Source organism: Gossypium arboreum, chromosome 9, assembly GCF_025698485.1.
Source record: "Gossypium arboreum isolate Shixiya-1 chromosome 9, ASM2569848v2, whole genome shotgun sequence".
NCBI classification, from domain to species: domain Eukaryota; kingdom Viridiplantae; phylum Streptophyta; class Magnoliopsida; order Malvales; family Malvaceae; genus Gossypium; species Gossypium arboreum.
The window spans coordinates 84339031-84409742 of record NC_069078.1 but is presented as its reverse complement, the minus strand read 5'-3'; the positions used below and the strand labels follow the sequence as shown (position 1 = coordinate 84409742).

Here is a 70712-nt window from a genome sequence, read left to right as displayed (position 1 = left end):
CAATCATTTCATGAACCTTTGGTTCATATTTTCAATTTCATATCTAAATTTTCAATTCTCAATTCAATTTCTCGTTTCATTTCAATAGCTTGATCAATCAAATTTATTCGATTTATCTTTCACTTATTTACACTTATTAACAAACCCGGACTTTGACGGATACACGGATTCCAACCCAAACACACCAGTACGGCACATTGTGCCTAAAACGGTACATAGTACCGATCGATATCGACACATAAAGTGTCTAAAACGACACACGAGGTGCCCGATACGACACACGAGGTGCTGAAATCGACACATAAAGTGCACGATCGATAAAGCCAAGCAAATCCGTACACTTTCGGATCCTATGGCATGCCAATTATATCCGACTTAGCCCGACTAGTTAATAGGTATTTCATTCACTTTCTCAATTTAATAATTCTTTCATCAATATCTCATTCAGATAATTACATATATTTACCCATTTTCACAATTCATACAATTTCATTCAATTCAACAATATATTTCAATTATTCCCATTAATTCATAATTCAATACAATTCAATTCATTTTTCAATATCAAATATTCAAATATTAAAATCTCATATATTCATACCAATTTCCTCATATTTCCAATCAATATATTTTTCAATATAACATTCATTCAATATTCAAATTTCTACATAAATCATATATATTATATAATTCAATCAATATAAATTCAATCAAAATAATTTTAATCAATATAAATTCAATAAAACAGATATTCATAAATCAATTCAATATAAATTTATCACACACTAAATCAATTCATTTCAATTATAAAGACACAATACAAATAATTCCCATCTTAATTATTTATCATAATATTTATCCAAAATTCATTTAATAATTGCATAATATCTCATTCACACACACACACAAACACACACACATATATATATATAATTCAATTTAATTCAATCAATATAAATTCATCACATACCAAATTAATCCATTTCTATTATAAACACAATAATTCTCACTTCAACATTTATTAAATGCATTGAGTAAAAAAATATATAACAATTAATAACTAGGTTCGGATTATAGAAATACCAACCGTATTTTCTCGAGCTAACTCCCTTTGTCTTTGCCATTTTTTTCCTTACTTAGCTGAGGTTTCCCGAGACAACATTAGCTACGGGAATTAAAACAATTCATATTCGTTAATTCACTACTAATTTATATCTAATTAATACAATTTTTATTCAATTTCTACTTTAATTTCAATTTAATCTTAACTAGATTCACTTACTTTTTTCTATCTCAGTTCATACTTCATTTCTATTCAAATTTTGTCCAAACTCATACTTAACTATTAAATTTCCAGCATATTTTCATAATTTTGAATTTATTTCCATTTAATCCCTAAAACTCAAAACTTATAGCTTAGTTTACGATTCAATCCTTTATTCAATTCCAATCAAAATTTCTATCAAATAAACCCCCAATTCCATCATTTTATTCAACATGAACCATACTTAGAAATCTAATGACTTTCAAAATTTCTACTTAAAACAAGTAGTATTTATCTCTAGGATTCCAAAAACTCAAAAATCATAAGAAAATGGGCTAAATTGACTTACCAAATTAACTTGGAGCCTTTAAAACCTTATTTTTCCCTTTTTCTTTTCTTCCTTTCTCCCTTCTCTGTTTCGTCCCCTGCTATTCTGTTTCTTTCCTCTTTTATTCTTTTGTTTCTTTCTTTTGTTTCTTTTTATATATATATATATATATATATATATATATATATATATAATGACAATAATAACTATAATAAAAATCTATTTAATAACAAATATTTATTTAACACTTGTACCAATCATTTTTATACACTTGTTTTCTTCTTTTTTTATATATATACATATATATTTAATAATTTAATAATATACATAATTCAACAAAATCTTGATTTTTCTTCCATTCACCGCCTTATTTCATGGGTATGGCTTAATTGCCATTTTGATCCTTTTATTTTCTATTACTTTAAAACTAAACTTTCACATTATATTCAATTTAATCTTTTATCCAATTATTCTTAATTAAGCTAAATTTACTTAATTAAACTTTAATTAATCACTCACTTAACTTCATAAATATTTTTACTTTTTTTTAATAAATATTTTCTAATCCATTTTTCAGAAACGGTGACCCGAAAATACACTTTTCTAATAACCTTAAAGTTTGGGTCGTTACATCAAGGGATTCTTCATCGGGTTTCCTGCCCCTATACGTCTGAACAGAATGGTGTTGCGGAGCGTAAACACCGACATGTTGTCGAAACTGGTATCACTCTTCTGGCTCAAGCTAATCTACCAATGGACTACTGGGGTTATGCTTTTTGTAGTGCTGCTCATCTCATTAATCGTTTGCCCACATCGGTTTTAGAAGGGAAGACCCTGTTTCAGTGTTTATTTAACCGCGCTCTAACATATGATCATCTTCGGGTGTTTGGTTGTTATTGTTTTCTATACCTACGACCATTTGGTAACCACAAGCTCGAGTTTCGGTCTCAACCTTCTACGTTTCTGGGGTATAGTCCGCATCATAAAGGTTATTTCTGTCTCACGCCAGATGGAAAGGTTATTGTTTCTCGTCATGTCATTTTTGATGAAAATAGATTTCTATCTTCACTATCTACTACTTCCAGTGATCAGTTACTTCTGAATACCACTACGTATGTACCAGTTGTTCGATCGTGTATTTCTAACAAGATTCGTCCAGACCCTGTTGTTGGGACTTCTGTGGATAGTTCTAATGGTGATAGCATTCAGTCTAATTTTCCTGCTACGGGTAGTGTTTCTCCGCAGAGTTCCACTTTTAAATCTGCTATTCGAGAAGAGGTTCCTTCTACTATAGTTTCTCCTACTGCCCCTCCTGATGTTTCTCCTGTCTCTGCTATTAACACGCATGCAATGGTGACAAGATCTAAAGCTGGGATATTTAAACCTCGAGCCTTATGTGCCGACAAAGTTGAGTTTGAGCCATGTACTATTGAGGAGGCTCTTAGCCATCCAGACTTGCAACTAGCCGGTCAAGCTGAGTTTGATGCCTTACTAGCTGACTTGACCTGGGAGTTGTGTCCTCTCCCGTCTGGCCGGAAAGCAAACGGTTGTAAGTGGTTGTTTAAGATCAAGAAGAATCCTGATGGGACGATTAGTCCTCGGAAGGCACGATTGGTTGCCAAGGGGTGCTCACAGGTACCTGGTTGCGATTTTAAGGAAACATTCAGCCCAGTAGTCAAACTTGTTACCATTTGACTCATCCTGTCTGTTGCCGTGACCAAGGGCTGGCATCTTTGGCAGGTTGATGTCAATAATGCCTTTCTGAATGGTGATTTAACTGATGATGTGTTTATACAACAACCTCCTAGCTATGAGCAATTTGGTCCAAATGGTGAACGGTTAGTTTGTCGGTTAACTAAAGCTTTGTATGGCTTACGATAGGCTCCTTGGGGTTGGTTTGACAAATTAAAATAGTTTCTCGTTTCTGCTGGGTCTACGGTATCAAAGTCCGATGCTTCATTGTTTCTTCGGTTGTCTTCTAATCATATTATCTACGTTTTTGTTAATGTGGATGATATTGTTATCACTGGAAGTTCAGTTGATGAAATTAATTGTTTTGTTCAAATGCTCCACAACCAATTTGCTCTAAAAGATATGGGTGAGCTTCATTATTTTTTGGGCATTGAAGTTAGTAAGTCTTCCTCAGGTAGTATTCACCTATACCAGCGGAAATACATCCGTGAACTCCTTGCTCGTAGTTCTATGACGAATGCCAGAAGTGTTCATACACCGATGATAACCTCTTCTCTGCTGTCTAAAGATGAGGGTGAACTTCTTGCTGATCCAACTGAATATCGTAGTATTGCTGGAGCTCTTCAGTATATCGTTTTGACACGACCAGATATTGCTTATGCGGTTAATCGGGTGTGTCAGTTTATGCATGCTCCCACTACATTACACATGGTAGCGTTGAAACGTATTTTGCGGTACTTGTCTAGTACACTGTCTCATGGTTTGGTCTTTCGAAAGTTTGGTCGACTGTCTTTGGTTGGCTATGCCGATTCAAATTGGAGACTTGATTTTGATGATCGTCGGTCTACTACAGGATATTTTGTGTATTATGGTGATAATCCTATTTATTGGTGCTTTAAGAAACAACAAGTTGTTTCTCGCTCTACCGCCGAGGCTGAATATCGGAGTTTAGCCGCAGCTGCTAGTAATGTTACGTGGCTGGTTTCCTTGTTGACAGAGTTAAACCTTAGTTCGGTTGATCTTCCGACAATGTGGTGTGATAATTCTAGTGCTGTTGCTGTTGCAGCTAACCCGGTCTTGCACTCTAAGTTCAAACATGTTGAACTTGATCTATTTTTTGTTCGGGAAAAGGTCGCTCGTGGTGAGTTGGTTGTTAGCGATGTTCCTGCATGTGACCAAGTGGCGGATGTTCTTACAAACCATTGTCCACTTCGATGTTCACTCAGTTTCGTCGTCGTCTTCGGGTCGTTCCACTTGAGGAAGTTAGGTGAATGTTATAGTATTCACAATACACATATGTTTAATGTGTAATTAGATAAGTGGTTAGTCGGTTAGAATTTGTTAAGCTATCCTGTTAACAGCAGTTTAGGCTTCTAGTTCCTATATAAACATGTATTTTAGCCAGTGAAAGGGCTGAGTTAAGTTTGTTACTTTGAGAATATTACTTTGTTTTCTTCTACAGATTTGCTTCTAAAGAGTACCTTGATTCTTCAGTATTCTTTCACATTCCATCCAGAACTAGACTTGAAAGAGGGTAACCAAGTTGAAATTGCTCATCATCTGTCAACACCTTCCTACATAGCTCCGGACTACAAACTATGATGCTTGGGTTCCGAAACAAATTGGTCTTATAAATCCCTGTTTCACCGTACCTGGATTGCTTCCATGTTAGATTTTTTAAAAAATATTAAGAAGCCTGATTATGGTAGAGACTTAAACCTTCGTTTCAAATTGTCGATAAAGGATTCTGGATTTTGGGATTTGTAAGCTCTTACAAAAGACCACATGTTCCCGATCAATGGCCACCCCATACCACCGGGAGAGAGAGAGTTAAGCTGTTGTTCCGTATTTAATTTAATTCTTTAAAAAATGATAAAAATTTAGATTATTAAAATGATACAATTATATTTTTATAATAATAAAAATATACAATTTAATTTTAATCCCACTTGTATTAAAAAAAATTCCAATATTTTAGAATAAGTAATATACATTTTACCTTTGAGTTTGAAGAATAAGATTTTGCAGGTTCCTGTCCCGCCCAGTTGGTTTCTTAAGGAATCCAAATGAAAGAACAAATGTTCCCACAATTACTGCAACAATCAACCACAAGAAAACTAATACCATTTCTTTAATTCTCTATATTTCCCCCCTAGTATTTGCCTTTGAGTTTCTTTGTATACAGGAGATCAAATTTATAGTATAAAGTTGCTCTCAATCATCTTTAAAATTTAACTATTTTTTATTAAACTCAAAAATCAAGTGTTAAAATAATTATATTGATCTTTTAATACAAAATTATATGTATTTTTCATTCAAAATGGGATAAATATTAAAATTATATATAAATTTTGGTTTAATGTGCCATGTTATATATTGTTTTAATTTTGTGTAATTTTATACATGACATCCTGATTTGATTCAATATTCACAAATATCTAACATCATTGGCGATATAACACTATTTTATATTTATATATTTCAAACACAAATAATTAAAATTATCTAATATAAAAATAAATTTATATATTTATTTCTTTAAATATGTATAATTGAATCAAAATCAAAATTTTATATACACATTTAAACCAAAAACAAAGTTTAATGTGTATAATTACACAAAATCAAAGTTCATGTATCAAATTACATATCGATTAAAATATTTTTATATTTATCCCTAATAAAATTAATTCAAGATTTTACAATAATTGAATTAATGAATAATTTACTTTTTTTAATAATTACCATACACAATTTTTCAAAATATAACCCACATTTAAGGTTTATTTCTATAAGAAAAAAAGCCAGAAAAGAACAAAAAATTTATGAAAAACATTAAGATGGATGTGTGGTCTAAGATATGTGACACTTTAGCAATTAGACTGCACCTATGCGAGGGTTTAGTGATTAATGAGAGTAAATTAGTGATTAATTCGAATACGGCTCGTAGCATGCCCTACATTGTTGAAAGTATTTAAGAGATATTTGTATTATATACAAATGTATTAAATTAATTTTTATATTATTAAATAGATCAATAATTAGAATAAAGTACTTAAATTAATTCATGATATTATAAAATAAAGGGATTAAAATACCTGTCAGTAAAATAAAAAATGAAAAAAATTAAAGGTGATTTTAGTTTGATTTTGTAAACTAATTAATGGTGTGTCCTATCTAATTTTTAATATTAAAAGCGATGTTCAAATATTGAGAATGTGAAAATATTAAAAATTGTAAATAACATAAGTTATAAAATTTATGAATGATTTAATTATAAAATTCAAAAGTTATAAATAACATTGTTGTAAAAATATTAAAAAATAATATAATTGAAGAACGTAAAAGTTGTATCACATCTCGAAAACCGAGTTAGAATAAATTGGATTAGTGAAATCGAGATTGATCACGTTCCGATTTTTAAGTTAAGATTGTGAAAATTTTATCAAGTGAAATAATTTAGTTTAGTGGTTAAGTGTTGTGTTAGTGTGTGTGAGGTTCTAGATTTGAATCATTTGTTTATTAATTTTGCTAATTTTGTTTCAACCCTTATCTTTGGACTTCTAACTTAAATATTATTTTCGCTCAACTGTTAATAAAAATGAGCCTGCTGGTTCAGTGGTAAGATGTCAACTTAGAGTTCTGGGTTGTGGGTAGTTTCTGAAAGATTTTTCTTCTTTTAAAATATATATAAATAACAAAATATTTTATTTTATTTTATTTTATGTTATTTTTGTTTCCCAAAAATCCCTCAACAGTTTCACATTGTTTTTTTTCCTCTCTTCCATCCTTGCTGCCCAACCTATTTTTTTTCCATTCACGTTTTTGTTTCCTCTTCCTCTTTCCTTCTTTCTTTTGATGCAGTAAGCCACAATATTGCCAATTGCTAGTGGTTCCTTAAGATTCCATCCTTTGATTTTTCATTCTTTATCTTCGAGATTTTCATCGTGGTGGTCGGGTTTATTTTGGAGCTCCGATAAGGTTTCTAATTGTTGGAAGAGGTGTGAAGTTTTGTTGGTTGGAATCAATTTTGTTTTGAATTAATTGATTTTTGTTATATGTTCCCATCTAGGTGAGCATTCGTTAGTGAATAATCCTTCAGTGGATTAAGGAATCGTTTGATTGCTATTGTAGGTAAGGGATTGAATGTTTAAAGTTGATTTCCACTCTTGTTATAGTCTGTTATAAGCGATTGTGGTTGAATTAATACTTTTAATTTGGGTTTGCGTTAGTAAAATTGGTCGTTTAAATACTGATTTTAGGTTTTGAATATCTTCTTGTTGGATTGGCATCAAAAAATATCCAGGTGAGTAACGAAAAACTCGAAAATAGTGAATGATGCAATGACAAAAAACTTACTGTTGGTGTCACACGGCTGTGTGGTAGGCCGTGTAGGTCACACGGGTTGGGTTATTTGAGCCGTGTGGGCCACACGGGTATGTGAGCCCATTTTATGAAAAATTTCCACCTATGGCTGTTTTAGTTTGTGATTCGTAATTAGACTCTCCGTAGGGTCCATATTGCTTAATAAGACTTGTATGTGAATGCTTAAGGTATGTGGATTATATATGTATTTGTTAATATGCTTTCGTTTTGCTATGTGATATGCTTAAGGTATGTGGATTATATATGTATGATCAAAGTGTGTTCCATGCCAATATAAATGATGGCATGTTTTCATTTTGCTATGTTGTGTATGAGCACATGATGTCGAATATGTTAAATTGTTTATCTCTAAATTTGCTATACAACCATGCATGTGACATTATGGCAAACCGGGTTTAGTCTTTATCTCTATCTTTTGTACTCTTCGTTCTTTTGCCATTATTAAAATTATCTTTGTTGAGTTTATGACATATAAATTTGACAACAACAAGGTTTGAAATTGGGTCAATAACAAAAGAATGAATCTGAAGATAGAAGAAATTTGGTTACCAAATAACAAAATAAACAAAATTTGAGTGCGAAGATGAAAAGCAACAGGTAGCAGAGAAGACTATCAGGTTCAGAAATTTGAGTTTTTAACACAACATGGTCTCTACAAAAGTATGTTTCCTTATTTACATTGATATGGAGAGAATCACAAGCGAAACAAATCCACATTAGGTGTAAAAATCACACAACACTACAACAAGTTCAGTTCTAGAAATCATTAATACCCTTGTATGTATTAAAATATCCATTACAATTTTGTCTCCTTTAACCGCCATGGTTCCCAAGCACAACAGAGGCACTTGAGCATCGAGACGTATCGGATATCGAAATCGATTCGGACCTATATTTTTAGCCTTGTCGATTGCGACCACAAGTGCCATTTATGCCATCTACGATTTTCAATGCATGATCCGAATTTGGATCGGTGTCGTGCATGAATAAGATATCGCAATAAGCAACTCATGAGCTAGCTCTGAGTAAATTTTGTGATTTCCACCTTGCATCCAACCTATTTTTGGTTTTCATATTATTTAAACTTTAAGGATGAGAAAATGATTGCAACCTTTCAGACTTAGTCCCCCCTCCCTCTATTCGTCCTTGTTTCTTTCCCTTTTCTTGCATAGCAGTCCTTCTCCTTGTCTTTTATTTTCTTTGAAAATAATATAAAAAAGCACTAAAACCTTTCTCTCCTCATTTCTTCGAGCCCCCAAACAAGCCCTTCCCTTTAATCTAACTCTTGATTTATTATATATAATTTCTTTAAGAAAAAAAACTATTTTAATCCATTATTTTCCCTTTTTTACGGCTGTCCTTTGTTGCTCTCGCATGGCGGGTCTTGATTTAGGCACTGCTGCTTCTGGCTACGTTCAACATCTTCAAAGACCCGACCTTCACCTCCATCACCAACCTGAACCTAAAGATCACGAAGTTTCAAACAATCGTCACGGCCAAGATGATGTTTCCCACCTCTGGATTTAGTCAACGGTTCCCACTGAGCTTGTTATAGCCCGTAGGCTCAGGGGTCGTCCACCAGGTTCTAAAAACAAGCCCAAACCTCCGGTCATCGTCACTAGGAGAGTGCAAACACGCTCGGGGCTCACTTACTGGAAGTTGGGAGCGGCTGCGATGTGTTCGACTGTGTTGCCAACTACGCTCGGAGAAGGCAAAGGGGAGCGTGTATACTGAGCGGGAGTGGTACGGTGACCAACGTCAGCATTAGGCAACCAGCTACCGCTGGAGCTGTTGTTACCCTTCATGGCAGATTCGAAATATTATCACTTTATCACGAGTTATTTAAATTAAATAATTTATCACGAGTAATTAAATTCAAGTAATCTAAGTTTATGATATTCTAAATTTATAGTAGAATATTTAATTAAGGAGCTTAATAGTTTTATTGAATTAATATATTTAATTTCACTCATTGAAGATCATTTTATTTAATAAAATATGATTAATAGATTTTTTACATAAAATTTAATCATTTTATTGAAAAATATTTTAATTAAAATCATTTTCATTTAATAAATGATAATTAATAGGTTACTTATATGAAATAGCTATATATAATTTCATTTAAAATTTAGACAATATTTTGTTATAAAGAACTAATTTAATAAAGAATGTACTCCTTAACTATGGATATTGTTGTTATAAGTGAAAATCTATTATAGAGAATTAAAATAAAACACAAAAAATCGGTTCTCCAAAAGACTTGACTATTATAGTGAAATATTGTTATAGTTTGTGGTTGTTATAGAAGAGAAAGGATTGTATGAAACAAAGATATTGCCCTTTCTAATAGTTTTATGCAACATCATTAATTTTATCTTGAATTTCGTGATTTTAATTTGGATTGATGAAAATACTGAGGTAGCATAAAATTATTGAAAAGGGATCTGAGATGACATGGCGTCACTATTTCATACAATCTCTTCCCGTTAAAGAGAGGGTTATTGCATGTGAAATAATAAGTTGACATGGCTTTACAGTTTACATGATAATATGTTTACCAAATCAAATTTTGGAAATAAGAAAACTTAAAAATTTAACAATAATCCTTTGAGTAAGACCAAAATTTTAAAATTGGCACCTAGAACGGAACACATGTTTGTCTTTTTATTGCATAGACCGTGTTAGCTACACTAAAACCGAAATTAGAAGTCGGGAACCTTTTATTATGAACTAAAGTAGTAAAGCATAATCAACGGATCTTAATGATTTTGGCAGGACAGTTATCGACTGGATCTGGTGAAGGGAAATAATTAACAGGACCTCCTGGATTAAGTTGTACAAGCCTGCATATTATGAAAGTAAAAGATTTTAACTTACACAATGACCTAAAATGTACATTACTAAAAAGAAATTAAGCCAAACTCACTTATAGTTGAGGAGGAAATAATGAAGGAAAATGGTGACTTCAAGTTTGGCCAAATCAGCTCTAGGACAGGTACTACTTCCTGTTGAAAAGGGTAGAAAAGCCCCTGCTTTGGGTATAAAATCCTGGAAACATTTTTAAGAAAAAAAAAAGCATACTTATTACAATGCCATGGTATGAGGTCATTATTTCACCATTTTACTTACATCCCATCTTGAAGGAAGGAACTGGTTTGGGTTGGGATAAATTTCAGGGTCCATATGAACTGCACTTGTCTATACCAACACTTTCCAGCCTTGTGGTATCTGGTAGCCTTTAAAAAACATATTAAAAGCAACTCTAAAACTAGTTGTGAGACAGGAGAAGGCAGGAAAATGAGTAATTAAACACGTAGAGTGGATATGGTGAAATTATAGAGAAACTAACCATTGAGATAAGTTACATTTTTTGCTTCTCGAAAGATTGAAAAATTATTGGTGCATATTCGTAGTGTCTCATTAATCACCTAAAAAGTTATACAACAATGATTTCATATTTGCAAGTGGAAATGATTGATGAACATATAAATCTTAATTCTAACCTTGGATAGATATTTCATTTGTTTAATTTCGGTGAAGGTTAAACCTTTCTGGGAAGAAGGTCTTCTTTTCACGATTTCCTCTTGCTCTTCCTGAAAAATTGGAATTTGAAATCCAATAAAAAAAGTTAAAACAGATGAGTTGTTTTGGGTAAAAGACCAAAATCCCATTTCACCTTGGCCTTATGCAACAGATGGGGATGATTATGGAGATAGATGGTGGCCCATATAGCCGTTCGAGATGTAGTTTCACGACCCGCAATGAAGAGCCCGATTAACAAAACAACAAGGTGTTCATGGCTCATAGGTCTACCATCCTCATAATCACCTTTCTCCAAAAAGTCGATTATGCCTGTGTTTGGGTCGGGGTCATTACATCTCCTCTCTCTCCTTTCACCCAATACACCTCGAATCTTATTCACCAGCACCTTCCTTGCCTGGACTGCTCTATGATATGCAAAACCAGGGATGTTAATGGGAGTGGTATGTAATCCATAGTATACTTTTCTATAATACTCCTCCATGGATGCAATTTGATTATCGTCAGTTCCAAAGCCAAGAAAGATGGCTATAATGAGTTTGAACACAAACTTATTCACCTCAGGAACGAAAAGGATCGGTTCCTTCATCTTACTCCATTCTTCCAGTGTGTTGATAACGATTTTCTCAATGGTCCCTAAATGCGATGAAGGGGATTGATGTTGATTGAGAACCGTTGTCACTAGCCTGTGAAGTCGCCTGTGACTAGACATGTAGTCGAATGGCACATCACCCAGAATCAGATTTGAAACAGGGTAGCCCCATTGAAAGTTATTGTCATCTGTCAACACTTTTTTACATAACTCCGCACTGCAAACTATGATGCTTGCCTTCCCAAACAAATGGGTCTTGTAAATCCCTGTTTACCTGGATTTGCTTCCATGTTAGTTCTTTTTCCTTTAAAGAAGGTTTTTAGTTTGGAGATTAAATTAAAGCAGGGTTGGCAAGAGACCTTTTTTTCAAATTGTTGATGAAAGATTCTGGGTTTTGGGATTTGTAAGCTCTTATGAAAGACCACGTATTCCCAATCAATGGCCATCCCATATCACCGGAGGGAGGGACTTAAGTGCTTCTGCCCTAATCATTCACATTTTATCATTCATTAAATTTTCTAGTGAAAGGTTAATTATCACTTAAAAATTCTAATGGTCCTTTTGATGTGCAATAATTTTAGTTCGATGACATGAGAAGTCTGTCATGGTTGGGTTGGGTTCTGTAAGATATATATAAGATGTTTAAATCAATTTTTTAAATTTTGATTCGATATGCTCTAAAAATGAGTTTACATTAAAATATTATTAAAAATTATTTAAAAACTATATTAACGTTACATTAAATAATAATATATATTAAAATATTTTAATTGTTGTTTCAGTGTTTCAATATTATATTGATCATATCTTCCGTCAGATACATATTTCAAATTTAAATCCAGATGTATTTTAAATATGTTTCATGTAATATTCGAATGTGCATAAAGTGACGTCTAAACTAACAAAAAGAATTGATTAAAACAATATTAATATTTTAAACATTTAATTCAAATATTTTAAGATATTTTAAAGATTTGAATTAGACTTTTGTCCTTAATGTTAAAGTAAGTACAACCCAGATCTTTTCAATCAATAAGAAGAGATGATAGTTTGAACGTTTCTCAATTGGGGTGTCCGTCTAGAAAAAAATTAGTTACTTGCGATATAGTATGAAATGGTTGAGTTAAACCAAAAAAACTATTTGAATCAACTGTTAAAACAATCGAGTTAAATTTAGTCTTTAACCTTTTAAAAAGAGTCAAATTTGACCATTAACTTTTTGAAACAGAGTCAAATTGATTTTTTTAACAAAAATACTAACTAAAATGCTAAACATTTAAGCATATGGCAGTCCACATGTACCTCATGCTAATTTTTTGAATTTTGAATTTTTAATATTGTTACAATTTTAAATTATTTATTGGCGTGACATATAAAACAAATAATATCGTGTTAGCATAAAGTACACGTAGACCACCACACGGGTTTTCACACCAACGTCGTTAAAAATTAATATTTTAATCAGCATTTACATTAAAGAAAAATAATTTGACTCTTTTGAAAGGTTAATGTTAAATTTAACTAAAAAAATAAAGGCTAATTTGATAAAAAAATGAAAATATTAAGAACTAAATTTATCATCATGTCAAAAAATATATTGAAAAGAATCCCTAAAATAGTTTGTTTAAGTTTAATTAAATTAGAAAGATGAATTATAGGAATAAAAAATTCAAACAAAAAATAACTGGAAACCAAAACTATGGAAGGATTTACCTCTCATAAGCTTTCTTAAGGAATCCAAATGAAACAACAAATGTTACCACAATTATAGCAATACTCCACAAATCTAACTCCATTTCTTCACTTCTCTGTGTTTTGGGTTTTCAAGTATAGGAGCTCTGATTTATAGTACAAAACTCATAATTAAATGCACCCATAAATATTAAAATTATATATCTAACTTTGATATAAATAAATTTTCAATTTTGTACAATTATATGTATAAAATAGATATTTAAAATATAAAAATGTTAATTAAATTATTTAGTGGTCATAATATTTAAATTTAATTAAAAACCTATATTTACTAATTAATAATTAAAATTAAGTTTGAATGTAGCACCCCAAACCCGGCCTAGAAGTTATGGCCGGATCCGGCATGCCACATCAAAAACGTAAAAAAAAAAATTTTCATTCTAAGTCCAGAAAATCGTACTTGATGTTCAAAAGATTAATTCTTTAAAGGTTAAAGTGAATGGAAGTTGTGCACCAGGTAGGAAACCGGAAAAGAGGTGGTGAGTCCATCGGACTGCTTAAGTACCAAGCTCCCTTCGGATCCAATCCTAGACATGCATACCGCCATTGCCACACCTTAACGTCATGGATATTTCTAGGAAACCGATTTTTAGGAAAAGTGATTAATTTTGGAAAATACTTTCATTGCGAAAGCTTTGCTTGTTGTCGTGTTATTTTGAAATCAACTGTTGTTTTGAAAACGCGCCCTAAAGCTATCCAATTTCAACAGTTAAATATAAGTATTACCTATCTTAGTAATACATATTAAAACCATCAAAATAAATAAGCGGCCTTATTACATTTAAAAGCCCAAAACCTCAAACGTAATTAAAAGGATGTCCAGTTCACGTAAGAAAATCAAACTTTCGAGCGGGTGGCCACTCCGAATTCCCTCATAGCTCCAAGCCCACTATGGTTGGGGATTTCTGCGTGGATGAAAATAAAAGGGTGAGTTTGGGGAAACTCGATGTATAAGGAAAACCCATTCAAAGTCCAAGTCAGCTCAAGCCCATTGGGCCTAAGCCCATTCAGTAACAGTGGTCTGGGCGAGCCCTTTTCAGATTACAATAAACCGGGCCTTAGCCCTTATTCAGAGATAATGACATGGCCCATAGGCCCATTTCAAAATACATGCAACATCAATAACATATGCAAGCCCATTTGGGAGACTACTCAACCCACCAACCACTACACTCCACCCTACCACCATACACTCCATGTGGGGAATAGCTCAACCCACCCAAACCCAACACTCCACGATTTGTGCCTTTCTGCTCGATTATCAAGAATTGAGGCAAAGCCTCCAAGACGTGGACAAGCCACTTTCAGACTTCTTCCGTCAATATCCCATCCCATGCATCGATAATAACAACATGGCATGCAGTAAATAACAACATTCAAACATGCATTTAGGTCAATTTAACCCTAGGGGTATTTGGTAATTTATCTACTAGGGTAAAGCGTAAATTTTCCACTTTTAAAGGTATTTCATAATTTATCTATTTTAGGGTTTTTCATGCATATTCCTACTTTTCACGTACTAATGTAATCACGCATCGAGGGTTCTTACCGAATTGGGCAGTTGACCCATCATTCCAATTTTGGCCCATTAAGCCCAAAAATATCGAGGCATAGAAATCATGCACTTTGGTCCAAACATTGCAACTTACCAAAAACATTAATCGATTTACCTCACGAGCATTCGCACACTCGCAAATCTACAAAATACCGTTTTCGGCATTTGGCATTTCGGCTTTTGCCGATCTAGACTAAGAAAGAGGGTGTTAGTTACACACATTTGCTGACGATATCTCGATTTGAGATCCACACACGAACCGCCTACAATTGGATTACTAACACGTTAATCTAACTATTCAAATACAAACTACGATTAACCCCTTACAATATTCGCCAACCACACCTACAAATCATAGTAAGCTTATAAGAAATCAATAAGCAACTCATTAACAAATTTTGTCAATGTTTACCACATAATCATAATTTCACTGCAAGCTATCTTCCTGAGCAACAGTCACTAAATTATTTATAACTGGAGCTACGAAACTCCAAATCAAGTTCCGTTAATTTTCCTTGAAAATAGACTCATATATCTTCTATCCATAAAATTTTCAGAATTTTTGGTTTAGCCAATCAATACCATATTTTTCTCAAAGTTTCCCATGTTTCACTGTTTGACTAATCTGACCACACTTCATTACAAATCAAATTTCTCATTGTACAGAATTCAAAATATGTTCTCGTTTATTCCATTTGAAACTAGACTCATTAAGCTTTAATTACATAATTTATTAAGCTTCTAATTCATCTCCCACAATTTATGGTGATTTTCCAAAGTCACATTACTGCTGCTGTCCCAAGCAGATTTATTACCAAATCACTCTTTCATACACCTATCTTGCATGCATGTTATTTAAACATGTATATCACCAATCAATCATCACATATCTATGATTTTTACTTAAGCATAATCTCCATTTCATCATTTTAAAGCACAACATGTTAGCCGATTTTTCCCTTTAGCATCTAAGGCACATGCATGCTCATTTGTTTGGCTCAACTTCACCTATCTTCCATTTTTCATCAAAAGAACATGAAACAACAACCATTTCCTTCATTTTAATTCATGACTAAATGCTCACAACACAACTAAAAATCAAAATATGCTTCAAGAGTTAAGATAGAATCAAGAAGAACTCATGAACATCAAGATAGAAGCAAACTACCATGAACTTACCTTCAATTTTCTTCCCCAAGTGACCGAACATTTAAGAGCTTTCTCCTATCCTTTTCTTCTCTAACTTTAGGCTAGGATGAACAAAGATGGACAAAACTTTGTTCTTTTCACCCTTTTCTTTTAATAAAACTTCATATTTCATCCATTTAATTCTTTAATACAAAAGACATGAATTTCTTATCATGAAACATTTACCTAAACCATTATCATGAAACATTTACCTAACCCATTATCATGGAATATTTACCTAATTCATTATCATGGAACATTTACCTAACCCATTATCAATTTGTATCAATTTGTACCATAAATTATGGATATCAAGTACTCATATTGTCTACAACAACATGATGGCTAGCCACTTCATGTAAAATGGGAGGTTTGTCATGCAAATCCTCCTATTTTGCACTCCTATTTATTTGGCCACCTCAATTTAGCCTATAGCATTTTCAAACATTTTCACATAAGTCCTATTTCATAATTTCACTCCTTTTTCTTATGGAACAAAAATTAACTAAAATTACGGGTTCTATCTTAAGCTTGGGCCTTCTAGAGGCCCACAAACATAATTAAACCTATGCCAACATTCACGAATTCCCAAAAATTGAGGCGTTACAACTCTACCCCCTTAAAGAAATTTCGCCTCGAAATTTACGATCAAATAGTTGATGGTATTGTTGACGATAGTCTCTTCGATTCCCAAGTAGCTTCTTCCTCCCATGATTACGCCACAATTACTTTTACCAACGGAACCGACTTCTTTCTTAGAACTTTAACCTCTCGATCTAAAATTTGTATGGGTTCTTCCTCAAAGGTCAAATCAGTCCTTACTTCAATCTCCTCTACTGGCACAACATGTGAGGGATCCGATCGATATCGTCTTAACATAGACACATGAAAAACGTCATGGATTCTGTCTAACTCTGGTGGTAACTCTAACTGATACGCTACTGGCCCTACTCGCTTAAAAACTCGATAAGGCCCTATAAACCGCAGACTTAATTTGCCTTTCTTGCCGAATCTCAAGATCTTCTTCCAAGGTGAAACCTTTAAAAAAACCATATCCCCAACCGCGAACTCTATCTCTTTGCGCTTGAGGTCCGCATACGACTTCTGTCTATCAGATGCCTCTTTTAATCGATCTCTTATCAACTTAACCTTACTTTCAGTATCTACCACCAACTCCGGTCCAAGCACTTGTCGTTCACCCAACTCTGTCCAACACGTAGGCGTACGACATCTCCGCCCATAAAGTGCCTCATATGGAGCCATCTGAATACTTGCTTGGTAGCTGTTATTGTATGCAAACTCCGCCAATGGCAAGTAGTCCTCCCAACTCCCACGAAAATTGATGATACAACCCCTTAACATATCCTCCAAAATCTGAATAACCCTCTCCGACTGTCCATCTATTTGTGGGTGAAAGGCAGTACTGAAATCCAAACGTGTACCCAATGCCTCCTGCAACTTCTTCCAGAACCGAGATGTAAACCTAGGGTCTCGGTCGGAAATAATCGACACTGGCACTCCATGTAGTCGTACTATCTCTGCCACATACAACCTAGCCAACTTTTGCAGGGAGTAATCAGTACGAACTGGTATGAAATGGGCAGATTTTGTTAACCTATCCACCACTACCCACACAGAATCTTTCTTGGTGCGTGTCAAAGGTAGCCCACTCACAAAGTCCATAGTGACTCTCTCCCACTTCCACAATGGAATTTTCACCGGTTGCGATAATCCGAATGAAATTGATGTTCACTTTCACTTGTCGGCATGTCGACATTTCCCACGAACTCCGTTACTTCTCGTTTAAGCCCAAGCCACCAAGACAGTTCTCGCAAGTCGTGATACAACTTATTCCTCCGGGATGCATGGCACAAAGTCCTCCATGAGCTTCCTTCAATATTGACTTTCTCAAGTCGAGTCCTTGAACATAAATTCTTCCTCGGAAGCATAAAACTCCTTGAAGATTCGGTCAAAATCCTCATTCTCACCCTTCTCAACTTGTCAAACCGAAGAATCAACGAGTTATCCTTCAACTGCTTTTTCTTTAATTTGTTCGGTCCAAATAGGCCTCACTTGCAATTTCGCTAATGACTTCCATCATCAAAGCAGACTCAAGCGTGCAAACAAGGCTCTCAAATCGAAACAACCCTTCGACTCAACGCATCACCACCACGTTAGCCTTACAGGTGGTACTCAATCGAACGATCGTAATCCTTAAGCAACTCTACCCATCTTCGTTGCCTAATGTTTAACTCCTTCGAGTTAACAGATACTTTAGGCTTTTATAGTCCGTGTATATGATACACTTTTCTCCATATAAGTAATGTCTCCAGATTTTCAACGCAAAGATCACCCGCTAGCTCTAAGTCGTGCGTAGGGTAGTTCGCTTCATGAGACTTAAGTCGTCGGGAAGCATAAGCGACCACCTTACCCTCTTGCATCAAGACACATCCTAACCCCACATGTGACGATCAGCAGACACAGTGAAGTCCTTCCAGACTCGGTTGAATCAACACCGGTGCTTCATCAATACCTTTTCAAATGGTCAAAAGCTTTTTCGACTCTCGGTCCAGATAAATGCTACCCCTTTCTTAACAGTTTAAGTCAATGGTGCAAAGAATCGAGAAAATCCTTCTACAAACCTTCGGTAATAGCCTACCAAACATAGAAAACTCCGAATTTCCGATCATCGATTTTGGTGGCTTCCATCCCGAATCGCCTCAATTTTTCGAGGATCCACTCTAATTCCTTCAAAGAAACCACATGACCTAGAAAAGCCACTTCGCAACCAAAATTCACACTTACTAAACTTTGCATACGGTTCCTTCTCTCAAAGACTGCAAAGACAATACGTAGATGCTCCTCATGTTTCTCCTCGATTTCGAGTATACCGAATATCATCGATGAAAACTACCACGAATCGGTCCAAATAAGGTTGGAACACTCGATTCATTAGATCCATGAAAGCGGCAAAAGTGCGTTCGTCAACCCAAAGCGGCATAACCGAAACTTCGTAATGACCATATCGAGTCACGAATCTTGTCTTATGAATATCCACTTCCTTTACCCTTAACTGCTGGTATCCAGATCAAAGGTCAATCTTGGAAAATACCGAAGCTCCTCTAAGTTGGTCAAATGAATCATCAATCCTTGGCAGAGGGTATTTGTTCTTTATCGTCAGTTTGTTCAATGGCGGTAATCGATGCACATGCGCATTGTCCCGTCCTTTTCTTCACAAATAGACTTGGTGCTCCCCATGGAGATACGCTTGGCCTAATGAAGCCCCTATCCAACAACTCTTGAATTTGAGCCTTTAACTCCACTAACTCCTTTGGTGCCATTCTATACGGTGCGATGGATACAGACGTCGTTCCAGGCAACAAATCTATTCCAAACTCAACTTCTCGGTTCGGAGGTAATCCTGGAAGCTCCTCCGGAAAAACATCTTAGAACTCCTTTACGGTCCTAACCTTATCCACTGTCAGTCCCTCCTCTTCTGACTGACTTACAAATGCCAAATAAACCTCACAACCTTTCCGAATCCACTTTTCGGCTCTTAATGCCGACACCACATTGGACAAATAATCCCTTCGCTCACCTATCACCATAACCTCCTCATCCTTTGTGATCCTTAACACCATTCGTTTAGCGGCACAATCCAGAGTCGCGTTATGCTTAACAAGCCAGTCCATTCCCAAAATGAGATCAAACTCTCCGAATGGTAACTCCATCAAATCTCCAGGGAAAATCTTACCTTGAGTTTCTAAGGGTACATCCCTATACAGTTTGTCTACCCTAACCGAGTGACCCAAAAAACTTAGTACAGATACCCCACTCACAATCTCCTCAGAGTGCACACCCAACGACCCAGATATAACACATGCAACATAGGAATGAGTAGATCCAACATCCACCAAGACAAGATATCGGCATGCTAAAAATAAAAACGCATTACAGTTATGACGTCAGGTGCGTCACCCTCCTCACGGCGACGAGCAGCATATACCAAAGCTGGCTGACGAGCCTCAGTGTTAATAGTACCCTTGCCAGGTGCCCCACGTCCATGGCCATTGCCACCGCGACCTCGGCCATGACCTCTCAACGGCGACGGTCCACCTCGCGCTGTTTGCACGGGTTGCCTGACCCTTTGTTCAACCACTTGAGCTGGTGGCCTCTTAGGACAATCCCTGATCTTATGTTCCTTTGATCCACAACGAAGACAAGCCCCAGAACGTTTCCAACATTCCCCCAAATGCATTCTACCACAATCTCCACAAGCTTGTGGTCTAACAGTATTCACCGGAACCGCTCGAACTGGTTCTTCCATCCTAGCTCTCTTAACATTCCGGTTTGTAGCACCAGTTGGTCCAGCATCTCTCCTGAATCGATTTTGATCCCTGTCACGGTTCCTCGTTCAGCTGCTTCACCTCTTGGCTATCTTAGCCTTTTCTATCGTCTGCAACAAAATCGCGCTCTCTTTGCGGAGCTATGAGCACCCTTAGCTCATCCACGAGGTCATCCTCAAAGCGAACATCGCGCTCAGATTCGTTAGAGACAATACCATTAGCATACCGGCTCAATCGCAGAAACTCTGCCTCATATTCAGCAACGATCTTACCACCCTGGGTCAGGTTCAGGAATTCCTTCCTTCGCGCATCCACATAGCTAGCTCCGACATACTTCGCCTTGAAGAACTACTTAAATAACTCCCAGGTTACCCTCTCAGCTGGGGTACCCTCTCTCACAGTGATCCACCACTGATACGCCTCATCCCGTAGTAAGGATACTACTCTTTTTAACTTTTGCTCTACTGAGCAGTCCAAGTCATCCATAATCCGCTCCGTGGCTTCCAGTCAGTACTCAGCCACATTTGGGGCTACTCCAGATACACCCCTTAAAACTTCCGCTCGTTGTCGGAGTCGCTCGAAATGGACCCCTATTCATGGGCCGATATTAGCTCCACCACCCTTTCCAAAACTCTTAACATGGCACGGGACAGGCGCCATCCTCGCGCCCGATCATACGGCCCATTCTCATCCACCGGTGGTGGTCGTGCTACTCCAGTGGTATGTGTTCGAAGACGAAGATCCGGCTTGAGTACTACCTCGGCCGACCACGGCCTCGACCACGGCCTCTTCCCCGAGTAGCTCTCGTACTCATATCGATTTATCTGATCACGAATTTTATGCAGTTAGTTTACTGTTTCCACTGTTTATTATAGAATATCTTATGAACAGATAAGGTTTCAGAGTTGTTCTCGCGTAACCACAGTTTAGCTACTATCTCAGTTTCCTAGGGCTTAGTTTACCCTACAGTCTCAGTTTCGTAGCCTTTATGCTATATTATCTATAGTACTATCTCTAAGGTTTAGTACTAACTACTGATGCGATTCAAGATATAAAATGAATAGTACTTACGACCTTGGTGCCGGGATTCAGTGTGTCACCTCATCAGTTTTCAGATAAACTCAAAAGATTTAGACTTTTTGAAATCCATTTTCCAAATATTTGTGTAAAAAAATAAGTTCGGAGATTATCTCCTTTAAACAGAAAATTTATTTTCAAAAGTCAGCTTTTTTTTTTTTTTGGCATAAAGTTTTGAAAACCCTTTTTAGACCCGATCCACAGCCGAGTTGTTGCAACCTAGGCTCTAATACCACTAAATGTAGCACCCCAAACCCGGCCTAGAAGTTATGGCCGGATCCGGCATGCCACATCAAAAACGTAAAAAAAAAAAATTTCATTCTAAGTCCAGAAAATCGTACTTGATGTTCAAAAGATTAATTCTTTAAAGGTTAAAGTGAATGGAAGTTGTGCACCAGGTAGGAAACCGGAAAAGAGGTGGTGAGTCCATCGGATTGCTTAATACCAAGCTCCCTCGGATCCAATCCTAGACATGCATACCGCCATTGCCACACCTTAACGTCATGGATATTTCTAGAAACCGATTTTAGGAAAAGTGATTAATTTTGGAAAATACTTTCATTTAAAGCTTTGCTTGTTGTCGTGTTATTTTGAAATCAACTGTTGTTTTGAAAACGCGCCCTAAAGCTATCCAATTTCAACGATTAAATATAAGTATTACCTATCTTAGTAATACATATTAAAAACCATCAAAATAAATAAGCGGCCTTATTACATTTAAAAGCCCAAAACCTCAAACGTAATTAAAAGGATGTCCAGTTCACGGAAGAAAATCAAACTTTCGAGCGGGTGGCCACTCGAATTCCCTCATAGCTCCAAGCCCACTATGGTTGGGGATTTCTGCGTGGATGAAAATAAAAGGGTGAGTTTGGGGAAACTCGATGTATAAGGAAAACCCATTCAAAGTCCAAGTCACTCAAGCCCATTGGGCCTAAGCCCATTCAGTAATAATGGTGGTCTTGGGCGAGCCCTTTTCAGATTACAATAAGCGGGCCTTAGCCCTTATTCAGATAACAAGATAGCCCATAGGCCCATTTCAAAATACATGCAACATCAATAACATATGCAAGCCCATTTGGGAGACTACTCAACCCACCAACCACTACACTCCACCCTACCACCATACACTCCATGTGGGAATAACTCAACCCACCCATTAACACTCCACATTTTGACCTTGCTGCTCGATTATCGATAGAATTGAGGCAAAGCCTCCAAGACGTGGACAAGCCACTTTCAGTACTTCCTCGTCAATATCCCGGTCCCATGCATCGATAATAACAACATGGCATGCAATAAATAACAACAATCAAACATGCATTTAGGTCAATTTAACCCTAGGGGTATTTGGTAATTTATCTACTAGGGTAAAGCGTAAATTTTCCACTTTTAAAGGTATTTCATAATTTATCTATTTTAGGGTTTTTCATGCATATTCCTACTTTTCACGTACTAACAGAATCACGTCGAGGGTTCTTACGAATTGGGCCGTTGACCCATCATTCCAATTTTGGCCCATTAAGCCCAAAAATATCGAGGGCATAGAAATCATGCACTTTGCGGTCCAAACATTGCAACTTACAAAAACATTAATCGATTTACTTCACGAGCATTCGCACACTCGCAAATCTAAAAATACCATTTTCGGCATTTCGGCATTTCGACTTTTGCCGATCTAGACTAAGAAAGAGGTGTTAGTTACACACTGTTTTGCGACGATATGCTGACGAGATCCACACACGAACCACCTACAATTGGATTACTAACACGTTAATCTAACTATTCAAATACAAACTACATATTAACCCCTTACAATATTCGGCCAACCACACCTACAGATCATAGTAAGCTTATAAGAAATCAATAAGCAACTCATTAACAAATTTTTGTCAATGTTTACCACATAATCATAATTTCACTGCAAGCTGTCTTCCTGAGCAACAGTCACTAAATTATTTATAACTGGAGCTACGAAACTCCAAATCAAGTTCCGTTAATTTTCCTTGAAAATAGACTCATATATCTTCTATCCATAAAATTTTCAGAATTTTTGGTTTAGCCAATCAATACCAGATTTTTCTCAAAGTTTCCCATGTTTCACTGTTTGACTAATCTGACCACACTTCATTACGAATCAAATTTCTCATTGTACAGAATTCAAAATATGTTCTCGTTTATTCCATTTGAAACTAGACTCATTAAGATTTAATTACATAATTTATTAAGCTTCTAATTCATCTCCCACAATTTATGGTGATTTTCTAAAGTCACGTTACTGCTGCTGTCCCAAGCAGATTTATTACCAAATCACTCTTTCATACACCTATCTTGCATGCATGTTATTTAAACATGTATATCACCAATCAATCATCACATATCTATGATTTTTACTTAAGCATAATCTCTATTTCATCATTTTAAAGCACAACATGTTAGCCGATTTTTCCTTTAGCATCTAAGGCACATGCATGCTCATTTGTTTGGCTCAACTTCACCTATCTTCCATTTTTCATCAAAAGAACATGAAACAACAACCATTTCCTTCATTTTAATTCATGACTAAATGCTCACAACACAACTAAAAATCAAAATATGCTTCAAGAGTTAAGATAGAATCAAGAAGAACTCATGAACATCAAGATAGAAGCAAACTACCATGAACTTACCTTCAATTTTCTTCCCCAAGTGACCGAACATTTAAGAGCTTTCTCCTATCCTTTCTCTTCTCTAACTTTAGGCTAGGATGAACAAAGATGGACAAAACTTTGTTCTTTTCACCCCTTTTTCTTTTAATAAAACTTCATATTTCATCCATTTAATTCTTTAATACAAAAGACATGAATTTCTTATCATGAAACATTTACCTAAACCATTATCATGAAACATTTACCTAACCCATTATCATGGAATATTTACCTAATCCATTATCATGGAACATTTACCTAACCCATTATCAATTTGTATCAATTTGTACCATAAATTATGGATATCAAGTACTCATATTGTCTACAACAACATGATGGCTAGCCACTTCATGTAAAATGGGAGGTTTGTCATGCAAATCCTCCTATTTTGCACTCCTATTTATTTGGCCACCTCAATTTAGCCTATAGCATTTTCAAACATTTTCACATAAGTCCTATTTCATAATTTCACTCCCTTTTTCTTATGGAACAAAAATTAACTAAAATTACTGGGTTCTATCTTAAGTTTGGGCCTTCTAGAGGCCCACAAACATAATTAAACCTATGCCAACATTCACAGAATTCCCAAAAATTGGGGCGTTACATTGAAACTATATATAAAAATAAAATTTCACACAATCTACTGTTATATTTACATTATAAAAATAATTTCAAAATACTGTTTATTTAATTCAATCTAATATCAATTATCATGTTTTATTAAATTAAAATTATATATTATTATATTTTAATTTCCTTATCTTATTATTAATGACACGTTATAAAATTTAGGGAAAAATTTAAGAAATATTTAAATGTAATTTAATTAAAACATATGTATAAATAAATAAGGAAAATTAGTTATAATATAAAACTATTTAATACGCTAGTAATAATGAAATTTCAAGTATAATTATGTTGTTTATATAATAGTAAATCTTTACTTTGAAATTTATTTATTTCATAATTTTAAATTTTAATATAATATCTTATATTACTTTTTATGTTTTTAGATAAAATTAAAATGATAAATTAAATATTTAATTTTTTAAATAAAGAGATAGGTTATTTATGTAAGTTTTTAAAAATAAAATAAAGTCAAACTTATCGTTTTTAGGTCTAATAAGTAGTTATTTACATATTTATCTTATTCATATGTTTTTATTGAAAATTTTGCATTAAATAAACATTCAATATGATTATCAAACATATTTAGACTAAAATTTTGCATAATTAACGCGTAAGGCATTAGTGATTAATTGAAACCGGCTGCTCATACCAAAGCCCGCCAAACCTGCTTCTTATCCTTTTTACATATTTTTTCCAAAATTATTTTAAATTAAAAATCTATATAAACAGTATTTTAAGCATAATACAAATAATTATATTTTGTATATTAATGATCAGCACTATCTGGTGGGTTAATCACACATCTGTTATGGCAACTTAATTGCATTTATGGTGGCTTGACCACACACATCTGTTCTGGCAATTTTGCTACAATATGATGGTTTGACCACATATATTTGATCTGCAGTTTAATTGCAACTCTGGTGGCATTGTCCATGATTATTTGTTAGTGTGATTAGGTTGGATGAGTTCTAAGGAACTTTATTTTGGTGTGTGGCGGAGTTGAGTAGAAAGTTTTCTAAAAAAATTACATTATGCTTTTCTAAAAAAGTACCGCATTGAAAAGCATTCTTAGTTTTGCTCAATTGATCGTTATGAAACTCTTAGTGAAACTCTAATTTATATATTATGGTATGCGTGTTCTCTGTTTAAGTTCAGTTATACACTGAGCTTTATAGCTCACCCCTTTGTTTCATCTCTGACTTTTCAGGAAATTATTGAGTTTAGGATCAGACGGTGTACGGGAGTTCAGATTATTTCTCAGTTATTTTAATGAGATGGTTTATGTTTTTAACTTTTCTAGACTTTTTGGACTAGAAGGTTGTTTTTAGACTTGGTTTTGGTTTTTGTTTGTCCGTCGATTTTTTTGGTGTTTTAAAAATGAAATTGCAAAATTGTACGATTTACCGAATTAGAATTCAGTTTCAAACCAATATTTTGAACATTTTTCGCTGCAAAATTAAGTAATCACTCAACTGTTTTTCTGTAAATAAATAAATAGTTTTTAACGAATATTTTCCTTAAAACTGGAAATGATTTGCCAAAATAGATATTTTCAAAACACACAATTTTGAATTCAAATTTTGGTTTTAAAGTAAGTGTTTTCCAAACTTAAGTTTTTTTAAACGTTTCTAAGAATTTTGTCAAATTTTATGCTTTTGAAACGCACACTTGATTTGATTAAATCAAAAGTTCCTTAACGAGCTATTGTAATCTCTCCAAACTCGGCCGTAATGTTTAGGCTGAATTTGGGGTGTTACAAGTTTATTCTGATTTAACCTCAATCGAGGGAATTCTTCTTAATAGATACAACAAATGGGTTCTTGGATATAATCGACTTGTAGGGCTTTTTTTCTATTTTATATGCTGAATTGTCGTCAAAATTTATGTTTTAGATGCTATTGATAAGGGATTTGAAAGAGTATTTATCTTTTCAGACAGTCTAGAGGCGGTACAAACTATTCAAGCGAGTGCTACTAAAGTATTGAATTTCACCTTAGTTAGAAGAATTAATCTACATTTAGCTAAATTGTCACTATGAATGATACAAAACGATTCCAGAGGTTACAATAAAGAAGCTGATAATCTAGCTAATATGTGTGTTAATAATAATGGTAGTACTCAATTTTTTGTTACGCCTTTACAGGGGCTTGGATGTACGTTTTATATTATGAGGTTTCATTCATCAAAAAAAAAATATAATTATTGATCATTAAAAAATAGATTAAAAACAGCATAAATACTAAATATATAACACTGTTTATAATCATTAATAATAAAATATTTGTATTTATTTGTATTTCAATCAGGTTAAACTCATGCTTAAGATTGCCTGTTTAATAGTCTCTTTGGATGGACGTTTATTTTCAGTGCACTACATTTAACTTTCTTTTTGTCTCACGCTATAATATATTATCTCACTGTTATTGCTATTTTTATGTTAATTGTAAGTAAATACGCCGTTCATCCAAATAAACCCTAAGACTCAATTACTTTACCTAAATTCATATTTTTATCTAAATCTTATTAAATTTTAAACAAATAATAAGTAACTCATAAGTTCAGGTAGAAAGTTGTTATATATGTTACGCTAAAACCGTGGACCTTGACGCCCAAAGGAAATTTATTGGCCTATATTGGCTTCGTTAGCTGTTGCTTTCCTATTCTAAACAATTAGCATATATTTAAAAATATTAAAAATGAAAGTTGAATAAATTCATTAATTATTTGGACCCAACGTCAAGACATTGGTAAATTACAAAAATAGTTACTGAATTATGCTTTTAGTTTTATTTTAGTCACACAACTAATTTTTTGATGTATTCGTTAATTTCTTTGAAATTAAATATTTTAGTCACTCTCTCTCTAATTTCATTAGATGAGATAGAGTGACGAAAAAATGATGTGGGCTTTTTTTATTAGTCTAATAACAAATTTAGCTATCTAATCTTTATACATTCTATCAATTTAATTTTAAACATAAAAAATTCAATAATTTAGTCCTCATTATTTACAAAATTTGTCGTTTTTGTTCAAATTTTAAAAATTTCAATAAATTTAACCCTCAATATTTACAAAATTTATCAATTTAGTTCTAATTCTAAAAATTTCAAAAAAATTATTAAAATATAATCGTTTTTAGCCATTGAGCTCATCTTTTAATTTTTTGGGTGAGCTAAAATCAAAATCAAAACAGGGAGCGTGTCACCGAAGAACTAATCTATTCATATATTTTCTTCTTTGAGTTAAGGTAATTTCACCAATTTCCCTATTTTTTTTAATTCAAGTTTTGTATTCATTAATTCAATTATTATTTAAAAAATATAAGTACCACATTGAACATTTTATGAAAATATAAGTCCCAAATCTGATATTGTCCCTATTTTTTGGATAAGTAATACAAAACATATTGCCAGAAGAATGGAAGCTGGGTCTCCTGGGTGAAAGCCAGATATCCTAACCACTGGACCACAATGGATGATATTGAAAATTAAAGAAATTTTGAATTTAAATTTGGTCAATAACAAAAGAAAGAATCTGAAGACAGAAGAAATTTGCTTACCAAGTAACAAAATAAACAAAATTTGAGTGCGAAGATGAAAAGCAACAGGTAGCAGAGAAGACTATCAGGTTCAGAAATTTGAGTTTTTAACACAACATGGTCTCTACAAAAGTATGTTTCCTTATTTACATTGATATGGAGAGAATCACAAGCGAAACAAATCCACATTAGGTGTAAAAATCACACAACACTACAACAAGTTCAGTTCTAGAAATCATTAACAGCCACTGTATGTATTAAAATATCCATTACAATTTTGTCTCCTTTAACCGCCATGGTTCCCAAGCACAACAGGAGGCACTTGAGCATCAGGAGACGTATCGGATATCGAAATCAGTTCAGACCTATATTTTTCAGCCTTGTCGATTGCAGCCACAGTGCCATTTGCGCCATCTACGATTTTCAATGCATGATCTGAATTTGGGTCGGTATCAGGTACAGAATAAGATATCGCAATAAGCAACTCGCGAGCTAGCTCCTGAGTAAACTTTTCAGACGGTACTTTACTATCCATATAATGTCAATTTTCTCCTGCAATCGAAAACCAAGCTTGAATCTTATTTTGATTAAAGGATAAAGACAACGGTAAAGCATATACAGCTTGAACAGATTCCTGTCATTTGAAACATCATTTTGCCATTCAATTACATTCAGAAATGACACATTTCATACATAGACCCGATCTAACATCAGAGGAAACACTAAATTAGGAGTTGGGACAGTGAAAGCGAACGACATATGCATGCTTGCATTGTTCGGGCTAACTTGTGGACTAGGCGGCCATTTCATCAATGTATATAAGTACATTTTTTTATCTCATCAGCTCATGACTTATCCATTCACAATTCTATATACCGCAAATCTAATTCATAGATGGGCAGATACAAGACATCTATAAGATAAGATTAAGCCCCCAAAACTAGTTTTCTGAGTCCACACGCCTATTGGTGTGTTATTTCTCTGTTAATCTCAACACTGAAAAAGTAGCGACCCGTATATGAGCACATCTCTTGCCTTTGGGATAAATTACCAAGAATTATCACTACAGAATCACATGTTTCATACAAATAAGAAACAACATAACATCGATCAAAACGGTCTATTATAGCTAAAGTAGGTATAACAAGTCCAGCTACACACAACCCGTCATCAAGGTGTCAAGAGAGAGTTTGAGAAAGAACTTGGATAACCAAATTACTAGGATTCATAAGCAAGAAACTTCAAATAGAGATCTTTTTGGAAAACAAAATCATGGCAGCAAATAAACAAGGCAGTGTTTCATGATCACTTTCAAATTCCTAGATTTGTCGGATCCCTATAGAAGGGTGAATTTGAAAGTTCCCTTTTTGATACAATTCCTATACAACCCATAACCCCCAAACCCTTAAGTCAAAGAATAATAGACATTTGAGCGTGCTTGAACCCACTACCTCGATAGCAACAATGCCAATTGAGCTAAGAATCAATAGGCATAAATTTGAAAGTTCTATATATACATATAAATATCTCCCCACCTTCTGAAATTCATCTACCTATCATAGAAAGAATTATCAGCTAAAAGTGACATGCTAAAGCTTTTATTCACAGCTAACAACAGAATCTAAATGTAAGATTGTAGTAAGCACATTTTCCAATGGAAATAAATTTCAAATTACAGAGTAAAACTTAAAACCCAGCAGATCAAACAGCAATTTATTGTGAAAAGAAAAAGAACATGAGTTCAAATTCCCCGTAATACCCACATCAGTTCTCCCGTCAAGCTCACGAATTTTGAATCACCAGGGAAACATCCTGCCTTCCCCTTCAACTAAAAAGAAGGAAAAAGAAACCTCCTATTTATCAACCCATACTCTAACAGTTAGTATTACAGTATTTTGATTGGTTAAACTTTTCATGGCTTCAATAAACAAGAAGAAATATAGGGGTTCACAGAATTTAGAAAAACCGGTTCCTTAGGGTTTCCGATGAACCAACGGGAAAAAAAGCAGTGAAGATGATCACGGGACGAGGATCATTGTATCAGCCAATAGTAGAATTTACAGAAATAAATTTGTGAAAAAGAAAACAGAAAATAAATAATCCAAAGGGGTGTAAAATCGTAAAACAATTATCGAAAAAATGGTACCTTTTTTGGATGGTAAAAAAAAAACCTGGATAATTTGACTGTCTGAACAAAATCCTCCATTTTTTGGTCTTAAATGGAAGCTTTGAATATCCTCTGTTTTAAAGGAAATTACACTTTTGACCCCCACCTGATTAATAAATAATTAAATTATTATAATACAATTTAATCTTCTTTGCATCTCCATTCACGTTTCCACTTTCTAGAAATTTTACCTCTTCGTTAAAAAACATAATTGAAATTTAGTTTTTTCTTCGTTAAAGATAGAAAATAATTTTTTCCTTAAAATAAAGATAAAAATAATTTTATATTTTTTATAGTATAGGTATTAACTTGCTTATATTGTAATAGAGATGTTTATGGATTGAGTTAAGTTGAATTGAGCTAAATTATTTATAAAAGATTAATTTAAACTTATTTTACTTTCGTCTATTTATTAAAAATTATTTATATTATATTATTTTAATATTTAATAATTTTATATATTTTTATTTTATTAAATTTTTATATGATCAACTTTATTTTAATGTTTATAGTAGAGTAGTATTATACATTTAGCATAAATTTATTTTTAATATGTTCTAAATTATATAATATAAAGTATTATAAATTTAAAAATGAATTGAGCCAAGTTTAGACTTTAATTGTTCAAACTCAAGTCCAATTTATATTTTAAATGTGTCTAATTTTTTATCTAAACTTATTTTTCAAATATAATGAACAGGTCAACTTTAGATAATGTAGTTTATATTAAAATTAATATATAATAATGCATTTTTACTTTTCTAAAATATAAAATAAAAATAAAATTATAAAATATATCATCTACTCTCGAATATTTCATCATCTTCAATTCACCAAATTTAATGAACTAACAAAAAGAATCACGAAATTATTATACTAGTTTTTAAATTTTAACGTGTCACCCTTTTATATAAAGGTGAATTTATTATTCTCTGCTTCCTAAAATTAAACCCTTCTTCTTCCTTTTTAAACAAGATTGGTTATATTTTTCAGCTCTTAAACAATTACTCAAAAATCCTTTAACCTCCATAGCCAATATGACCAGGGGGAGTTTTGTCAGGGTAATAAATTCGATAACTGGGTGGAAGAGTGACGCCCAAAGTAGCACAATACCCTTTAATTTGATCACCAAACTCAGGACTGAACCTTCCATGATTAAACATCCAATTCTTGCACTTGCTCGACATACCCTGAACCGCTTCACAGCATCCATAGCTGAGCTTTATCTTCTTTTTAACCAAGGACGCATAGATTTCATGCTCGCATCCATTTGCTTTGTTGATTTGTGCCCAACACACCCTTGGGTCTGGCATGTGTCTTTCATCCCATCCGACAACCGACAAAGCTGGTGTGATAGCTATGGCAAATGCCAATGCTAGGATAAGCAAAAGGGTCTGCTGCTGCTGCTGCTGTTTAAAATAACCCATTCAGGTTTATTGGAACAAAGGATAGATTTGTTTTGTTGCATGGGTTTTATGCTGGAAATTTATACTAGTTGTTAAAATTGTTGAAGGAGCTTTCAGTAATGGTGGTATATGTTACAAAATTAGACAAGTTAAAGGGATTGTGTATTTATTGCAGGTTAACGTAAGAGAGAATGTTGGTCATTTAAATGCCATTAATAAAGTAACCTGTAAGAAAAGAAAAAAAAGATAGAATTTTCACCACGAAGAAACTGTTTTCAGGGATAGAATCTTTTATAATCAAAGCAAAGACGAAGATAACATTTGTAACGTAAATAATCTCCTTGTTCCTGGGCTGAAAATGGGTATTTGCTTCTTCAAAAATGGAAAAGCTCCAAGGCTAGAGTGGGCTCAGAGACTCGTATTGGGCTTTATCTCCTAACAACAGAAGTAATTGGAGTAGATATTTTTTTGTTTTCTTTAGGCTTTGTTGTGAGGTTTCTGGTTTGTTGAAGAAAATGGCAACAGCTGGAAGGGGAGGTCGAACCGTGACGGGGACGAATAGCAGAGAAGGAACAGCAAAATCAACAGTGAATGAACAGATTTCCCAGGCCGTACTGTCCACCTCTAATCTCCTTCATCTCATGCAACAGTCTTCTCCTTCTCGGGTATTTTCTTTTTCTTATTTAATACTGGCATAAGCTATCTAACAAACCATTTAATTTCCTGTTTCTGATTGTGAATTTTAATATCTTAATCAATTCTCTTTGCCCAAAGACAAAGAAAAATTACCTCTTTCTTTTCCCCCTTTGGATGTCATAGTTTGATCTTAAGTATGGGGTGCCTTAGATTCTTAGCTGGAGATGAAAGTACTGAATTTTTGGGTTGGGTTTTGTTAGATTGATACTGAGAGAATGATAACTTTTATGGGTTAATGTTAGCAGACAAAAGCTGATCATCATTTGATTTTTTTTATTTTTTTTTAAATTTTGGCCTTAGTTTTGCTCAAAAGAAAAACAGCTTCTTTTGTATCATTAGCATATATATATATAGGTTCATTGATGTGGACAATAGGCATAATCTACAAATGTTGTTATGTTTGATTCATACTATTTCTTTTTCTTAAAATTTGACCAGTTTTCAGGTCTAGCTCTCGTTTGAGGTATAATTTAGAATAGTATTTTTAGTTTAACCACAGGCAGGGAGCAAAATCGTAAATTACAGTAATCTGACAGACTCCTTGAAGAATCTGCCTTCATACAATCCTGTCCATATTTTATCATATAGGTCTTCCAACGTTGCAAACTCAGTTAAGAGCTCCTGAAACTCTAGCCTAGAAAAAGAGAACTTTCTTTTACGTGGTTTTTGATGTGCCTGTGCCACTTGAATCCATCTTTCAATTTTTTTTTCACCGTGATATCTTTGATTACTTTGTATCTACAGACCCAATTGATGAAACTTCCTAAAAATCTTTTGGCCAAAACTCCTACAATAAAAAATACAGGGCAGGTATATGACACTTCCAAGCTATAATAAATATATCTACACACAGTATCAATTGCAAACTTTTGTAATTTGATCTGTCTTCTCTGTTTCATTGAATGCAGATGTTAGAGCTGATGCCTAGGGCTATTTCATCACTTGATGCTCATATTGATAATGGATTACAAAGGTTGAAATCTTGTGCATCAAGGGTGTACCGTCAGTTATAGTCTGTTTGAGCATGGCATGTAGTTTTCGGCATCATTCAGTGAGCCAGTATTACTTGCAAGAAAGTTGTTAAGTTGTTGTGTTATCGTAGATTACATGTCAGGGAAAAAGGTTTGGTAATTTAATTTAGGATTTAGGAATGATGTAAACTTGCTGACACGTGTACAAGAGATGGTCCACAAGATGGTATTTAAACCCTAAATGTGAAGTAGACATTTGTTAATGCCACTCAATTAAGAAGCCATTTACTTAATTTGGTAGATAGATCCATCTTTTTCAACTGACTATACCGTGAATTATAGTCTTGTGCAGAAAAGTAGTGAATTCCCTTTGTTGCCTGTTATCACTGAGCTATAGAACTATGTTTCCCTTTTTCTTGGCTCATTTTAGTTTCTCATTTTGCAGTGTTCCACATCTGAAAACGGTAATTCAGTTACTAGAAAATATGGAAAGCAGCCAGCTTAGTTCTCTGTCTCAATCACGTCTCTCACGAGCGGTATGGCCTCTCTTGCACATTTCAGTGTTTGTGCCTTTGCACATATATAAAAATATGTAACTAGTAATTGCTCGGAAAATGCTTTAAAAGTTGTGAGTTTTCAGTTGCTTTCTCTTTCTTGAATCCCGTTTTATCCCAGGAATCTCAGCAGGCACATCAGTATCCCGAGGTTGGATCACCACCTTAAGTTCCTAGCCATACTACTGTTCTCTCAGCCATTAGTTTCTTTAATCAGGTCAAACCTTCTTGTTCATAGCTGAGAAAGATTTTAATCTGTAACTTTTGTAAACTGAGTTAGAGCAGTGTACAACTACTCCGGAGAACATGTTCCTTGTACATTAATTCTCATAATACGTCTCATTTTGCTGTCTGTTCTCATTGAATATGACAGAGAATAATTCCTCTCTGTTTTGCTTTCTCCGAAGACTGGAAACATGTTTCTACTTGCTACCTTGTAAGGACGCCTTCCGATTTTTTAAAGTAAAATGAGGTTCCCTATCATTTGTTCCAGTTATTTTTCCTTTTATTTTCTTTTGAAACTATGATCTTTCTCTCATTGTACTTTTGATATTGGCTTTGTTAAATGCGGTTCGTTAAAAGTCTTTTTATAAAAAGAATGATCTCGTAAACAAAGGCATGCAGATTATGGTATGCCAACAACTGTTATGGTACAACAAAATCTGCTGCCTAAGAGCACATGGTCGAAATACTGGTTCGACTAGAGGGAATGAGAAATTAATAAGTACAAAACTTATCTGCAAGCTATACTTTATTTTGAGCTTTTGGAGGGCAATTGATGAGTCAATGAATGAAGTCCTACATTTATGTTGGAGGTGATGATCCACAGCGAGGCAAAGATGGCAAAGCGACATGGAACACAGCGACGGGTAGTGTGAGAATGCAAATGTGGTGACAGAACAGGAAAAGAAGGGAGTCTCAACACTTGCTGGACACAGAGCAGAACAGTCAAGGCGCTTGTTTGCTCAGTAACTCTTTGATTCTTGAGGTTGATTGCCTGGTTTATGCTAAAGCTCTAAGTCTTCATTTTCATCAAAGAAAATCTCAGGATGGACGGCAGCAGTGCTAACATTGAGAGCCCTCTGCAACTTCCGATGGTCCAATACTTCAACTTCGAGTAAAAACATTGAACTGACAGGTCGATGATCAGAGAGTCTTATTTCTGCTCGTTGATAAGAAAGTTGTTTTATGCCTTTACCATACCAGAGTATACGATCACACCTACCATGGTAAGCATATACAGAACTTAATTAATTATCAGTTACCATTGTGCCAGGTTTGTTGTGCTTTCAGAAACTTTGCGAAACTCTTATATCTGGTTTCTTGCTAAATTACTCAGATTTGAGTGTGAATGTTGGACACTTTATGTGTCCAACACAAGGATGTTCACTTTTTCTTAGCTTTTTCCTGTTTGTAAAGGGTTTTCAGAGGGTTATATCTCAATACTCATGTCAAGATATGGAAAAATAAGAGCCAGAGCAACATAGGTTTCTTGTCCGGGTACTTTTGTAGAAACTCATACTTACCATGCTGGAGATCTCTTCTTCTCCCCTTCTTTAGGGTTCTCGCCAACATATCTATCAGAATTCATTTCATACTTGTAGGTAGGAGGAAAGCCTATGACCCCTTCTCTCCATCCATTGAAAACGTGCCCGCTATGCAGTTCATTATGAAGCTGTGCCACAGAATCCAAGCCATTAACGTCGTTTCTCTTGAAGCCATTAACAAAGTTATTGTGATACTGACCTGATCATTGTTGAGTAGTTCATCCCAGCGCTTTAGAGCAACAAGTTTTCTCACCTTAGTGTCCGACATGCTAAGACGATAGTTCAGATCCCCAAACCAAAATATCTGACTGTTGACAGAGGCCACTATTGGCACACATTAATGTTTCGGGTTGAATATATTGATAAGAAAATTGGTTGACATTTTGCTTACTCATGAGATGGGATTGTTTGTGATTTATCTGTATCAATGACAGATGAGAAACGTGTTCGTCGGATAATTTCGTACACATCGGCGTTGCGTCTTTGTTCAGCTCCATCTTTATGACCTGATGTCAAATGCGAACACACAAAGCACAGCCTGGATTGGAATAGAGTCATGCTAACAGAAACAGATCCCTGCAAAAAGCAAAATGCCATGAAGCCAACCACACCTTGTAAGACATTAAAGTATGGAGAGGCATGTAACGGTACCTTGTTTCCCATGTAGCCCATAAGACCAACACCAACAGGAGAGACTTTCAAATTGTTGACATGTTTCCTCAGCCTCTTTCTCACCCATACAGATACGTAGATTCCAACCATTTGCTTGCTCACTATTCGCACATACTTTGTCCTTGACCTTCCTCTAACATTTCCATGTTCCTCGATTGCTGCTTCCAAGAAACTATCATCCTCTTCTTCAGAAAACTCATCAGATATCTCAGAGAAGGAATCAACAACTTGTTCCAGCTTCTGTTCCTCTTGCACACAAGTTGAACCCAAGTTTTCAGAACTATGGTGTGATCTTCTCAATCGGCTCCCTTTTAACCCCACATCGTGAGGGTTGCAGGTGGTGAAATTGTCTGTCAGATTAAACCCAATTCTTGTTGAGCTGCTCAATGCTGTCCCCAGTTTTGGGGTTTCCTCTAATGAATGTTCAGGCCAGACATAGTCATTAGCAGTCTCCAAATACTCCAATGGCAGGGCAGCTATCTCATCTGCTAATGCATCTGCAACAGAACACGTCCTTAACACAGGAGAAGATGGGGCACTATGGCATTTATGTTCGCTTTCAGGTTCCAAAGATTTGTTCAGAGTTCTTCTAATGATTGCTTCCCATTTAGGAATTGGCCTGTTATCCTCAGCCCCCAGTACATTTCCTGCATTCAAAGGGACCACCTCCTGGAACCTGCAAATACTCAGAGTATCATATACGGATATGTGCTGAACACATGTATAAGATTGGACGGGGAAAGAAAATACTCACCCGATAATGTAAATATCTGCTAGCTGTTCGGTGCAAAGCCAGTCATCAATGATAAGATCATCACATGGAAGTCTTCCAGCAACATTCCAAGTGCCTATTGTCACCCTATTGGCAACCATGATTTGTTTCAAATAAGAAATTAAAATAGCAACACCTTAAGTTAAAGCTTACACTCTTAAGCATAAGCAATCTTGCAGGCAAACCTCACATCCTTTGTGTTTATGTACTGTACGCGCAGAGTTTCTGATTTTCCCCTCCGGTGTCTTAACCGATAAACCGTAGATGACGAATCTAAATGACAAAACATCAAAAAGAAAAACCATATGAAACAAAGTTTAGAATTGAAAAATTAGTAGTAGATAACAACATAAATTCATAGTAATTAACTAAAAAAATTGCCTGAAATTTGGCTGCTGCAATCTTGGTTTTGCAGTGTGCTGTGGATATAATCCTCACCACCATTCAATTTTGAATCTTTAATGGAATAAGCTAGTGGGAGTTGCAGAAAAACATCATTGAAGAAACTGAAAATCTAAGGAAATATATGATTATGATAATGATAAATATATTATGATGTACCATCATCTTCACTCTCGGTTTCGGTTTCAGTCTCGACCTCATCTTCGCTAAAATCATACACCTTTGGCTTTATATTCAACCATTTCTTCATCACAATGGATGGCCAAAAGGCCTGAAATAGAACACAATTGACCATGTTTATCATTAAAACATTGCAGTTTAGATAAATTCACGAAACACCGAAGTTTTTTCTTTACCTCAGAACGCTTTCCCTTCCTAGTCTTCATAATCTTACATCAAAATCTGGGAAAACAGGGCTTTAGAAACTTTGATTTATAACCCATAAAACTAAAGAAAAAAAATGTCACTTTTAAGACAACAGAATTTTTAGTCCTAAACCAATCACATAAATCATCAAAGTGAAGCTTGGATTCAGATGGCATGTTCTAAGACAACCACAAACACTGAATGATAAAAGAAACTATAATTGTTAAGAAAAAAAAAGGCAAAGAACAAAGAAAAACTGATCACCATTCCATCAGCAACCATGATTTGGTTAGAGTTAGATCCCACCATAGAACTTGAAATAGGTAGCTAAACAAAATTGGAGGTTGACAATGAACTCCTCAAATATACAAGTGTGAGCCAAATGGAGTAATCAAATATACTATAACATGAGCTAAATTATATCATATAGAGTAAACCATATTGTTATACATGAAAATATATAGTAGATATTTGAATATTTGATTCATCAACTGTAACATAAGGGACCACATAATGTTTGATCACCGCACCCATATGTGAAGTTGGACGGCTCTCACTGGGTTTCAACTAAAAAGCCCCATCAGCTTTATTCTCTCACTTAAAAAGTAAATTAAAAAATACTTTTCTTATTTTATTTTGAAGGTTGTTGATTATTAGGAAAACAGCCATGCAAAGAATAAGAACATAAGTAAACAGGAAAGACAGAACAGGGAGAATAATATTAAAAATTCTTCCATTTGAACTGTTCATCTTAAAATGATTTTTTTTTCTTAATTATGTTTACATTCTGATATAAAAAAACATGATAGACAAATAAATAATTTATATGTATGATGAAATTATGCTTAAAGGTTTTACTGTTAAGGGATTCCATTAGTTTCCAAACAACAGTACTAAATTCTCAATATTATAGCTGGAAAACATGTCAGGCCAGCTCAAAGTCCTAATCAAATAATTCCATTACATAATACTTGAGGTTAGACAAAAATAAATAAATAAACCATAGGCTTAACCTTTTTTTATTCCTTAAATAATTATTATTCCTCTTCTCTCTTTGATCCTTTGCAGAAGTATCTATTCTCTTCTCTACTTGTTTGTCTAAAGACTGCCTATCTAGATAGATGCATGCTATGATAAACAAAATAAAGTCAAAGAAGGTATTAGCTCCTAAAGTAAGAATATTTGTTTATGAGATCATTGTCTCCCAATAGAAAAGGATGCAAATGTTGGCATTTGAATCTCAAATTTATTAATTACAACCTTTTAAAAGTGATTATATAAGAGAAATGAGTTAAGCTTGGAGTTCAAGTAAATAAGAATATTATGATTTTATAAAGATGTGATTGCCACCTTCAAAGCACTGCAAAGCTTTCTTTTTCCTCCATTGCTTTCTAATTCCATCTTTTTCATGGTGATCACAACCACGAGATCATAAAGCAATTTGAACTGCATATATTCATGTTGCTTCCTTATATATACTCATTAAAATCTTATTCCAAAGTTTCCCATCACTTTTTACAGCTTTCACGTGAAAATGTTTTCACATATATATACATATATTACAGCTTTCAGGTGAAAATGTTTTCATATATATATACATATATTAAAAACTTCATCTACTACTAATACTACACTGCCTTTACCCTAATGGCTCGTATATATCATATGATAATTCAATATTGGATAATAATAAACATATATATGAATGTTTGTGGAGTAGCAACTAGAATTACTCATGTTGGATCGTATTTGATTTGGATCGTATGAATGTATGTATGAATGCATGCATGCATGCATACATGCATAATTTCAACACTCAAGTATATTATATGCCAGTTTTTCGCATTATAAAATTCTACATACAGAAGTTCGCTCCATTAACAAGTTTGCTGCTTACTGCCATTCATAAATGAGAAGGCACAGATAAGTAAAGGGCAGAGTTGCATTCGGCTCAGGATTCAACTCATTGCCAAACCCTAACGTAGCAGTCAAATTTTACACACAAAATGGTGGTTATGCGTTTGGAAACAAACACACATGTTCTCAAGAAAAATGAATGAGTGGGGAACACATAAAGCTCCTATAGATTGTGTACAAACTCAGCAAAAACAAAATAAGACCATCATCTGAAAAATCTGAAGTTGTCACTCCATCGACAATGCAATAACCTTCCTTCGGAAACCAACCAACCAACCAGATGATCATCACATAATGGTGCAACGGCTGCTTCCTTCTGCTGGTTGCGGAGCTGTCTGCTGGTACCTGTTTGACTCCGAAGGGTTGTAGGTGAACTCGGACGTATCCAGACCATACTGATATACATCCAGTGAAACAATATTAGAGCAACGAACAAAAGCAAAAGGTTGAGAAAAAAAGAGATGATACAGAGGAAAACAGTAGGGAGAACAAAACATGGAAATAGAAGCAAACAGGTGGTTGTGTAGGGGCTGGACTGGTTGGTAGTTGGCGGCAAGTTCAATTGGACCATCCCAAACAGGGGTCAAAGGAAGCTATTATATCAGAGTACACCAATACAGACACTACGAATATAACAAAATATATGCACTAGGGCATTTATGGTCGGAAATATCAGCTATGGAAACACATACACTTCGTAAATGAAACATTTGATTCAAGATTTTACTATATAGACTATATGTTAATCCTAAACCCTTGATGTTTAGTGGAGTACTTGATTCAGTGACAAGATCTGAAGCCTCGAGAAAAATCAAGGCACAATGTAAGAATTGGTCTAACCAAAAATTTACCAGACAGGACAACAATATGTCTACATCAAAGAGAAGGAATTTTTGGAACAGAAATCACCTTTTCCCTCATTCGTGCACTCCAAGCATCATTTCTGCTGGGTCGTTGATCAAGGCTGCCAGTAACAGGAACACCTGTAGCTGGAACTGGTGGCCTGTTGATTAACGGCTGTCTGATTTGTTGCCTTGGTGCAATGAACTCATCATCACTGTCATAATCAGCAGGTACATTGGCGGCCCTAACCATGAGGGCTAACAAGAAAATAACAGCCTGCAAGTTAAAGTTGATTTCACACCCAAATCGGTAGAATTAATGACCAGAGAAATTATATCGGCCCAGATGTTATTCTAAGAGAGAAATCAGTGTCATTTTTCAATTGATTCAAGGCTTTATTTTGATGTATAAGAAGTACCAAGCAAAGTCACTTCAGTTCAAAGCAATAAATATCAGAATTCATCCATCAATCAATTTCTGTGCCACTATCATCCAGCAGAAAACATAGTCATAAAACACATCGTTATCCTTTTTCATGCATCTAAAGTATCTTGTAATGCAATTTATCAACTAATTTTTTCCTTGGTGAATCATAACCCAACAGCCTCCTAAAAGTTATCTAGGACTATAATGTCATATGCAATCATCTTAACCATAATCCACACAGGAAAGAAACAAACATGCAATGTTCCCAATTAATGATAGCTGATGAAGTTTTCAAGTCTGCTTTAGTACAATTAAATTGAATGCTTTTCAACTTTAAGACTTGATTATGGAATTTAAATAAGATTTTATCTCTTTTTGTATGCTAGATATTTTTGCAACAGATAATCTACTCAGTAAGGATAGGACAGTCCTAGACTATTCCATGCTTTGTTATCCCAAAGAATCCTATCATATTCCCCAAAGCTAACTGACGATACAAAGAAACAAATTCTGAGGGCTGAGAAAAAAAAATACAATTAGCATATTCTAAATGATCAGTTTTTTGCAAGTCAATGAGCGTGATTGTTCATGAATGTGAAGTAGTTTTCAAATCCTCGGGATTAGGGTCACAGTCATGTTACACTTACCTCTAAGACAACAATTCCGAGAGCTACCCATTTGACAATACTCCAATTTTCTTCCAGAAATTGATATATCATATCAAAATATCCTGTTTTATCCGTCGGGAGTTCCTAAAGAAATTAGCATTAATTAGATAACCAAAAACACCAGCTTCAATTAAATAGGGGAGAGAAGGGACCAAAAAGTAAGAAAAAGTTACTTCTTTCCAGCTTTTGTCGAAGAATATGAAAGCAGCACATCCCAGCTCCACCAAGATCAACAAGACCACCAACAGTGAATACTATGTTGCCTTAAGGAAACCAATCATAATTATAGAGAAGAAAAAAGATTGGAGATTAAAAAATTAGCAATTTATGAACTATTGGATTATAATGTTGTTAGGATGTTACACAATATCTATCTCTTAATTGCCATTGTGGAAAACACCGAAGAAGTAATTAGGATACACAACTCAAACAGCATAAATTCCGCGTCGAAGCTCCAATACAACCAAAACAAGATATAAAAAAGAGAACCACACCTACTCCAATAAACAAATATATAAACCTGCAAAAATAGAAATTGAAAAGTTAAACACAAGAGAACATGCAGAAAATTCATATAGACTTGTGAGTGGAATAGAAATTGGACAGTTAAATAACTACTTGAATTCCTTTTGAAACTTATACACTAACAAGTAAAATACATCTAATAATCAGCATTAGATCCTTCACTAATACACACGACCATGAGAAAATAAGCGGTTAGCATACATATCACAACCAGAAAACATAATATGTGATAGAAGATGACACACAAATTACAGCTGCTCAAGCTCCAGCTTAGCTGGCCTTGAACTTTGAATCAAGATCAACCCAGTCTTTCAAAACCCAGACAAAAAAAAAATGGTTAGCATTGCTCTCTCACTGCCTTGAAACTGTCCTAACCATCCTATTGGAAATGTCAAGACTAGAATACCTAGAAGGAAGCCACAAAATCATTTCGATAATGATTCCTCCAATCCATTAGGTACCAGTACATAACAACATGATCCCACCAGTATCTGGGGATCTCAGAAGCCAATTTCATTCAAGCTAGTATGACTCAATTTCAAGCACAGTGCGTCAAAGTTCTACTAACTGTAGACATTTCGTCAAAGTTCTACACACTAACATTTTTAATTCAACTAATGCAAGCATTGCTAAACTAATAAAGAAATGCGAAAAAAACTCATACCATGCTTTTGGAAGATTATCGAAAATACTAGACAAAAGAGACACGGCCATGAGCATGGGCCGACCGAGCTGTATTTGGTCAGTGCCCACAGGTGACAAAAGCATGGCAACATCAGCAGCTCTTTTGTACTCAACAAACAAGTAGATCCCATATCCAACCATTGCCAAACCAACAAGAGTCATCAAGAAGTTCAACAGCTTCAACAAGCATTCTAGGCATCCTTTACAAGCCATCCTCAACAATGATCTTTTTTTATCCTCTCTATTACAGTTCTAATACCTGTTTCATCAACTTGTTCAAAGAAAAATAAAACACATTGAGACTTATATGAATAAATAAACCAACATATTGCATGAATAACTGAAATATTTATCTGGAAAGAAAAATAACAATAAAACATTTTTTGCTGATAAAAAAGCAGGAAAAAGGTAGCTTCTTTTATAAAAACGAAGAAGAAAGTATAAATTTTTTTTATATAATAAAATTCTGGAGACCACTTAAATGTACAGAATTCTAGGTTTAATTACTGGGTTTTCTAAGGAAACAAAACTGGGTTCCCAGAATTCTTGGTATCGTCAAATCCCAAACAATTTCTCAACGAAATCATCTGATTTATGCAAACGATCTTTACAAGTAAAATCAAAACCAATCCAATGCTTAAAAATATTATATAAAGAATTTCTACCTAACATCGCACGAAAAAAACAAATTGAATCAATCACTTACAGAATTTCAAATGAGGAATTCGATTGCAAGCTTGAATCTTCACGGTTTAGTAATAAAATAAAATTGATATTTTTTCTTTTAATTTCTGAGATGATTTTTGTTAAACAAGAAAGGAAGAGACTCGATAGGGGAAAAATTATATATCTTTTTGCGTATAAAGACGCTTTTTTACAATTTTTGCTATTTTTCTTGTCATGACAGGATGGCATCGTAATTTTTCGACTTCCTTTTTCGGTGAGGTCTAAATGCCATTACTGGCCCTTTCGGTTAAAGTTGTTAGGTTATGAAAATTAGGATTAATTTCACAGAAGTCCTCAAATTATAGACTAAATTATAATTTTTTTCCATCTATCCTTTTGTAAGTCTACCCGTCAACTTTGATATTGATCCCGGTAATGGGATGGAGCGGTGTTTTGATTGTCTCGATTCCAACTCGATTTTCACTTATAAATATTAGATATTATTTTACTTTGGATCAAAATTTTTAAGAAGATAAAAATTAAATTGTAATTTTATAATAATAAAATGTAATTTTATTATTTTAATAGTTTATATCTTTATAATTTTAAAATTATTTTTTTGTCATTTTAAAGAGTTAAAAATATAATTTTATCTTTATTAATTTAAAATTTTAAAAATTTTAAAGAGTGTAAATGAAAAATTTTCAATAAAAAATAATCCGTCCAAAACATGATGTTAAGAAAAATGTTTCTATATGATCGTAGCAATTAACAAATTTTCAATCTTTACTCTTTTCTATTTTTCGTATAAAATAAAGTTTAAATGTCAATTTGAATCTTATATAATTAAAATATTTATTAATCTAAGTATATATATATATATATATATATTTAGAAAAGCATGTTAAATCTTTAACATCAAAACTAACGGGAAGACTTAATTGTAATATTACTTCAACTTAAGGTTTCTGCTTCTGAAGTTTAACGATTAATTTAATATTTTGGCTTATAAATTATAATCTGGGAATTAACCTTTAAAATTATTTGGTTTAAAGTGTTTATGCCCAAACTAATTCTAAGTTCAAGCTATGTGACATGTGCTCCTTTTATTTAAAAATATTCATGAATTTTGTGAGCGGTGGTGACGCGGAAGGGGCTTCGGCCGAAAATTTCACGTTAGATCATTAAAAATTAGGTCTTGAAAAGAAAATAAGTATTTTTTTTCCCATTTTAAAAAAGTTAACAATATTTTATGCATTACCCCTCTGGTGAAGGTTATTTAATTCCGAGAGCAAACTCTTTCACGAGTCTCTATAAAATTTATTATTTTATTATTAAATTTACAAGTAGTTGATAAAATTTTATTAAATATCATATTTAAGTTTCAATTTCTACATATTTTTTGTGGGTATAAATCAATTGTTGGTGAGATAGATCGAAATTTGAGCAAAAATAAAACTTACGCTATGTGGTTTTGATTTATGCTTGAAATAGAATCATATACCATGTCTTAACCCTTTAAACATGAATAAGGTTGATGTAGTTGGCTATATAAATTGGGTTTGTGGAGTTAGTTAATGAAGTCATACATGCTTCATGATATGGCACATGCCGTTTTGTAATTTTTGGCTGATTCTACGAATTAGCTTCTTGTTTTATTCTAAAAAAGAACATAAAATTGTAAACTAGACACGTTTACTTGATCCTATGTGAATTTGATGAAATATCTTTCATCAATAGTTACAGTCCATCCGAATGAATCTTTAAAACATAAGATTTGATCCAATTGAGCATAGGTTGTTTAGGGTTGTTATTGGGCCCTCATCTGTAATCTGGTCATTCAATTTGCAGACTCAATTCACTTGCATATTGAAATCTTTAGACTTGGCCTGTAAGACCCAAAGAAGCTTCATTGGAATTTGCCTTCATCTTCTTCTTCACCTTGGATTTAGAATCATCCAAGTACTGTTGGTAAATGTAGGAAAGGAAACCCCAAATAGCCAACACCATAGCCATTGCCTTAATTCCATCCATCTTATCATGGAAGAATATGACAGCAAGAATGGGAACAACAGGCGAAGTCAATGTACTAATCACATTGGAGAACAAAGATGATACTTCAAATATCAATCCCAGCAAACCTATTGATGCAACCTGCCATGTCACTGCTGTGAAAATCAATGTCATCATATAGGATACTTTTCCTTCTTTATATTCCTTCATTTCCTTGGACAAACTTCTCCATTCTCCGCTCGCAAATAGCCCGACCACACACCCGCAGGTGGCCACGAACGAAGGGTAGATTTGCATATCCAGGACGGCGGAGAAGGTCTCTCTTTTTATAACCTTTTCAAATGACAATTGCACCAGTGAAAGGTATAAGGAGTAGGTGGCTGATGCCCCGACGGTGCATAGGAATCCGATCACGTACTTCCCTTTGGAGACCGTCGAGGCATTCTCGGAGTCTGAATTAACTGCTAGGAGGGAAGCAGAGATGGTAAGTAAGATCACAGAGTTTAGTATAAAAGGAGAGAACTTTTGGGAATTAAGGAAGAAGGAAAAAACAGCATTGAAGGCCAACTGTGTCGCACAAAGCAGCGAATACGTCGAGACCGGAAGGTACAAAAGGCCATACGAGTACATCAAGTTATCACCCGTCAAGAGTAAGCCAAAAGCAGAGTAGAGAAAAACAAGGGTCGAAATCTTCGGTCGCCTTGCGACGGAAGTAACAGTCACGGGGACAGATTTAGCAATCGGTGAGAAGTAAAACAAGAAAGGGAGCAAAATTGGGAAGCCAGCTGATTGAACAAATGTTGCCATCCATTTACTGTTCCCACCTTTATCAAAATACAATCTTCCAAGCAAAATAGCAGCAGATTGGCCAGAAATAAGAAAAAGGATGTAAGTTATTACACGAATCCACCACTTGTAATGTTTAGGTTGAGACTGATTTGTAAAAGGGATGTCTTCATCTTGGTTCTGGCCAACAACTATTACATAAACAAAGAAATTTGCAGACATGAACACTGGGGGTTTTTGCTTCAGTTCTAACAATTTTATTGAACATAAGCATGGAATAACTATGTTCCTCAAATGGTGTTTCATAACTAACCTCTTGTTTGCAGTTCAACCGTTTGAGTTTCTTCCATGAAGGTGATGCAGATAATAATAAAACCTGTATAGTTAATTGAGAGATAAAATGCCTTTTTTCTTTTTCCAGTTATTGGGAAAGAAGAAAAAGCAGTAGACAGATATAAAGATACATTGATCTGATTTAAGCTGATAATAAGATAGTGTTCAAATCATTGATGCGTTGCCAGTAAAGACACGTTGAAAGAGATGGGCTTCTTTTGTTGGCTTAGGCATAGCAAGTTGTTTGAATTTGCGGCTTGGAAACAGAGACTAGGAGCCGAAATTTTATTTTTGGTCTAAGTTGGCAACTTACGCTTTTCCAATAAGTTGGGGGTAAAATCTCATCTTTTTAATAAATCACAATTAATTACAATCTAATAATTACGAGAGTTAAAGAAGAGAAATGGTAAAGTTCTCTTGGTTGAAGATTCGATTTTTATCTTAGTATAGAGTAGTTTTATAATTTGTGATCAATATTTATCCCTATAATAGTCTTATAAAATATGGAGGATTACTTTCTCAAAAAAAAAAATGGAAGATTAATTATTAAATTTATTCCAGTAAATACTTTAAAATATATATATTTAGATGTTTCAACATATTAAAATTCTTTATTATAAGAAAGCTTACTCATTTTATAACTTAGTTTTCTACTTGGCCGGTTTTATTAGTTTTCTACTTGGCCGGTTTTATTGGTCAACAAATTATATAATTAAGGTCAAAATACATACTTCATCAATTTCTTGATAGGTTTTGAGATTACATAGAGTGACAGTGTTTGATGTTGAAACCTTTCAAAATCTTGGCAATATTTCAATTGTGAATATTAAATGTTTTCAAATTTAATTTTATTTAAATTTTATTATATAAAGATTTTTTAGAACTAATTTATCTTTAAATATATTTTTATTATGATTGTGTTTTATGATGCTTATACTAATTGTAAGTTATTTGAATATATATTGTTTAAAATTGTAATTATAGGGTTGATTTGGACATTTACTATATCATGTCTTCTTTTTTAAGAAATTAATTATACAAAGATAATTAAGTTAAATTTTTTAAAAGAAAATCTTCAAACAGTCTAAGACCAAAACTTCCTTCACGAACTATCTTGACAAGTCTATCTGTAAACGAACTATCTTGACAAGTCTATCTGTAATTTTATTCTCCTCACGAGAGATATATTAAATTTTTCAGTGTCTTACTGAGTACAAAAGCTGGTGAATTCTCCTAACAAGAGTCAAATTAGAACCTCCTAAAGATATGTCTTGAATAGGAATAACGACTTCAAGACTGTCAGTCTAAATCAGTTCATTATCATAGCCCCATTGCAAAGTAAGTTTCAAACTATCTAGAATACCCCAAAGTTCAGCGCCAACGACCGTGCACATGCCCGAATATATGCTAAAATCGAAAATCCACTCCCCATTATGATTACATACAAATTCTTCAACAACAACAAACCGTCTTCAATTCTAACTAAACCATCTGTAGTTAGTTGTACACAATTCCTTGCTGAATCCGATCTCACAGCAAGGCTTCGTGAACCAAGTTTAAAAGATTTGGACGCAGAGGTTATATCATGTCATTTTCAGCAATCAATAAGATATTAAAGAAATCATATCAATAGGCAACCAACTATTATCAAGTGGATTATAAATTAGCCAAATTAAAGTCTTGGAAACTATCTCCACAACCTAGATAAAATATAGGGAATATTCATAGAATTTGACTTATAATTGAAAACTAGAGGGAGCAGAGACTGTAATTCTTATGATTTAAGAAGCTATGCATGTGAAACAAGCAAGTTGACGATGCATAAAGCAACATCACATAACTGGAAAACACTGTAATTCTGTTCCGTCAATGGCGACGCTTCTTCCATATCCCCAAACCCTTCCTCACACGTAGTCGCTCCGTCCATAACCGCAGTCAACCAAGCACCAGCACTCCCATATTTGCCTTCTAAAAACGCCGCAACAGCATCCACCAGGGTGATAACCCCGTCGGAGTAAAGCACATCACAGTCCCTCAAGCAAGCCGAAGCAAATGGATGACCCCACGTTTCGTTTCTCCGCAACTCTTTAATGACAGAAAGCGTGTGAGTCGCATTTTGTAAAGCTAACTCCATTGCAACTATTGCTAGACCTTGAAGGTTTGTGGTACGGCTGACTGGGATTTCCTGGAGAGATGCCGAGCAGAACGTGTAGTTGAAAACGGTAGATTTATCGGAACATGTTTTGCAGGTTTTGTTGATTAAATCAACGGAGAACGTTCTTGTTGCAGAGATTTCATCATAAGGAGTCCATAAAAAGAGGAAGAGAAACAAGAAGAAGAAGCAGAATGATAAGAAAGACACGTGCCAATGCCGCAGCATGTTTTTTCCTTAGCTGTTGTTCTGTTGTTGTCAGTCCTGTTCCTGCATCATGTAATAAAATCTATCTATATATAATTGGATAATGATTAGCAGGGATGGCAAAAAGAAAATTAAGTATTCAACAACCCGATAGGATTTAAAAAAAAAAATACCGGTTTGGGAAATGTTGGGCATGTATAATTCAAAATTGATCAGTTTCGTCGGGGCTCCGGAATTATTACAAAATAGGAAATATATTATTTTAATTAAGAATGATAATAATATAAAATTATGACTAATGTTAGTATATATCATTTTCACTCAAATCATAACACATAATTAAAATAATATGAAAAATCAATTGAATCATTTTCCTAAAATAATTTTTAAAATTAAATTATATATCAGATGCATTAATGATATATTTAATTTTTATACGAAAATTGTGACAAATCGATACGAAGTTTAGTATAGTATTCATTTTCAATGTTAGGTTTAGGTTATAGCCAATTTTCAAAACATACTCCGATAACATTTTGGGTCGACAAAAAAAAAAAACTGCCCCATCAGATGCTGCCACTGTTTCTAATGGTTAGAAATTTTGTTTTCCAAGGAAGCTTCCTATAAGTAGCTCAAAAGTAATTGATTCATTTTGTACCAGAAAAAAGGAACAAAACTATTCTCCGAAGATCCAGTGATATGGGAAACATGAAGAAGCTTATGATATAGTTGAAAAGCTCACATCTCACATTGTGGAAAATGTGAAGGAAAGTTCAATGGTATCATCCAAAACCAAAAAACAGTAACTAAAAATGCTCTCATCAATGAGCTTTATATTTTTAAGCCAAAGAGTTTAATTTTGTCACAAAGTGCATCTGTTTTATGGCATGGTGGAACCCTTGATGTACTTGAATTTCTTTGTGAGAATTTTAAGTTGAAACCTTTCACTTTTTTCCCCTTTTGTGTTATTTCAAATTTTTAAGAAATTTCCTTGTTTCCCTTAATATGTACCACATAAAATGCCAAACTCGTCAACATTTTTGATCCATTGTAATGGTGCTATTCTATGGGGAAAAGGCAATATTTAAATATATATATAAATTTAAATATATATGTTCAACTAATTAAAATATAAAATCAAATCAAGATAAAGCATAATAGACAATTAATGGAAAAAAAAAACTTATATATCATAAATCTACATTCTTAAACTTGAACATACTTAAAGACTAATATAGTCTGACACACTCAAATCCACGTCCTCTTACCTCTTTTATATTTATTACATCCAAATATCTTTTCTTTTTAATTCTGTAATCTAATTAAAAATTTTAACCCAAGTAACCTGGACATGAATTGGGCTTTAAAGGTTTGCTCCATGGGCTGATTCAATGAGGCAGCCTCCATTAACTGTGGGTCATGAAATTTAACTCAAATAGTCCGCCCCAAGCCCTGCCCTTAGATCTTATTAGTTTCAACGTAGATTAGGGAGAGAAAAAAACAGTTAATGTTCACCAGTTACAAGCGATCCAATATTTTTGTTTACATGGTTGACAAAAATCTTTTAAAAATACAAAAATTAGGAAAGATAAAAAGAAAATTTGTATTTTAATTTGAGTCATGAATTTAATTTGATTTAATAAATAAAATTGTATAAAAATAATAAGTTTTATGTAATTTGATATCTAAATAAAAATAATAAATTTGTAAATCTGAATCTACTTTTTCATCAATCAAATCATTAACTTTTTATACAATATAAATTTAATTTGACACATTCACGAACTACACTATCATAAAGACAAATTTAAGAATTAAACCTTAATATTAAAGACAGATATACTTTTTTCAAACAATGAACCAACTACTTGAATTCATTAATTATATAATTTTAAATTCATACTATTGATATAGATCTTAATAGAAGTATATAGTAGATAAATTGATAAACCTTGGACAACAGTGGAACATGTACCAAACTCCATTGTTGAGACAAAAAGTTGTGGAAAGTAGTTGCAATAAGCATAAACCAAAAAAGAGGGACATTTATCAGTAGAAAGCTAACAATGTGGCTTGCTTCCATGGTGGATCCCAACAATAAGTTGGAGAACAACGGACGTTATATAAAATCTAGATGTAAAAACAAGCGTAACTCAATTCTGAAATGAAAAAAAAGGGAGAGGTTAGACGTAAACTGAAAAAATTTAATATGTTAAAATAAAATACGAAATGAAATTGAAACAAGGTTAATAAAATAGAAATAAGTAATAATAAATCGAGTTGAGGCTCAAATTCCATAGATAATATAGATAGTGTTGTCTATAATGAAGGAATTTTAAGTTCAACCAACTTATTTTTAAAATAATAAGTGGATAAATAAAATATATGACCCTAAAATGGTAAATTTTTAATCTAGGTTATTTATAATTTATAAAATTTTAAATTAATAATGATAAAATTGTATTTTATCATTTCAAAAATAATAAAATTTTGATTTAACTTTTTAAAATTAAAAAATATAAGATATTAAAATGATGAAACTATATTTTACTATCGTAAAAATATACAATTTAATTTCGGTCATCTAAAAAGTAATTTTCGACATTGTTGATACCAATATGTTTTTTAAAATATATTTAAAGATTAAAAAATAATTACCTCTAATATGTTATAGGCATATAAGTACTGTTTTTATTGCCATAGTTTAATGTTAACATTGTTGATTGACTTAGATTCTATTAAATAATTTTTTTAAGAAAAATAAGTGCATGGAAGAAAAGATAAGAATTCTCCACAAATCCACACAACATAATTTCATGGCATTACTGGCCTTCATGATCCCATGTATGGCTAAGCCATCAATCAACGGATTAAGAGGTTAATTACGCTCAACACTAAATAAATAAATAAATCGATTGATTTTATTTGTTTGATAATACACGATTCATAAGAGGTAATTCTATATTGATATTAATCAAGATGTTTTATTCTGATAATAAATTAAAAATAACAAGATATCATATAGATTTTAATCCATATCCATTATATAATAAAATTCTATTATATTATTTGAAATATGTTGATATTGATACTAATTAAAAAATAAAAGGTGGAAAGGATAATACAACCTTTGAAAAAAGAACTACTAAATAATACACATTAATAATTAAAATAAGACGTTTAATATTTTCAAACTACCAACATCGCCTAGAATATTTTATATATCTAATATACATTATCCCATAAGATATTATATCAGAGATCATCCTTAAATAATTAAAATTAAAATTAAACAACATAAATTTTAAATGTCAACGTATATAAAATAAAATTGGTCAGAAATTGATTTTTTCCTTTTAAATCTATAAAATAAAATTGTCGGATAAATTGATTTAAAAAAAAAATCAAACAAAGTTAATCTCACGCGCATAAAGCTCCGAAAGGCTGAAAACCTGATACACCTCCCTCACGTGTCTATTTAATTTTACAAAACACCAACGAGGGCCATTCTCACGTGCTATTCCATCACCTCTCTGCGCTACACCAGGTCTTTCTTCTACGCGCTTCAAATTCTTCACAACGGCGTTTATAGAACGCACTTTCTCGAGCCGAAATATAATTTTCATCTCTTTCATTCATTCCCAGTTTCTCTGAGTTCGAATTTTTGTTTTCCCCAAGCCCCAACTCTAATACTAAATAGAATTGGGAATTGAAAAATTTTCCTTTTATGGAATCTCATTTCGAGACGGCCTCGCAACCCGATCCAGCCACAGATGCTTACACATTCCTCGAATTCAACACCCAACTCGAGTCCGATTTCGGCTACACGGACTTTCGAGACCCGATTTGTTCTTGGCCGACACCCTACGATGCCACCGCCGCTGATCGCTCCGGCTCCGACACTGCTGCCTCCTCCTCTCCCTCTAGTGCTTCAAAAGGCGCTGCCCGTGGCGTAAATAGTAATAACAACAGCAGTATTTGTAGTAGGACCGTGGTTGATGCGTTAGCTACGGGGATTAGTGGATTGAATTTCGAGGAGACAGCTGGGGATGAGGATGGTGGTTATGAGTACGGAAAAGGGGATTCGGTCGAGCACTCTTGTCGGTATTGTGGGGTTTCAAACCCGGCTTGCGTGGTTCGCTGTAATGTCCCTTCGTGTAGGAAGTGGTTCTGTAATTCGAGAGGGAATACATCTGGCTCGCATATTGTTAATCATCTCGTAAGTCTTCTCCTTTTATCCATTAGCTTAAAAAAATTGCTTATTAAGTTTAAATGGATATTACATTGGTGTTGATTTGCAAGTTGAAGATTTATGTTGAAATATGGAAGGCATCTGTTAGGGAGAGAGTGCATTAAGTAGAAAGGGTGCTTTAATTTTAGGGTGTCGACTTTGAGGTTTTTTCTTTTCTTTTCTTTTTGGAGCTTAATGTAAGTGTATGCCGATTTAGAAACGATATGATTCGTATTAACTGTCTATGATACTTTTAGCGGTAAAATTTTCCTTCCAAGTTAATATATGCAGTCTTGAAGGTTTAAACTAGGTAATTCGGCTGGTGATTTTGACTCGACAATGAAATATGGTTCAGAAATGCATTAACAAGTTCATGAAATGATGGCACCATTTAGTGACTCCCCTTCCTCTTATAGGCTATTCTAAGATTAAAATAGTAGAGTTTCATTTGACTTAATTGAAGGTAATTTTTGTCCTTCATTTCCTTGAGGATGCTAGGCTACTACACTCCTGATGTTGATAGTTGGTACTGAGAGAACTGTTTTTTTCTTAAATAAAGGGATTTGCTATAAGGCAATCAGAACTCAGACATTTCTCTTAATATCTTCGGACAGATCTTTATGTTGGATTGTTGCTAGTACATGATTCTGCAGGATCTGTGTCAATATTTGTTGAAGGAAATGGATAATATAGAATGCTATCAGAAGCCAGCCCTTCATCTAGAAATCATGGGACAGACCTTTTTTTCTTGTTGGAATTGTAACATGATTACCTTTTTGTTTCACTCTAGGAATTAGTTTTGTTTGATTCACTTACATGTTGAGGATCAGTGTTGATTGTTGCAACTGTTAAGCACACCTGTACTTTTCTTATGCTTTAATCAAATCTGCTTGTATCTTGATATCCTTCTTTCACAGCCATGGTGTGTTCTCTCGCATCTACTGGTTTTGCAATATGACATGCTTGTTTGTTTGTTTTCTCTTTCCTTGTCCAAAATACATTGCAATCTTGAAACCAGAACATCTGACAACAGAAATTGCAACCTAATAGTGAGCATTATCTTACATGAACAAAAACAATTGTTTTCTGGTTTCTTCAGTCTAGGGATGATGCTGTGGGAAAATAGGCTTAAGAGAACTGGGACTAGATTTTGTGATTCAGTAAGTTTACATAATGTACCCTTGTTATTCTCTTTGAAAAAAGGTACTTCCTGGTGGCTTTGGTTTCACTGTGTTTGATAAGTTCCAATTTAGTTGTGTACTTGCCATTGTTCCTTGCATATATGCTTCTGTGCTCAAACCACTATTGCATCTGAGTTTCTTTTACTAAATTTATATGTTATTAACTAAGATAAATGGAGTATTTATGAACAAGTGTACTAGATTATCCAGTTGGAGATAGTCACTGGATACTGTTGATTATTGAGTTTGTTTTTTGTTCCCTTTTAGGTACGAGCTAAACACAAGGAAGTCTGCCTTCATAAGGATAGTCCTTTGGGAGAAACAATTCTTGAATGCTACAACTGTGGATGCAGAAATGTTTTCCTTCTTGGTTTTATATCTGCTAAGACAGAGAGCGTTGTTGTTCTTCTTTGTAGAGAACCTTGTTTGAATGTTAATGCTTTTAAGGACATGAATTGGGACTTGAGTCAGTGGTGTCCCCTTATTGATGATAGATGCTTTTTGCAGTGGTTAGTTAAGGTTGGTGTTTCTTTTATCATATGACAGTTACCTGTTGATTTGAGGACTTCCTAATTATTTCAATCTCACAGGTCCCATCTGAACAAGAACAGCTAAGGGCACGGCAAATAAGTGCTCAGCAGATAAACAAGGTAGAAGAGCTTTGGAAGACAAATCCTGATACTTCCCTTGAAGATCTTGAGAAGCCTGGCATAGATGATGAACCTCAGCCCGTGGCCTTGAAGTATGAAGATGCTTATCAGGTGCCCAGTTTTGCAATAATTTCATTATTTTGTTTTGCTTTCGTTTATTATTGTGAAAAGACAAGAAATTGCTTCTTTCCTTTGCAATAATAAGTTGATGATTTTCTTTGCAGTATCAAAATGTTTTTGCGCCACTTATTAAGCTTGAAGCTGACTATGATAAAGTATGTATAATCCTGTTCATACTTGTTATTTTAATATGTAATTTTCATGCCTAAATCAGATTTTCATTTTCGGCAGATGATGAAAGAATCTCAAAGCAAGGACAATGTCACCGTTCGATGGGATATTGGCTTAAACAAGAAACAAGTTGCATATTTTGTTTTTCCAAAGGTGCCTTACTTCTGTGATTTAGTAATAATTTTCACTTAATTTATTCCTTTACATAATTGTGTTCTTGGTTTATCCCTCCCCCGTCTCTCTCTTTATGCCAATATCTATTGTTTTTAAGTTAATAAATATTAAACCTGATTTTGTGGTGCTGTAGGAAGACAATGAGCTGCGTCTAGTACCTGGTGATGAGTTGCGACTGCGTTATTCAGGAGATGCTGCCCGCCTAGCATGGCAGGCTGTTGGGCATGTGGTATGTGTCCTTTATGAGCTTGCCCATTTAATTCTGGTTTTGATGTATGCCTGTACTTATGTGATGTTGATTCTATGTATTGTCTGTGGAAACCTGATAATATTTTATTATATTCTTCATCAAGTTTCATGCATCTGGTGCACCTCTGAGAAATATACTTACAAAACTATCTCTCTTGTTTCAGATCAAGCTAACGGCACAAGAGGAAGTTGCACTTGAGCTCCGTGCTAGTCAGGTAGTTTTGATATTTCTCTGTTTTGTTGGTTTATTTTGGCTTTTGGCAAGTACTTAAGAAATTGATGCTTATTTCTGTTGTGGTGCAGGGAGTTCCTATTGATGTCAGCCATGGATTCAGTGTTGATTTTGTCTGGAAGAGTACAAGCTTTGACCGGATGCAGGGGGCAATGAAAACATTTGCAGTTGATGAAACAAGTGTTAGTGGGTAAGTTAGATATTTTGTTTTCTTTGGATTTCCTTTTTATTCTAGATTTTCATGGCAGATATCTTCATATATTTTTTTATTTGCCAGTTTCATGTGCTAATATTTTCATTTTCTTTACATTCTGGGCTAGCATTTTTAATAAATCTATGAAGGAATTTATTTTTGAAGAATAAAAGGGTCTCTTTAAACGGTTGGCTTCATTGCTTTTATTCTGTCTTTATTAAAGGCAAATTTTGGCCACTCTCATTTCAACTGCCTTCTAGCATTTAAAACTTTATGTTTCTTATTGCAAATCTGTTGGACTTGAATTGTCAGTTCCTTCCAAGTAAACTAATTTGTTTGTTTCTTGCAGTTATATTTACCACCACCTTCTTGGCCATGAGGTTGAGGTTCGAATGGTTCGTAATACACTGCCTCGACGTTTTGGTGCACCCGGTCTGCCAGAACTGAATGCATCTCAAGTATGGCTGTTTGGCATCTGCTTGGCATCATATGATTTTTGTTAACTGTTTTTCACATCAAATTGTCTTGACCTTTTGTTGAACAGGCTTTTGCTGTAAAGAGTGTTCTTCAGAAGCCAATAAGCCTGATTCAAGGGCCCCCTGGCACTGGAAAAACTGTTACTTCTGCTGCCATTGTTTATAACATGGCTAATCAGGGTCAGGGACAGGTAAGAACCTAAATGAGATTGTTATAGTGCATATTTTATTTTGTCTCTAGATCTGATATTCCTTTCTCTTATCAGGTTCTAGTCTGTGCTCCAAGTAATGTGGCTGTTGACCAGCTAGCTGAAAAGATAAGTGCCACTGGTTTAAAGGTAGAGAAGTTAGATTCTGCTTGTGGTAATGCTAGTTGTGGTTAAAACTGTTTTGCCTTATTATTGTGGTAATTTTAGGGCGCTCTTAATCATCTTCCTTTTGCATGTGTCTTGTTCTTTAGGTTTTGGTTGTTACTAATACAATGAAAAAATTTGGAGAAAATGTACTGCTGTCAAAGAAGCCTTATTTAGTTTAAGCTTATTTCCAGTGTCATTCTTTTCTTTGTTATGATTAAATAATAAGAACTGTGATGAGTGTACTGTTTTCTTTTCTTTCTTTTTCCCCATTAAGTATCTTATTTGCACTGCATCCCTAGTTGTAGCTTGTCTACCTGTAAGATATCTTCTTCTCTAACCTAGTTTTAATGTCAGCTAACTATTGTGATTTTCAGTAGTGGATGCTTGGTGTCTCTTCTATTTTACATTTTTCTAGATGGGGATTGATGGTTGGTAACATAAAGCAATGGCATGTTTAAGGTTAAAACAAATTTTGATCAACTGCCAAGGTGCTTTGGAAGCTAGCAATTCTTTCAAAATTGCACTAATGTTATTAATTCTTTAAAACTTGTATTTATCTGTAAATGGATACTTCTTTGCCAATGTGCTTTTTTTCGTCTGAAGGTTGTAAGGCTTTGTGCGAAATCAAGGGAAGCTGTGAGTTCTCCTGTTGAACATTTGACCCTGCATTATCAGGTTTGTGGTGTCTTATTCTGCTACCCATTTCTGTTCTATATTTTTTGTGTTGTTAATATTTGCTTTTACTCTATGCAGGTTCGACATCTTGACACATCTGAGAAAAGTGAACTTCACAAGTTACAACTATTGAAAGATGAACAAGGTCGGGATAATTATCCACATTGCCCTGCTTAAACTGGGATGAAAGAGAACTTCTCAATTAACTTACAGAGTGACAGTGAATGTGCATGTCTTGTCTGAAATTGAAAATGTTAACCTCCCCTGAACTTTATTTATCTAATGCTAAAACACCTTATTATTTTAACCATAAATACTGCAGGTGAATTGTCAAGTAGTGATGAGAAAAAGTACAAAGCACTAAAGCGAGCAACAGAGAGAGAAATATCCCAAAGCGCTGATGTCATTTGTTGCACTTGTGTTGGGGCTGGAGATCCTAGATTAGCAAATTTTAGGTTCCGCCAGGTTGAATACATCAGATATGTAGTCTTTGATAAACACTAAACAAATAAAGGCACTTACACTCTTTTTTCTCTTATTTAGGTACTTATTGATGAGTCTACTCAGGCAACTGAACCTGAGTGTCTCATTCCTTTAGTTCTTGGAGTGAAGCAGGTAATGGAATATCAAACCTAGTGAGACATGATTTGTCTTTCTTCCCTTAAATCTTTGTTGTTCGGTCTTCTAATCTGTAAATATATTTTAGGTTGTTCTTGTTGGTGATCATTGCCAACTTGGTCCTGTTATCATGTGCAAGAAAGGAGCTCGTGCTGGGCTAGCACAATCTCTATTTGAACGTCTAGTTTTACTTGGTGTTAAACCAATTAGATTACAGGTGATGTACCTATATGTTTGCTGGTTTTGCACTTCATGCAAGTGTGATTGCTAATGGAAAATACGTGTCTGATAGTAAATGTCTGTTCAATTTTAGGTCCAATACCGTATGCACCCATGTTTATCAGAGTTTCCTTCTAATAGCTTCTATGAAGGCACATTACAAAATGGAGTGACAATCAATGAAAGGCAATCATCGGGCATTGATTTTCCTTGGCCTGTGCCTAATCGTCCCATGTTTTTTTATGTACAGGTATTGGAACTGTGGTGGATAGTGTAATCACAAGACAAATTATCTTTGGTCTCCCGTGCATATTCTTTTTGATTTATCGCTGTGTGTGTGCCGGTGGTTTGGGAGAGGAACAAAAAGAGAACAATATCGTACTGTTCTTTCCATGGTTTTGCCTTGTAATTGCATAGTTTTTCTTAGATGGGACAAGAGGAGATTAGTGCTAGTGGTACATCATATCTCAATCGAACTGAGGCTGCAAATGTTGAAAAGATTGTTACCACATTCTTGAGGAGTGGTGTTGTTCCTAGTCAGGTGATTTTGTGGACTTAACCTTTTAAATTTTATTTTCAGATTGATATCAGGCAGTATTCTAACTTTTGATTAACTGTGTTGATATATTACAGATTGGGGTCATAACACCGTATGAGGGACAAAGGGCATATATTGTAAATTATATGTTAAGAACTGGTGCTTTGAGACAGCAGCTTTACAAAGAAATTGAGGTAATTTGTGGATTTGAATTGTATGATATTTGGCCATTTATGTAGTTGTATATTATCTAATTTGTTGGGTTTATATCAGGTTGCAAGTGTTGATTCGTTCCAAGGACGGGAAAAAGATTACATCATCTTGTCTTGTGTGAGAAGTAATGAACATCAGGTTGGTTAACATATTTTTTCAAGATGTGAAATAACATTTGAAGCATCTTCATTAATGAGTTTTCAATTTTGACTCGGTTTATCAGTCTTTCTGAATCTCAGTCTTATGTCAAACTAATATTCAATTTCTGCACTATTCATAAGTTTGTTGAAAGCTTTTCTTTGTGATATTTTTCATTTGTTTGATGGATTAACCTCTAGTTATGGTGTTCGTTCCAAGTTTAATACTAATATTTTCGTTCCAAGTTTAATACTAATATTTTAACCCTCTCTGTCCTCTCTCTCTATATATGCTTTAATTATGAAACAAACTAACAAGCTACTTTTAAACTGTTCTATAAACTTTTTAGGGTATTGGATTTCTAAATGATCCCCGCAGGCTTAATGTTGCCTTAACACGTGCTCGATATGGTATTGTAATTCTTGGAAACCCCAAAGTTCTTAGCAAACAACCTCTGTGGAATGGTTTATTGACACATTACAAGGTAGCTTCCTGATTAATTTTGTAACTATGCTACTGCTAGTATATGCAAATGTTAGCGTGAACCTTAGTGTTCATTGTGCCTCAGAGAAACTCAGTATCCTGGTTGCTGAGCCCTTTCTGCTAAGTTTTGCAGGAACATGAGTGCCTCGTTGAAGGACCCCTAAATAACTTGAAGCAGAGTATGGTTCAATTCCAAAAGCCCAAAAAGGTTTGTCTATGGAATGAAAGGATAGTAGGATAATGCCTGTTATTTGTTAAAATTGTAAGCTTTTTCTTTTGCATGGTGCCTCTCCCAATTTATTTTTAGTTATTAGATGTTGAGGCTAGTGCGAGTTCAAATGTGTCTTATAGGTGTACAACAATCGAAGAGTTCTCTTTGCCCGTGGACCTGGGATTGTGCCTAATGATAATTTTGCATCTGCTGCCTCATCCAGTCCAAATGCGGATAGAAGAAATAGTCGTGCTCAGGGTAAGCTCTTGAGCATCTTGAGTTTACAACTTATATGCCATTTATAGCATTACTTTTGGGACATGCAAGTGATATGTCTTGTGCTGACATGCAGAAGAACAATAGATTATGCCTTTTTCACATGTATTATTAATGTTGATGGAGATTATTCCCTGCTTATAATATAGTGTGAGCCTTCCCATGTTGCCAAAGCAGGTGCGTATATGCCTCCCGGTCTTCCTAATGGTACTCACAAGCCTGGGGTTCAACCTACCAGGTTCGAAATGCCCCAGGTTCCTCTTCCACCATTTCCTGGTCCTCCTTCCCAACCTTATGCTATTCCAACTCATGAAGCTGTACTTGGACCTGTGGGAGCTGTTCCTCAGGTCCCACAACCTGGAAACCGAGGCTTTGGAGCTGGATGTGGTAATGCTGGTGCTCCAATCAGCAGTCGTCTCCAGCACCAGCAAGGCACACCACAGAATGCTGGAACTCTTGGATCTGCTTTTAACTTCCCTCCTCTGGAAAATCCAAACGGCCAGCCATCTATGGGTGGTCAATTATCTCAACCTGGATTTGTGAATAATGTTTGTACTTATATCTTTTCCATATTATTATTGTTCTACTTTTTGTGTCTTAATACCGTCTTTGACTTCATGGGACTGAGTATGTTTATTATTATCTTTTAAAGATGACAGTCCAAGGGCCAAACCAATCATTACATGATGGATTTTCAAGCGGGGTAATGTCCCAGGTATTTTATTTTTGCAGTAATCTTTATCATTCATTCTATAATGGCAATTTATGTTTATTGGTTTATTTGAATATTCGACAGGACTACTCGGGTGATGACTTCAAAACCCAAGGCTCACATGTTCCTTATAACGTTGCTGATTTTTCTACACAGGTATAGGCTGTTGACTTATATTTTTATTGTATCAATAATATCTTCTCAATCCCGTTTGACATACATTAGTTAGCGGGGTTTGGTGGTATTTGACTGGCATTTATGCCAAGCCTCAGTGTTATGGTCTAAAATAAGTAGAAGGGAAATAGAAGGTAAAGTTCAAACTTTCAACTAAAATGGCATTGTTGTCGGATGTTTCCTTAGAGGAGATTAAAGCATTAGACAGTCGTTGAAGATGTTCAGAATAATCTGTTTCCCATGAGTTTTTCTCTTTGTAATTTTTCTGTCAATAAAACAAGAAAGTTCCTTTCGGTGCTTGACTTCTGGTTTGACAATGTGGGTTGCTTGGTTATGATTCATGTGCAGGTTTCACAGGGTGGGTATGCTGCTGATTATTCCACACAAGGAGCACAGAGTGGTTTTCTAGGGAACTTCCTAAACCAGAATTCTCAAGCTGGATATTCTCGTGTTGGCACTGGAAATGATTTCATGTCTCAGGTTTGCTGAAATTGCCATGGTGTAATTAGTTACTTTTTTCCCGGTTTTCTTCTAACGGGATTCTATTTTTGCAGGAATACATGAATCGTGGATCACGAGGGCTGTTTACTCAGGTTGGCTTTAGTGACCCTTCACAGGATGATGCATCACAGAGCCATTGTGGTGTGAATCCCAACCAGCTTCAGTCTCAGGTTGCTTCTTGTACTATCGCATATTGATAGGGAATTATTGTCTATAAAATTATCAAGCTTGCAAGATTTTAAAATTCGTTTTCTAACTACAAAGCAGCCCAGATATTCTTGTGAATTTGACCTGCTAGTCATTGTCTGTCGGCTAAAAATCTGTTGCGTATTTTCTGACTTCATTTTTGGGATACACATTGACCTTTTAAAGTTCTTTTTCTGTGTTAAATCTATATCTATCCATTTGCAGGGTTTTATGAATTCTCTCTACTCCCAGCCCTTAGCTCAGTTCAACAAACAGCCACTAAACTTGCAGGCTTCTCAGCAGGGACATGGCTCCCAAACCAGAAACTTCAATTTAATGGTTAAGAATAAGGATGCATAGGCTTTAACAGGTTATAGTATTTACAATTAGCAACTTGGTTTGCGCTGCCCTTGTGTGCCCAAATATAATCCCAATCTGAAGTGTAAAATATTTGCCGGTTTGAGGTCAGTTTTTGAGTTCTGCCTATATCCCCATAAAATGATTCCTGATGGCAGGAATAGCTGTAATTGAAGGGTAATATATGGCAATGGGGGCTATATGTGAACACATTGGCTGAGAAAGAAAAAGGATAACCCCAGATACCTGCTTGAAGTTTTGCATTGTTTCGGAGAATGATTATTGATTCAAGAGAGAGAACCATTACATTGTAAGGTTTTTCTCGAAAGGGTTTGATGATAAAAGACTCCAGGCCATAATGACCATTGATTTTTCAGGTTAAACCCGTCTGTAAGAGACACAGAAGCATTTCAGAGGTGAAAATATTTTTATATAGTATGCCAGGAAATCGCCTGTCCCTTTCAGCTCAATGACATATAATTGTACTCTTTAGTATAGGTCGGAAAAATGTTTGAAGTGGTTCATAGTGCTTGTAGACATTACTGGTGGTATTTAAAAAAAAAGGTTGGTCATGGCTTTGATGTGAGAAATTGGGTTTGTTTGACAATGGAGTTGCTCCCCATAATATGTAGAATGACATCAATGTTTTTAATGCCATTTGTTTGGACTGATGACTGCTTCTGGTATTGTATTTCTTTTCCATCTAGTTTTTGGGTTTTCCCTCAAGGACATGATGAACTCGAAATGAGGCAGGCATTTCTTTTATTCCAAACTGAAGTCACTTCAGATGTGGATCGTATGGATTCAGTTCAGATATTTAATTTTTTTTATTTTATTTTATCTGGATATGTTTGTATTCGTATATGCTGATATTATAAGTATTCGAATATTTGATATCCAGGTGCACGGTAGAATTTGTTTTTGTTAATAATAGGTTCAAATATTTAATTTTAAATAAATCAAGACCAAAAGTTGATTTACCAATCCATGTCCTCAAATAGATTACATGCCCTAAAGTAAATTATTATATATAAAATATAATCATTTATTTAGTTTTTATGATGTATAAGATTCACAATTTATTAAATAATTATAAATAATGATCTTTAAAATTTGTTTTATTGTAAAACTATATAATTTTGTAATAAGATAAATAAATAATGTTCGTAAAAAATCATTATCTAAATTATAAATATATTTAAGATGAGTTATAATTCTCATAATAAGTTGATTACAAAGAAAACCTTAACTTATGACTAGATGAAATAATTGCAAATGTTCGGATTCAAATATCATTTCTGGATGCATGAAACTACAAATGGCGCTTCCAATCTATTACTTATTAAGTATTAAAAACCTTTTATTATTATTATATATAATTAGAGCTACTTATGGGTTAAGTAGTTTATTCGGCCAGTTTCACTCGAATTTATATAAATTTAATTTAATGTATTTTATATAATATTAATATAAAGGGTAATTTATAAAAATAGTCACTTTTGTTTGCCTCAGGTTATATTTTAGTCATTTATATTTGAAATGTTACGTTTTAGTCACTTATGTTATTATTTTATTACGAAGTGATCACTCTACCGTTAAGTTTCGTTATATCTTTAACGGTAATCCTACATGACAGTCCAACTAGATTTTAGATGTCAACTTGGATTTCTAAATGGGATGAAAATAGATTTTTAATTAAAAATTTAATTAATTAAAAATTTTAAACCTAAACCTTAACTAAAAAATCTGTTCATCTCCTCTTTTTAATTTTTCTTCAGTCTCTTCTTTTTTTCAATTTTTTTTCATTTGATTGGAAAACTATTATTAAGATCAAAATAGTTGAAATCAAATTGACTGCTTCATAAAGATAGATTCAATGGAGAGTTCAAGTATGTCTTCTTTACAATCCTCTATCTCTTTTATTCAATACTGAAAAACAAAAAATTAAATTTTTTATTGTTTATTGAAAACCCTAAATTAAAATTCTTGATATGAATATTAACAATTAAAAGAATTTTAAATAAAAAAAAAAGAGATATCCACAAAGGGATTGTGAACAAACAAGCCGATTCAGATCAGAAAAAATTGGATTGAGAAACTAATTATTCAAGAACGTGAAGAACTAGAAAATACAATGATTAGGAACAAAAACGATTATCATCTTCTTATTTGTCGACAACCACTTCATTTTAAGTTTTAGAACATAGATTTGTCGGTGAAGAAGACATATTTGGATCCTCCATTTAATCCTCTTTTGTTTTTGTACGTGAATAAAAATTTTTGATGATAATAGTTTTTTTAGTCAATTGAGAAAGAAAACTAAAAAAAGGGGGAGATGAACGGTTTTTTAACTAAGATTTAGGGTTTAAAATTTTTAATTAATTAAATTTATTTAATAAAAAATCTAATCTCATACCTTTAGGAAATCCAAGTTAGCACTCAAAATCTAGTTGGACTGCCACGTAGGATTACCGTTAGGGAGATAACGGAACTTAATGGAAGAGTGATCATTTCGTAACAAAATAATAACATAAGTGACTAAAACGTAACATTTCAAATATAAGTGACTAAAATGTAACCTGAAACAAACAAAAGTGACTATTTTTATAGTTTACCCTAATATAAAATATATTTTATTATTTTCTACGTAATAATATTGGTTTTTTTGGATTCACCAGGCTTGAACTTGTTATTATTATTTTTTAAGATCTAGCCTTGGCCAGCTTAACCTATAGACAGATGTAACTCATAGACTTTTTTTATTGATTCATATAACTCAATGATTTTTTTATATATTATTCCTAATAATCATAATATAAAACAAATACTATGATATAATATTAATTTAATAGAAAACATACAGAATCCATTAACAAGCTTTATCTAGATTTCAGGGACATCGAAACAAAAACAACGGTTCCGGCTGTTTGTACTGAGTTTTTAGATTATATTTAGTTATTGTACAAATAAAATAACTAATCAGAGTGGCGCAGCGGAAGCGTGGTGGGCCCATAACCCACAGGATCCCAGCTCCTATACAAATAGGCTCTCTTTCCTTTAGTCCTAAAAAAAATAAAATTACCATTTAATCTCTTAAGTTTTTATGAATTTACATATTGGTATAATGAAGGATTTTATTTGTTTAAGACTTTACAATTTTAGAATTTCACCATTTTATTTTAGTATTTGAAGCGAAAAAGAAAAGAGGCTAACTGCCTGCCCCTGCACATTTCAATAATGATACAAAGGTAATGGTTTTAATATTATTTATAAAATAATGTTAAAATGGTAGTTTTAATTTTCTCTACATTATTATTAAAAACCTTAATGTAATACATATTAGGCTCACCTATTTTGTTGCCACCGAGGGCAAAGAATCTCTATTATTCACCGACTCTACTCAACAAACAATAAATTTTATTATACTATATCATAATCCAATTTAAAATTTAACTCATAAAAAGTTTATTTATATACATTTTTTAAGATTTTTAGAGAAGCGATTGTTCTGACTAAATACACGACACTTTTTTTTTTTCATCTCCTTCTTTATCAGATAACTCTTTTTTATTTTTCCAAACCTAAACCGTCCAGATGAGAAAAGAAATGAATTGACCAACTTAACTACTAATTAAATCTTTTTCAATTAAACTATTCATTAAATTTAATAATAAAAAACTTTTTTTTTTAAATTCCTAAAAAAGCAGCCGAACAATTTAAATTAAATATATAGGAAGGAGAGAAAAAAAAAAGCAACAACAACAAAAGCAAAGATTACTTGGGAGGGATGTCATATTGCCATGCCACCTTAAAACAACTACAAAAGCTTACAATAGAAAATAAAATATTATTTTTGTAATATTAAAAGGAACTGAATGTTAATAAAAAATAAATAAATTATTTTGTACACCTTTCTTACCACGTCATTTATGTTCTTACCAATTAAAATAGACACGTCATTATTTTTATATCATTTATACATAGTAAACTTTTTCCATCACAATATTCACGGTAAATCCAACATCAAATTTATCTAATATTACTGAGTGAAAATATATATCCAACACTTTGTCGTATTTATTAATTTTTTTCTTCTCAACTTATGTGTTGAATTTACCTATTTTTCCAATTCCAAATCCAATTACAACACTAAAAACTCTGCTTTATTTAAATTAAGGTTATTTTATATTTTCTTCGTTATATTATTTTTATTCTATAAACATACATGATTAGCTTAATATTAAAGAGCTTCAGACCTAGTTGTTCTTTGTTTTATTTTATTTTATGAGTTTTCTAAACCCTCTTTTCTAGTTGACATAATATTTGAAGTTTAATTTGTAAGTTTGTGAGATCGAATTGCTTTTAATATTTCTTTGCTCTTTAATATCTGCATATCTTCTGATTTAATTACAATTGTTTAGATTTGTTAAATATTCAGTCGATATTTGATAACTTTAAAGTGATTGCATTGTCAATTAGATAATTAGTTGATGGATGGATTTCTAATATTTATTACGATTGCATGATTATTTGTGTAGTGTGCGCACTTATTCTAACTTAAATAAACTCCGGCAACATGTTTGTTAGTTAGAATTAGGTCCCTTCCCTTCTTAAGGTTAAATTAAATTCTTAAGCGATCATTAAATGATTGTTTGTCAATAAAGAAAGTAATTAAGATGATTGTTTTGATTATTGAGAAAGTAAAAAGAGATGAGATTACTAGACAGTCGTCGATGACTATAATCAACTTATTAAAGAACATTTTACCGAGAATTTATACTACTCGTTTATTTCCTTATATTATTTCTTTTTACTTTATTTTATTTTTTTAATTTTAACCCCGCTTATTTATTTTTATTTTACTTGTTCCTTTTTTGTTGTTTTCTACTCCCTTTTTTTTAAAGTAGGTTTTATTTTTCCTGGCTTCGACAACAATACGACAATGCTGGATAAACTTAATTTGATGTTGGGTTTGCAGGAAACTTTTGATGGATTTGAGAAGATAATGACTTTAAAATTTTATTATGTATAAATGAGATGAAAATAATAGAGATATAAATATTATGGTTGAAAGAATCTATGAAATAATTTCACAAGAAATATTTATGTGCAGGCGTTAGGGAGACACACGTGGGACCAGACTATTGTTCCACGTGGATATTCAGGTTATTGTTACTTGCCTCGTAGTTTGAGCTAGAATCCGATCTTTTTACCGTGACCTAAGTTATGTATTGTATATATACGTGTTAATATTTGAAATAGCCAACATGCTCAACACTTTTTATAACGTCTTGCTCTAACGCCGCTGCATCGAATAACGAATGTTATTATTAGATTTCTTCAAAATAGAATATATACATTTTAAAATATTACAAATGTAATTATAATATAATCATAAGTAAATAATTATAAATATATATTAGAGCAATTATAAAATAATTTAAATTGACATAAAACACAAATAGACGATAAATAAAATTACAATTTTATTTTGGTCCTTAAAAGTAAGAAAATTTTTATTTAGGTCTTTTAAAATTTTTAAAATTTAAAATGTGTAAAAATAAAATTACACTTTGACCTTCTTAAAATTATAAAATTTTGATTTAATCTTTTAAAATTTATAAAGATATAAGCTATTAAAATGATGAAATTACATTTATTACTATAGTAAAAATTACAATTTAATTTCGACTTTTTTAAAAGAATTTTCTAACTTCAACCTTGCAATATTTAAACCTATATTTTTTAAAAGAATGAAATATACTAAACACTTGTTGATAGTTCGTTTATTTTACTATTTGATATTAAGTTAAAGAATATTTAATGTAATAGATCTATTTAAGAAGCAAAAATTTTCTTTTATAAAAATAATGATTTGAATGAATCTTGTTAATGGAAAGAAAATGGAGATTTAGAGAGGCGGAGATGATAAGCTCGGTCGAGAGAGGAGATGAAGTTGGAAGTCGAGGTAGTTGTCATGTCTTCTCTATTGATTATGGAGAGGTATTTAAAAAAATGTTTGCAGGTCACGAGCTCTCTTTGATTGGCCATCTATCACTAGAGTTTTATTATGTAGATATTAATTAAGTTAATGACTTAGCAACGGAATTGAAGGTAGGGTTAGAAGTGTTTACGAGTCAAGTTGGACTCAACTAAAAATTTAGGCCTATTTGCTAGGCTTGGCTTAGTTCGGCCTAAAATTTTATTTAAACTCGACTCAGATAAAAATACTAACACGGGCTTGAACCGCCCACCATTATTAATTTTAAATTATTTTTAAATACATATAATACATTAAAATACTAAAAATAAAAATAAATATTTCTCAACAAATTAAAAATAAATTTTAAAAAATATCTATATTGAAATAACACTAAAATAGATGCAATTTAACAAGTAAATGCTGTAAAATAATAACAAAATTAACGAATGCCTTTAAAATAATAACAAAATTAACAAAAAAAAAGTTTTATACAATATGCAAATAATAACAACAAAATAATAGTAACATAATAGTAACATTATAGTAAAATAGGGAGAAAACAATGAAAACATAACATTAAAAAACAAAACAAAAAAAGTAGATTTTTTTTCCTTTAGTGAACTCGGTCCGGGCCGGGAAAAAATGACTTACTCAAGGCTTGACCTATTTTTAAAACGAGTCTTATTTTTTGTTCATGTCTATTCTTTTAACTGATATTTTTGCCCAAACTCTCTAACATTTTGGGCGAGCTTTCGAGTCGAGCCGAATGGCCCAATCCATGAACAAGTCTAGACAATGTTAAAGTCAGAAAATATTTTATGAGACAAAAATTGAAAAGTATGATTTTATAATTATACTAATTTATGATTTTCTAAAAATTAGAAAGATTACACAATAAATTTTGCATTTTGGGGGAGAGGACAAGGTGACTACCTGCTCCTCCTCCCGCCCCTAACAATAAGTGGCAATAGTCTTATCAAGCAAAACTCAGATTAATGAAGCGGTAGAGTTTGGCCGAGCCCTACTTTTTGAGTTGATGTATTGTCTAACGGAGCAATCTCTTTGACCTAATATATCAAACAAATTTTGTATAATCCAAAATACGTGCTTGTACTTATCAATTTCTTCATTTTATTTATTTTCCTTTTAAAGTAATATCTGACTCAGTTGCAAAGTGGAAGTTAGGGAATTAGTAAGGGCTTTGACCTTTAAAAGTATTTTTTTTTGTTTAAGCTCTCTAAAAATAATAAAATTATAAATTAATTTATAATAAAATTATTTTTAATTCTTTAAAAATAATGGAATTATATATTGATAATTACATTTGAATCTCTTAAAAAATTTATAATTCATCCGCCCCCAACAAAATTGTTGGCTTCATCCTCGCTTGGTTGCTTTATTGTTTATTTTAAACATATTAACATTCACCTATTTTTGTATTATAAACTAGAGTGAAATGCCTGAAAAATCCTTGTTTGAGCATATTCAAAAGTTTTATAACTCTTATTTAAGTATTTTAAAAGATTTATAATTCTTAAAAGTTTAACTCTAATTCAAATATTTAAACTTAAAAAAATTAAAAAAAAAAAAAGAAGAAAAGAAGTAAAACAAGTCAGCATACTCCATTTGCCTATGCACCCATTGAATCGAAAACAAACAAGAGAATCGATTACTTGTTCATTTCGACTTGTTTTCTAATCTCTTAATTCTATTCTAAATACTATATCATTAAATCACATGCATTTTTTATTGATTGAGTCGAGAATTAAAAAAAAAAAAAATTGATTAATTGAAACTTAGGTTGAATTTGTTAAATGTTATATGTATGTGGACCTCCTAACAAATAAACAGTCTAGTAACTTTGAAATTATTTAATGATTAAAGAAGAGGAAAGAATAAAATTTGTTGGCTACACAAAGAATCAAATTCGGAAGACAAAATTTCACATAATAAATAAATAAATTAGGTAGCCCACTAATTTCAGGTTTCGCATCGACTAATTCTAGGGGTCATTACAACGGCACTCACAGATTCAAGGAAT

At 33.5% G+C, this 70712-nt stretch overlaps 7 protein-coding genes, 1 long non-coding RNA gene and 1 pseudogene across 11 annotated transcripts; 3 read left to right on the top strand and 6 right to left on the bottom strand.

The window, feature by feature from the left end:
- Window positions 1-8782: 8782 nt before the first annotated feature.
- On the top strand, window positions 8783-9715 carry LOC128280903 (AT-hook motif nuclear-localized protein 23-like; annotated as a pseudogene).
- A 672-nt stretch (window positions 9716-10387) lies between these two features.
- On the bottom strand, window positions 10388-12071 carry LOC108455447 (beta-amyrin 11-oxidase-like). The gene is made up of 5 exons (XM_053019484.1): window positions 11350-12071; window positions 11177-11266; window positions 11023-11101; window positions 10600-10909; window positions 10388-10516 (listed from the first exon to the last, which is right to left on the bottom strand). Exons 1-4 carry the CDS (start codon window positions 11923-11925, stop codon window positions 10872-10874), a joined length of 783 nt encoding a protein of 260 aa, XP_052875444.1. The 5' UTR covers window positions 11926-12071; the 3' UTR covers window positions 10388-10516; window positions 10600-10871.
- A 16631-nt stretch (window positions 12072-28702) lies between these two features.
- Window positions 28703-30895, bottom strand: LOC108455832 (uncharacterized). Its single transcript, XR_001866832.2, has 2 exons — window positions 30728-30895; window positions 28703-29133 (listed from the first exon to the last, which is right to left on the bottom strand). It is a non-coding gene; the product is annotated as an uncharacterized LOC108455832 (long non-coding RNA).
- A 1568-nt stretch (window positions 30896-32463) lies between these two features.
- On the top strand, window positions 32464-34755 carry LOC108457373 (tobamovirus multiplication protein 2B). The gene is made up of 5 exons (XM_017756394.2): window positions 32464-32819; window positions 33595-33660; window positions 33759-33823; window positions 34267-34357; window positions 34497-34755. Exons 1-5 carry the CDS (start codon window positions 32670-32672, stop codon window positions 34542-34544), a joined length of 420 nt encoding a protein of 139 aa, XP_017611883.1. The 5' UTR covers window positions 32464-32669; the 3' UTR covers window positions 34545-34755.
- A 191-nt stretch (window positions 34756-34946) lies between these two features.
- LOC108457372 (type I inositol polyphosphate 5-phosphatase 2-like) lies at window positions 34947-38718 on the bottom strand. Its single transcript, XM_017756393.2, has 11 exons — window positions 38399-38718; window positions 38125-38170; window positions 37928-38039; window positions 37748-37837; window positions 37552-37639; window positions 37349-37453; window positions 36574-37270; window positions 36314-36498; window positions 36122-36230; window positions 35902-36050; window positions 34947-35596 (listed from the first exon to the last, which is right to left on the bottom strand). The coding sequence occupies exons 2-11, from the start codon at window positions 38152-38154 to the stop codon at window positions 35383-35385; spliced, it is 1779 nt and encodes a 592-aa protein (XP_017611882.1). The 5' UTR covers window positions 38155-38170; window positions 38399-38718; the 3' UTR covers window positions 34947-35382.
- A 1239-nt stretch (window positions 38719-39957) lies between these two features.
- LOC108454036 (tobamovirus multiplication protein 2A) lies at window positions 39958-44140 on the bottom strand. 2 transcript variants are annotated; one of them, XM_017752331.2, is made up of 7 exons: window positions 43904-44140; window positions 43178-43468; window positions 42409-42508; window positions 42162-42242; window positions 41968-42072; window positions 40961-41170; window positions 39958-40446 (listed from the first exon to the last, which is right to left on the bottom strand). In XM_017752331.2, exons 2-7 carry the CDS (start codon window positions 43408-43410, stop codon window positions 40339-40341), a joined length of 837 nt encoding a protein of 278 aa, XP_017607820.1. In that variant the 5' UTR covers window positions 43411-43468; window positions 43904-44140; the 3' UTR covers window positions 39958-40338. The 2 variants fall into 2 exon arrangements, with proteins under 2 accessions (XP_017607820.1, XP_017607822.1); XM_017752333.2 differs by having other exon boundaries at window positions 43178-43456.
- Window positions 44141-45380: 1240 nt separating this feature from the next.
- Window positions 45381-47249, bottom strand: LOC108454789 (probable purine permease 11). Its single transcript, XM_017753366.2, has 2 exons — window positions 46976-47249; window positions 45381-46853 (listed from the first exon to the last, which is right to left on the bottom strand). The coding sequence occupies exons 1-2, from the start codon at window positions 47010-47012 to the stop codon at window positions 45742-45744; spliced, it is 1149 nt and encodes a 382-aa protein (XP_017608855.1). The 5' UTR covers window positions 47013-47249; the 3' UTR covers window positions 45381-45741.
- Window positions 47250-48731: 1482 nt separating this feature from the next.
- Window positions 48732-49447, bottom strand: LOC108454790 (putative invertase inhibitor). Its single transcript, XM_017753367.2, has one exon. It carries the CDS (start codon window positions 49373-49375, stop codon window positions 48785-48787), a length of 591 nt encoding a protein of 196 aa, XP_017608856.1. The 5' UTR covers window positions 49376-49447; the 3' UTR covers window positions 48732-48784.
- Window positions 49448-52803: 3356 nt separating this feature from the next.
- On the top strand, window positions 52804-63647 carry LOC108456989 (regulator of nonsense transcripts 1 homolog). Of its 3 annotated transcripts, XM_017755777.2 has the most exons (29): window positions 52805-53573; window positions 55034-55285; window positions 55357-55527; window positions 55641-55691; window positions 55768-55860; window positions 56015-56110; window positions 56295-56345; window positions 56434-56552; window positions 56905-57013; window positions 57100-57222; window positions 57298-57369; window positions 57991-58062; window positions 58141-58207; window positions 58385-58527; window positions 58606-58677; window positions 58769-58897; window positions 58994-59149; window positions 59327-59440; window positions 59533-59631; window positions 59711-59788; window positions 60138-60272; window positions 60405-60479; window positions 60623-60740; window positions 60936-61306; window positions 61411-61473; window positions 61555-61626; window positions 61993-62124; window positions 62199-62315; window positions 62557-63647. In XM_017755777.2, the coding sequence occupies exons 1-29, from the start codon at window positions 53082-53084 to the stop codon at window positions 62689-62691; spliced, it is 3777 nt and encodes a 1258-aa protein (XP_017611266.1). In that variant the 5' UTR covers window positions 52805-53081; the 3' UTR covers window positions 62692-63647. The 3 variants fall into 3 exon arrangements, with proteins under 3 accessions (XP_052874764.1, XP_017611266.1, XP_052874765.1); XM_053018804.1 differs by lacking the exon at window positions 55034-55285 and having other exon boundaries at window positions 52804-53573; XM_053018805.1 differs by lacking the exon at window positions 52805-53573 and having other exon boundaries at window positions 55120-55275.
- Window positions 63648-70712: the final 7065 nt, after the last annotated feature.

What these genes read in the sequence shown, in the direction of transcription:
- LOC108456989 (XM_017755777.2), top strand. Translation starts at nt 53,082, where the DNA reads ATGGAATCTCATTTCGAGACGGCCTCGCAACCCGATCCAGCCACAGAT. An exon ending in TTGAGCTCCGTGCTAGTCAG is followed by an intron (nt 56,346 to 56,433) that starts GTAGTTTTGATA and finishes GTTGTGGTGCAG; the next exon opens with GGAGTTCCTATTGATGTCAG. An exon ending in ATTTGACCCTGCATTATCAG is followed by an intron (nt 58,063 to 58,140) that starts GTTTGTGGTGTC and finishes TACTCTATGCAG; the next exon opens with GTTCGACATCTTGACACATC.
- LOC108455447 (XM_053019484.1), bottom strand. Translation starts at nt 11,925, where the DNA reads ATGTCTAGTCACAGGCGACTTCACAGGCTAGTGACAACGGTTCTCAAT. An exon ending in ATCTGTTGCATAAGGCCAAG is followed by an intron (nt 11,267 to 11,349) that starts GTGAAATGGGAT and finishes CCAATTTTTCAG; the next exon opens with GAAGAGCAAGAGGAAATCGT. An exon ending in AAATGTAACTTATCTCAATG is followed by an intron (nt 10,910 to 11,022) that starts GTTAGTTTCTCT and finishes TGTTTTTTAAAG; the next exon opens with GCTACCAGATACCACAAGGC.
- LOC108457373 (XM_017756394.2), top strand. Translation starts at nt 32,670, where the DNA reads ATGGCAACAGCTGGAAGGGGAGGTCGAACCGTGACGGGGACGAATAGC. An exon ending in AACAGTCTTCTCCTTCTCGG is followed by an intron (nt 32,820 to 33,594) that starts GTATTTTCTTTT and finishes TTGTATCTACAG; the next exon opens with ACCCAATTGATGAAACTTCC. An exon ending in CAATAAAAAATACAGGGCAG is followed by an intron (nt 33,661 to 33,758) that starts GTATATGACACT and finishes CATTGAATGCAG; the next exon opens with ATGTTAGAGCTGATGCCTAG.
- LOC108454789 (XM_017753366.2), bottom strand. Translation starts at nt 47,012, where the DNA reads ATGGAAGAAACTCAAACGGTTGAACTGCAAACAAGAG. An exon ending in GGTTGAACTGCAAACAAGAG is followed by an intron (nt 46,854 to 46,975) that starts GTTAGTTATGAA and finishes TTTATGTAATAG; the next exon opens with TTGTTGGCCAGAACCAAGAT.
- LOC108457372 (XM_017756393.2), bottom strand. Translation starts at nt 38,154, where the DNA reads ATGAAGACTAGGAAGGGAAAGCGTTCTGAG. An exon ending in AACCGAGAGTGAAGATGATG is followed by an intron (nt 37,838 to 37,927) that starts GTACATCATAAT and finishes AACTCCCACTAG; the next exon opens with CTTATTCCATTAAAGATTCA. An exon ending in TTGCAGCAGCCAAATTTCAG is followed by an intron (nt 37,640 to 37,747) that starts GCAATTTTTTTA and finishes TTTGTCATTTAG; the next exon opens with ATTCGTCATCTACGGTTTAT.
- LOC108454790 (XM_017753367.2), bottom strand. Translation starts at nt 49,375, where the DNA reads ATGCTGCGGCATTGGCACGTGTCTTTCTTATCATTCTGCTTCTTCTTC.
- LOC108454036 (XM_017752331.2), bottom strand. Translation starts at nt 43,410, where the DNA reads ATGGCTTGTAAAGGATGCCTAGAATGCTTGTTGAAGCTGTTGAACTTC. An exon ending in ATTTATGCTGTTTGAGTTGT is followed by an intron (nt 42,243 to 42,408) that starts GTATCCTAATTA and finishes AAGGCAACATAG; the next exon opens with TATTCACTGTTGGTGGTCTT. An exon ending in TCGACAAAAGCTGGAAAGAA is followed by an intron (nt 42,073 to 42,161) that starts GTAACTTTTTCT and finishes TAATTTCTTTAG; the next exon opens with GAACTCCCGACGGATAAAAC.